At 34.5% G+C, this 72,089-nt stretch overlaps 5 protein-coding genes across 6 annotated transcripts; 3 read left to right on the top strand and 2 right to left on the bottom strand.

The window, feature by feature from the left end:
• The first annotated feature begins 14,124 nt into the window (after positions 1-14,124).
• LOC146884359 (LEAF RUST 10 DISEASE-RESISTANCE LOCUS RECEPTOR-LIKE PROTEIN KINASE-like 2.4) lies at positions 14,125-17,923 on the top strand. The gene is made up of 4 exons (XM_085666038.1): positions 14,125-14,938; positions 15,421-15,459; positions 15,953-15,976; positions 16,456-17,923. The coding sequence occupies exons 1-4, from the start codon at positions 14,125-14,127 to the stop codon at positions 17,682-17,684; spliced, it is 2,106 nt and encodes a 701-aa protein (XP_085522164.1). The 3' UTR covers positions 17,685-17,923.
• A 4,372-nt stretch (positions 17,924-22,295) lies between these two features.
• LOC146884358 (rust resistance kinase Lr10-like) lies at positions 22,296-24,747 on the bottom strand. The gene is made up of 2 exons (XM_085666040.1): positions 23,703-24,747; positions 22,296-23,625 (listed from the first exon to the last, which is right to left on the bottom strand). The coding sequence occupies exons 1-2, from the start codon at positions 24,445-24,447 to the stop codon at positions 22,529-22,531; spliced, it is 1,842 nt and encodes a 613-aa protein (XP_085522166.1). The 5' UTR covers positions 24,448-24,747; the 3' UTR covers positions 22,296-22,528.
• An 8,055-nt stretch (positions 24,748-32,802) lies between these two features.
• LOC146884357 (LEAF RUST 10 DISEASE-RESISTANCE LOCUS RECEPTOR-LIKE PROTEIN KINASE-like 2.1) lies at positions 32,803-37,299 on the top strand. Its single transcript, XM_085666039.1, has 4 exons — positions 32,803-33,736; positions 34,262-34,300; positions 34,846-34,869; positions 35,276-37,299. The coding sequence occupies exons 1-4, from the start codon at positions 32,917-32,919 to the stop codon at positions 36,487-36,489; spliced, it is 2,097 nt and encodes a 698-aa protein (XP_085522165.1). The 5' UTR covers positions 32,803-32,916; the 3' UTR covers positions 36,490-37,299.
• Positions 37,300-37,384: 85 nt separating this feature from the next.
• On the bottom strand, positions 37,385-39,334 carry LOC146884356 (rust resistance kinase Lr10-like). Its single transcript, XM_085666041.1, has 2 exons — positions 38,650-39,334; positions 37,385-38,517 (listed from the first exon to the last, which is right to left on the bottom strand). Exons 1-2 carry the CDS (start codon positions 39,329-39,331, stop codon positions 37,385-37,387), a joined length of 1,815 nt encoding a protein of 604 aa, XP_085522167.1. The 5' UTR covers positions 39,332-39,334.
• Positions 39,335-55,886: 16,552 nt separating this feature from the next.
• LOC114195319 (LEAF RUST 10 DISEASE-RESISTANCE LOCUS RECEPTOR-LIKE PROTEIN KINASE-like 2.4) lies at positions 55,887-71,743 on the top strand. Of its 2 annotated transcripts, XM_028085739.2 has the most exons (4): positions 55,887-56,838; positions 60,816-60,848; positions 69,392-69,415; positions 69,562-71,743. In XM_028085739.2, exons 1-4 carry the CDS (start codon positions 55,971-55,973, stop codon positions 70,770-70,772), a joined length of 2,136 nt encoding a protein of 711 aa, XP_027941540.2. In that variant the 5' UTR covers positions 55,887-55,970; the 3' UTR covers positions 70,773-71,743. The 2 variants fall into 2 exon arrangements, with proteins under 2 accessions (XP_027941540.2, XP_027941541.2); XM_028085740.2 differs by lacking the exon at positions 60,816-60,848.
• Positions 71,744-72,089: the final 346 nt, after the last annotated feature.

Raw genomic sequence — 72,089 nt, 5'->3', positions numbered from 1 at the left:
CTTCTACTATTTTCTGAGCTAGAAATTAACCAAAATTAGAATTAAATTAAAATCATAGCTAAAAACACTCTATCAAAAAAAATTTGCAACAATAAGGAAATTTACTATAGAAACTAAATTAGTCTTATAAACCAAGAATTAGACATTAAATGTAACACCGCTTTGAGGATGTTACTTGGAAGTTAAAGCCATAAACAATACCTCAACATATCTTTGATACCATCCTAATTAAATAGAAACTTCTCAAAATTTTTATTTCAAAAACAATCAGCAAAACTTCATCTGAATAAAAACTTTATTTCCAAAATAAGTCAACATTCAACAAAACCAAACTAGTATAAGTCATCGAAGGAAACTTATTATAAATCCTTCCAATTCGAATCAAAACTTCTAATAAAGTTAATTATTACATCTTATTCATAAGAAAAAACCATTCCCAATTCTTTCCAAAACTCCCGAAAGCTTTCCCAATCACCGGTGCAGGAAAGGGTTTCAATTGCGGCTATTTTGGCCAATTGGCTTTGGCTTAAGATCAGAGGCATATTCAACCAAGGTAAAAAAAAAGTGACTTTTCTGCCTCAGTTCACAATCGAGGCATACTATGCCTTTACTTCCTTGGTTCTAAGGTAACCAAGGCAGAAAAGTGAAACTTACTACCTTGCTTAGGGAATAACAAAGGCTTAATAGGCATTAAAAAATCAGCCATTCTCGTTCTCACTTCCACTTTTTCCCCACCGATCAATTGTTGCCTGAGTTCCTCTTCGTCATCATCGTTCGATGGTTGCTTGAGTTCCTCTTTATCATTGTCACTACACAAACTTTTTTAGCTTGGCTTACCCAAAAAACCAAAGTAGGTAACCAGATTTTACCTCGGGTCCTTTAGAACCGAGGCTTAAACTCTTTCTGTTCAAATTTAAAAATTCAAAAAAGCGGGAATGATGAAAATTTTGAGAGGCATTAGGCCTTGGATGTGTAGGAACCAAGGAAGAAGGCTAGTTTCTGCCTCGGGTGTAAGACAAACCGAAGTATAAAATGTTGCAAAAATTTCAAAATTGTTACCGCATGTTTTTATGCTTCGTTTCCTTTGTGACCGAGGCACAAAGGTTGAGTTAGAAAGCCAAATATGCAGTAGTGAATGAGTCTCCTCACAACTATGCTTATGCAACTGCATCTTTATCAACATATGATGTCGTATAACACAAGTTATACGATCATCACAATTGGAAACCACAACCACCAACATGGAAGGGTGAGTTAACCAAATAAAACATCACATAACATATATTGCCAACATACAAATCACCTAGCATGATCACATATGTTTATTCTCTCATAACCAACCATTTTCCTTCCTTTCGTACCAACGCCTGTTGGAAAGGGCATTTCCCTTACTTTCCATAAGAACTACAAGAAACAACTTTACTTGCTCACCAAAGCCTTATTAAGAGCACTCTTGCAAAGCACATGTCAAAGCTTTATGGTCGAAAGAAATTCTTGTACCCGACTCACTAAAGCCCTCTGGGTAAATGAACCAACCTGACTTTATGGTTACAAGAGAACATATACACCATCACCGCCTACATTCGTACACCCATATCACATCATCATATGATCAACCACACATCAACTCATCATGTGAATCCATTAGAAAATGACTTATCACATCACATCATACATGTATCACAACCACAAAACCTACAATCATATTCAAAACAAACCAAACAAACAAAAGAAGTAACCTAACAATCAAAACGAACAAAACATGCATTGACAAACAAGAAATCTAGTAGACTAGTGACCACTAGTTGGCCAACGACCACATTACCTTGCATTTTTTTATTTCAGCAAATGCATCAGTTGCCTAGTGACTAGTTTACCTCACCATAGTCCCTCGCCCAACAACAAACCCTATTGCCAAATGACCTGACAAGTACAGGACTACAAAAAATAGTGTCCAAAATTTATTTGGTTAACTCTAAAGCACCAAAACTTGGAATACACCAAGTAGCACTATATCAATTTAAGGTTTCTCTTAATCCTTCACAAGAAATCTCTTTGTTACCTTTTAACATTCCAAAGTATGCACACAAATGAATATAATATAATTCATTTAAACAATTTATCACTTTGAACATGAAAGAATTTATGCACTAGATCACAATTAGACATGCACCCACTCAACATATGCAATAGAATAAGAATCATGCATAGGTCAAAATCATGCAACCAAAATTCATCACTAAAATTTATGCATTGAACTCCGAAGCCAAAAACAACACAACAACCATTTCCATAGAAATTTATCAATATAATAACCACTTCCATGCTCTTATGATATCACCAGATTGACAATTGTAACACCCCAATTTTGGGATTTCACTAAAGGTTAGAAAATGAACCCGTTTGGCAGAAAAGCATTATCATTGAAAATGTACTAATAAAAAAACTTTTAGTTTGATTTAAAATATTCAAATAATAGTTGCGAAAATAAAAATTACATAATTTCCGGTATCTGATTTAAAACAACTAAACAAATTATAATAAACTCCTGAGTTCACCCCATCCTTTCGACGATCTACTTCTTGCCAGAATCCTCTGCATTATCAATTGCTCCCGTACAACACACATATCATACAATCATCACACACATAACAAACACACAAAACAACCAAATAGGGTAAGCTAACATAAACAATGATATATAAAAGATTCTTAGTAAAATAATACTTTTCAAACAAGTAACATCCAAGTACGATGCATAAGTATTATAATCACAATCAGATTCTCAACATGCAATACATGAGAATTATAAACTGCCAACAAAGTACACATCACCACATCATGCATTGAAAATAAAGTTCTATCGAAAAACCAAACAATACATTCAAGCAATGAACTTAAATAGTGTTTTCAAAACCAAAAGAAGCAACAAACACTAAAGTACCAAGCCACCATTTTAATTTAATAACCCTCAACCACAATATTACTTGTAACCAAGCAAAAGACATAGCACTGACATTGCAACTATGGCTATATAACCCACTTTAGCAAGATATCACATGATATAAGGCACAAAGTAAAGCCAAAGAACACACTCATCCCATCAAAGGCCACCAACACATTAAAACATAAGACAACTAGTAAAACCAAATGAAAAGCTAGTGAAACAAAATAGAATTGCATCCAAGAAAGAGGACTCAGTTATTGACCCAAAAGTGGCTACACCTTACCATGTAAAGTGAAAAAGAAAAGAAACCCAAAAACTTATGGAAGTGAAAATGCACTATTATATGAGCCCTTATGTACTGCACATTAAGAAAGGTAATACTATATTTACGTAACCTGCACTCATGTGAATAATTACAAAACCCTTGCATGATGTTGCCACTCATTTTCGTAAACCACAAACAATGCCCACACATACCAACCCAAAATAAAACAAGAAAAACATTGACCAAACCTTTCCAAAGTACCAATGTCCCATCTAGCTTTAATTACCTTATCCCACATATATCTATAGCAACTTACTCATGTATTGTGAAAGAAAGTCACGCTTGCTACAAAAAAAAACACAAGATCCATGCATTTACGTGGTTAAAGAAAAACCAAAGGAAATTGGACCCCAATTTCCTACCCAACAAATAAAAATGTGATGTTAACATGAAACTAAACACAAGTTACCCCATACTCCTAAATGTGCACACTGTTCCCAATCATGCTAAAAGACAAAAACTAAACTACCTACAAGGCTATAAGAAAAGAAACAAAGAGAAACTATGCCCATAAACGTTGTGGCTGCACTGTAAAACTAAATGACCCTTCTATGCATGCTATGGTTCTCTAACCATCAAACCAAAAATTGATATAAAAAAAAGGAAAACCAAAAATGTCCATCATCGAGTAGTATATCAAAATAAAAGATAACAACTACACCATTCCACTCTAAATATGAATCAAATTTGGAACGTGAAAAATAATGCAAAGAGAGAAAAGACACAATTGTAACATCCCTACTGGAAATTACGTAATTAAAATAAATAAATAAATAATTTATAAAACAACCTCATATGTTCATTATTCCCAAACGCAAAAAAATTAAAACAAATTATTCAAAGCGCCAAAGATTTATTAAAGCTAAAATAATAGCCTTATTACAATTTCCAAAATCCAATAAAGATAACAGAAAACATAAATCAGTTCCTAGCTCGAATCCCAAGCTAGCCCCACTCTCTGTCTTTAAACGTCAACAACATCACTTGTAGCATTATTTGCTCCCGTGTAACGAATCACACGATCATTGCCAAACACAAATAGAAAGGGTGAGCTTATAAATAGAATAACATATCAGTTAAGATAATAAAAGCAATTCACCCATCTGATTCATCCCAGTTAGTTATTGGCCAAGACCTTAATATCCCAAGGATTTTCAACCTTCAATTCAGACAAACAATTAGCTTTGGACTCAGGATTTATGATGCTCACACAAACATGCCCGCTCGTGGTCATGCCTCTATGAACCTCCCCGCTCGTAGTCCTACTCTACGAACTTCCCCGCTCGTAGTCCTGCTCTACGGACCTACCCGCCCGTAGTCCAACACACGTGATCCACCAGCTACGTACCTCCCCGCACACATTATCTCTCAAGTGTGAGCATAGAACATACGAATCTACCTCGCTCGTATCTCCTCACGAGAGTAATTGGATATGAACCTCCCACTCATATCATCACGTGTTCACCACCATCCATGAACCTACCCGCTCATGGCACAATATCTCCTGATCCAAGTCTGCATCAATGCGTACAAACAACACACAAAAATCCAAGCCTGCAACAATATTGACTGGCTGGAACCACACAACTGCACTATTCTCGCTTAAGCTAGAAATCTTCGCCCAAGCGACCAAGCCTGATCGCTTAAGCTAGGGTCTCTCGCCTGAGCAATCGTGTTACAGTGTCACAATGCATATTCTCGCTTGAGCGAGTTCTTCTCGCTTGGGCGAGATCGCTCTTCGCCTAGAACTAAAGTCTCTCGCTTAGGCGGCGAGTCAAGCAGAAACAACACGAATTCACACGATTTCTCGCTTAGGCGAGGAACTCTTGCTTGAGCGAGATGCTCTGTCGCCCAAAACAAGACTCTCCACTTGAGCAAGATGCTCAAGCAGAACCACACAATCCCTACAATTTCTCGCTTATGGGAGGAACTCTCGCTTGAGCGAGATGCTTTGTTGCCCAAAATATGGGCTTTCTGCTTGAGCGAGATGCTCGAGCAAAATCAAGATTGAGTCTCTGCTACTTTGCCTAGGCGAGCCTTGCTCGCTTGAGCGAGAATAGCAGATGTATTATCTGTTCACGTACGCAAATACCATAAAACAATGCTAAAACCACATCTCAATCATTACCAAGCAATCTACAATAGTACACAAGTCTTATGAACATGATTTAAACCCAATTTGACCACCAAAATAATTTGAGATTGAACCATAAACAACCATATAGCACAAAAACCCTTATCATATTCATACAAATGCATAAGAGGCTTTTCAAACATCATCAAAACTCCAAACCTTTAATCCCATCACATAGAGCACAAAAATTCAGGTCACGCAAGCATAAAATCATAAGAGAGGACTCACAATCACAACACATACCATTTAATTTTTAAAAAATATAAGGACAACTCCGATAACCAGGTTTCCTTTGCTTAAAATTGAAGGGGTTATAATGGCTCCCATAATGCACTTTACCACACTCACAATTTTCTTTTTCCCAGCCTCCCTTGGCTGCCCATTGTCACTAGGGTTTCTCTATCCTTTCACATTCATGCCACAATTAGTTTAGCAAAAATAAAGAAGTTAATTTCATTCTCAGCAAGGTTTGAACCCACAAGCATACAATCACAAACCAAATGCATAACCAATTCAACCAATTCATGTTTCATGATAATTCTTATAATTTTAGGATTACATTATCTCTACTCACATTCAATCATAACCTTAAAATAATGTACAAAATAAAATATCATACAATTGGCATACATAGGACTTGAAAGTCCTCTCACACAATCAAGTACTCTCAACCATTTGAGCTAGTACTTTTCCACATCACAATAATTTATATTAAATGTCATAAAGGCTCCTACTACCCACATTTATTAAATAATTATTTAATTAATTATTTAAATTTTCAGGATCTTACACCAACTACATCTCGATTGACAATCTTCCATGATGCACCAACCATATCATGCAACATCCCATCGTGGTCTTATTTCAAGTATGAAAACATTAAACTAATGGTTTGTGGTTTATTTTAAATGAAAGCAAAGAGAAAAGAACCAAAGCTTTTATTTATAGAATGTGACTACAATGAAACGAGATTAACCAACCCCATGCACACCATGAAACCAAGAAACGTGTATAACCTAACACTACTAGCACCGTAAACCCCCAAAGAAGCAATAACAAACACCGCAAAGGCTTAACAAAAGGGAACACAAGTGAAAAAAAAAAACAGAGAACAAGATTGGTTTCTCCTACACATGCATGTTTTTCAAGTTTCGTTCATCAACAAACAACAAAAAAAAAACCTTCACACTACTGGCACACAAAACAACCTTTACACTATATGCATCTCAATGATAACTTGCGCACTACAGTTTAATAAACACATATATTCCACAAGCTATAATTAAATAAATAATTAAATAAAACAATTACTTAAATTACTCAAATTATCATTCCATAACCCACAATTAAATAAAATAATTAAGTTAGAATAAATCCACATACTTAATCAAATCGTTAATTTTTTTCCATGTGTTTCTCTTTATTCTAAATTTTTCCAAGTTTTACAACAATTGTCATCCAACCATAACATCATCCACAAGTAGCAAAGAAACATGAATTAAACACTAGAAAAACTCATAATTTTGATGCTTTATACACAAATTCCATCTTTGCTCTAAAACCACCAACCCCAAGGAAGCTCATTGTCTCGTGAACTAAGAACACCACAACTCCATCAACACTTTTCAAGTGAATAACGTTAACAAAAAAAAAAAACTAACATGATTTTGCTCTAACCAAGGTTCAAACCCATCACCTCCAACTTTCAAACAAACCAAAAAAAAACTATCATATTTATCTTGTTATACACGTACACAACAACATTACAACAATTATTACACATACCCCATCCAAAACATTTATAGAAAATAAAAATAATCACACCAATTGTGCTAAACTTCACTTTAGTATAAATTATAATTTATTAATTTAAATAATACTTCCCATATCCAACCTACCTCCATGAAATTTTAATTATTTTTCCAATATCTTACGCTAAACACAATCCAAAAGATGTAATTTGCTTAGAAAAATATATATTGTATTATGTCATTACAATAGTCTCCTTATTATTTGTTTTTTTTCTATTTTACAGAGAAAAATATATTTTTTTTAAATAAAATTACTAAAAACATGAAAAAGAACTTATAATTTATTAAGAATTTTTTTTATCTTTTATTGTTTTGAATTTTATCACTTCTAAAATTTTAAGTCCTGTGATCAAATTTGATTTATTATAACTAAATCATTTAATAATTATATTTTATTTAAGAAAGAAGATAAAGTTATAATAGAAGAAAATAATAAGAATAATAATAGAAAGTAAGATAATTTTACGTTATTAAATAGAAGAAAGTTTGTGAAGACATCCTTTGTCTTGTTATATTCATATTTTAGTTTGAGATACTATATATTTTTATTAATATTTTAGGTAATATTATTATTATTAAAAGTTACCTTTTAAACTAATACCTTCACCATTTCCAATATCTAAATTATTGATTTTAAGAACTTGCAAAACAACAAAATCATTTAAGAATATCTAATTTCAGACTAAAAGTAATTAGTTATTATATTAACAAATATTAATATTAATATTTAAAATAATCTCTATTATAAATAAAAAATTATGATTAATTTATGAATTAAAATTTAAATTGATCTTTAATCTTAGTTATCAAGATTTTAATTAAAAAAATATTTTAAAACGTGCATTTTTATGACATTGACTTTGCTATTTTGATTTTGAACACTATAGCCAAAAGTTACAATTCCTTGTTATAACTTTTAAAACTTTAATTTAAGATATATTACTTACAAAATTCCCAATACATATGTAATACATTTTGTAATTTTCAAGTTATGCATATTTGCAATAAGATCTTTGCATCCATTACAAACTCATGCATTTAAATCGGTAAACATAATATTCTACTTCAAACTTGTTAAAAGTGATAAATATGATTACATATATTTCCACTTCATTGTAGTTTTTTTTTTTATAATTAATAAAATGAACCAAGGTTAAAACCAGGTTTGATTTTGATAGATATATATTATACAAAAAAGGAGACATCTATACAAATTCATCGTGATTGAATTCTCCAAAAATGCAGTATGGACACAAATAAAAGTGTACACTTAAACAAACATCAATGACAACATCAATTGGACAAAATATTCTCCATAAAATGTTCATCAACAAAGAAGAAAACTTGGTGAAAAGTACCACCAAACCAATACCATTTCATCACTAGAGATGAAACCTTAAGTAAGATTCCGACTGTAACGTCTCATTTAAACAATAACAGAATTAAATGAAACATCACACATAATAATAAAAAGGCATTGGCATGGAGTGGAAATGTCACTCCTTACAATTATCCAAAATACTTGGAGCAAAAAACTAAAGCACACCACGATGTCATTTACAAAACAGAATAAGAGTTCAACACTATTTAAAATAAATGCTCAAAGAGCAAGGTAATACATGGGCTACAACCCTAAAAGAAAAACTCAAAGGAGCAGGATCCGACCCAAGATAAGCTATGCAGCGAAATTTCCATCATCCTAATGGTCATGCGTAGTTTCCACATCTGCTCACATCAATAAATTGATGATCATCGCAAAAGGAGAAAACCACACATAAAACACATAAGTAAACAAAAAGGGTAAGCTAAAGTAAAGATGTTTTTATCATGTAATTGAACATACAATTTAAAAGCATAAGTACATAAATCAACCAAGCATGTAATGAATGACAAGCAAGACACTAAGACTCAATTATTCGGATACATATAATCAGTCGGATTAACTGGATGCTTGCACTTGTGGTGGCCTCTACTACTCTATAAAACCATTGCCAATGAGTTTCACCTTACCACGCACAAGGTTAGCCTTCAAAGGTCTAAGGCCATTATCCTGCCAAAGACTAGGGCCTCCTGCTACTCTCACCACCATGAAACCTCTGTGGAATTACGTCCTGACCATGAGGCACCACCATGAGCTTCCACTAACAAGGGTCATGGAATTACGTCCTGACCATGAGGCACCACCACGAAACCATCATGGAATTACGTCCTGATCATGAGGTACCACCATGAGATCTCACCTAGAGATTCATGGAATTACGTTCTAAACCATACCAAAATCATGTCTCATCAACCAAGCATAAAGTTGTCATGCATACCAATTCCATGCCCATATTTATAACCAACCTTTCAATCAGGTTCCATACCAATATCATACCAAACTCATCAATTCTAGTCCATAAACTATTTAATACATGCAAAATCACTCAATTCATGCTTTATCACAGTAATCCAACCAAACATGTGACCATCACCCAAGAGTAGAGGAGAAAACAACACCTGAGCACATTCTAGCCCAGTTCTCGCTCAAGCTAGAAGGCCTCTCTTAGGCGAGACAGTTCTCTCGCTCAGGCGAGCTCCTTTTGCCTAGGCGAGAACTCAAAAAGTGGAAACAGTGGCTCTCGCGTTCTCTCGTTGAGGCGAGACCTCCTCGCTTGAGCGAGATAGACTCTCGCTTAAAATTGGAGCTCGTCGCTTGAGCAATAGCTCGCGAGAACTCCAAGGAGCACTTCTTGCACTCTCACTTGGGTGAGCTACGCTCGCCTGGGCGAAAACACCAGGTTCCTCCACTGTTCACGCGTGCAACAACTAGGTATTCACAACTAAACGATGTTTTATCATTTCTCAAGCAATCACAACATCAAATAAGCCGCAATATCATGAAACAAGACCAAAGCAAGCAGAAAATTGAAGAACAAACAAAACCCTAGCTTCCCTTACCTGGAAAATGTTAACAAAACACCCTGACACCTAAGCAAATGAGCACGACAACTCCCGAAGCAAATTCGCAAACTGGAAAAATGGTGGAACAGGTTCAAAACGGGTTACCAAGGTGAACCCTAGCTAGAATCATGCTAGAAACAAAGAAGGTGCGAGTTGAAAACCAACTTACGTGAGAAGGAAACGAAGTCAAGCTCTCTTGAAGATGAATGAGGTCCAAACCCTAACAGAACTCTATTGAGGGAAAAAGGAAGTGAGCAAGGGAGTGCTTTTTGCAAAGTGGACAGACAATAAGAAGGTTAGGCTGGTTTAGAGATTTTGAATACCTTATGGTCAGCCTTAAGTCCAACTGATTATGACAAACTCTTAAACATTGGGACAGAATTAAAATAGATCTTACACCTACATGTTTTTTTTGTTACGAGAATGATGAGGAAAAGAATTTGTATATATAAATATAAGAAAAAATTTACATCGAACCATTTATGATTTACGTCGGGTAGTGCATCGTCCGACTTAAACTTTAAAACACTCATTTTCTCCCGATGCGATTAAATCAATAAAGCACATGTTTGTTAACGTAACAGTCATACCTATTTTCTCGCCCTTTGATTTCTTCCAATTCCAAATTATTTGCTGAAGTGAGAGTAGCAGTATTTGAAGTGGTTGAGTGAAATGGATTAGGAGGAGGCAGTGTTTGACAGAAATTTTGGTAGTCTCAAAAGTGCGATAAGAACCTTATCTTAAAGAACCAAAGTCAGCATTACTTTCAATTTATGTTTACACAATCACTAGATTTTTGTCTGTTACATTTACTTCAGGAATCCAGAGCGAAACTGCAGTCAAAGTCAGCTTAAGTCTGCGTTTTAACTTTTAAATATATCATCGCACTACTTTTTAAAGAGTAAAATATTATACCCGCGGACAGCGCGCGTGATCAATATAGAATTAACTTGTTGCACTGGGTGGTTTTGTTTTCTTCTGGGAAGAGAACATGTGACAGACAGAAGGACACAGACCACGAATTTTGCATTTTGTTTAAACATTATTGCATTGAATCTAGGAATTCAGAGTGGAATCACGGTCAAAGTCATTCCAAGTCCGCGTTTTCACTTTTAAATGTTATTGCACAATTTTTATAGGGAAAACTGTTAGCACTTTGTTAGACAACAACTCAAATGATCTTGTGAAAAAACTTTATTCACCTCTTGTTTTTGTTGTTCTTACAATACATTATATTTATAGACCCACATTTCCTCATCATTGTACTCTCAACGGCTATAAACAGCTATAAACGGCTATAAACGGCTAACTTATTAACTACCTAGACTCCAACGGCTAGTGCATTAACCACTTACAACGGCTAGTTACCTATAGTGGTTAATACATTTAAGTTTATTAAAAACCCAACAAAACTCCCCCTTAAACTTAAATGCTTCTATTATTCTCCATCTTTGTTCCTTTATTCTTCATCACGGCTTCCAACGTGCAATAACTCTTCTCACATTGTGCTTGTCCCTTTCATGAATAGTTAAGTTCTTCGCTTTCTTCATGACTGACTTCCCTTTCACTTTATTTATGGTCGACTTGTACTTCGCTTTCCCTGTGACTAACTTGTTCTCTGCTCTCTCAGTTTTTGCATCCTTACTGGCAAACTTGTTCTTCTCTTTGACCGACTTGTTACTCATTGGGTTCTTTGCCTTTGTGGCCGATTTGTCGTTAACTGAGTTCTTATCAATAGGTTGACTTCCTTTTGAAAGGTTAGACCACACCCACGTATTGTTGTGCTCAATCTCCTCATCCATTTCAAGTCGCCACTTCTCATCTTGCACTTCGAGTGCAGCTCTCAGATCCTTCTCAACTTGTAAATGTTCTTGCAAACTTGAAACATCTTCTTCAAATTCCAAGTGCCGCTTTTGCAAAGCATGTTTCCTTCTCTCTACGCTTTCTTGTAGAATTAAATTGTCTCTAACCTCCTTTTCAATACTCTGTTGCAAGTCTCCTTTTGCAATCTCCAACCTTTGGATTAGAAGCTTTTCTTCTTCAAATTCTGAGATATTCAAGCTTTTCACATGTTCCACCGAGCTATTTGAGTAATCCACTTGCTCCACCAACTTATCCGAGCTATGTAGGCGTTCCACCAAGTTAACTGAGTTGGCCTCATGCTCCACCATGTTGTCTGGGGTATCTACACGCTCAACCACCCTGTTTGGGCTATCTACATGTCTCACCAGCCTATGCAACCTACTCGATTGTCTTGTTGACCTATCCACGCTACTCGACTGTCTTGTCGAGTTATCGACTATACTCAGCTTTTTTGCTGAATTCTCCATGCTACTCGGTTTTCTTGCCGAGTTCACCACTTGTTTATGCTCGGCTCCCGAGCTACGCGCCATCATCAACAATGTCGCTTCTTCTTCAACATCTTTTGTGAGGTTGATCGTCTCTTCCTTTCTACTTTCAGATCTACAATCTTTGGCAAAATGTCCAGATTTACCACAATTGAAACACTTGCCTGAGTAATAGTCCTTTGCATAATGGCCATACTTGCCACACTTGAAGCACTCAACATTTGAGTTGCTTGATTGACCTCCTCTCCATGGACCTCGTCCTCTTCCGTGCCTATTTTGTTGACCGGATTGTTCTTTCTCTTCTTGTCCTCGGCTTCTACCACTAGGACCGTTTCTTATACCTCCTCGATATCGTCCTCTACCTTGAGTGTTCTGAGCGTTCTCATCTTTAATTGACATCTTTGTTTGGAGTAATTGATCAAGTGGCTCAACCTTCTTCTTCTTCTTCCGCTGCTCATGCGCCTCAAGGGACCCGACAAGCTCTTCAACTGTGAACATTGACAAGTCCTTGGACTCTTCAATCGCGCACACCACGTTCTCAAAGTCATCCGTTAGAGACCTCAAGATCTTCTCCACAACTCGGCTAGCAGGCAACGTCTCTCCATTTCTACTAAGTTGATTTGCCACAATTTCAACCCGAGTAATGTACTCGGCTACTCCTTCTGTCTCTTTCATCTTCATGCTCTCCAATTCGCCTCTAAGTGTTTGAAGTCGCACCTGCTTCACTCGATCATCTCCCTTATACGCCTTCTCCAATATGTCCCACGCTTCTTTTGAAGATTTTGCACTTGCAATCTTCTCAAAGCCAGACTCGTCCACAGCTTGGTACAGAATGTACAAAGCTGCCTTGTCCTTCACACGTGCGTCTTTCAGCACTTTGAACTGGGCATTTGACCAACCTGTAGTGTTGGCTGGTTCATCAAAACCATTTTCAACCACCTCCCAATTTTCTTGGGATCCAAGAAGGGCCTTCATTTTGAGACTCCAATTGTCATAATTGACAGCCTTTGTCAACTTGGGTAGGGAGACACTATTTGTAAGACTGGCCATCTCACTTTCTTTTTTTCTCAAACACTTAGCTCTCTTTTTTCAAGCACTCAAGCTCTCTAGCTCTCTCTCTTTTCCACTCAAACACTCAAGCTAACTGGCTCTTGATACCACTTTGTTAGCACTTTGTTAGACAACAACTCAAATGATCTTGTGAAAAAACTTTATTCACCTCTTGTTGTTTTTGTTGTTCTTACAATACATTATATTTATAGACCCACATTTCCTCATATTGTACTCTCAACGGCTATAAACAGCTATAAACGGCTATAAACGGCTAACTTATTAACTACCTAGACTCCAACGGCTAGTGCATTAACCACTCACAACGGCTAGTTTCTTACAACGGCTAGTTACCTATAGTGGTTAATACATTTAAGTTTATTAAAAACCCAATAAAAACAGCGTGATCGACGTGGAATCACACTGTAGTTTTTATATTTCTAAATTTCGTTGCAAGTATATAGAACTCTAGATAAGGAGTTTCTTGGTAAAAAAAAAAACGTAAGCCTGCGATTAAACAGTTAAATATTGCCCATGGTTCAAGTCTTTATCACAAGTCTCCAACCATGATGATGTGGAGAGAGATGGTGTTATTGTTGATGTTCTTGCTGTTTCTGGTCCAACAAATATGTGCGATAAATGAGCAAGAGTACGCTCTTGATTGTCCCACTTCTTCCTGTGGGAAAATCGCAAACATAAGGCCTCCATTTAGGTTGAAAGGTGACCCAATATATTCTGGCGACAACAGGTATGAGCTGGATTGTGAAAACAATGTGACGGTGTTATATTTGTACGGGGGAAAATATCATGTGCAGGCCATCAACTACAATAATTTCACAGTCCGAGTGGTTGATCCAGGAGTTGAAGAACAAAGCTTCTCACTTCCACGCTATTTCCTGTCTCAATCCAATTTCACTGATAATTATCGTGCTGTAGATCCATACCGAGCCACTCAAGCCCAATTGTCTAAACTTAGTTTTAACGAGAAGAGTCTTTTCAAGCACATAATTTTCATGAATTGCAGCCATCCAGTGAGTGAGAATTATAAGTACGTGAACACTACTCCGTGGGTGAAGTGGGAGACAAAAGGGTATACATATGCCATTGCTGGTGACTTAACAGCAGCGGACTTTGAAGTTGGTTGTCGTATAAAGCTGCTTTCTCCGACGTCGTGGTGGGGTTTGCACGCAAATAAATCTTCCTACACTATGATGAACTCAGCGCTACTTTATGGATTTGAGATGTCGTGGCTACATACTGGCTGTGAGGATGAATGTGGAAACTCATCTCATGGCGAGTGCTATTTCGACTCTTCCATCCTCAAGCTTCAATGCACCCTCTTCTGCAACGATATATTCGGACTACTGCAAACGGAATGTGGTAAAGGAACTCAAATTCAAGTTAAATTAAAATTAAAATTTCTTCAATTATATATCATTATACATGATAACTATATACATATATATTATCAATGATCACCAAACCCATCGTGTTAAAACTAATTTGAGATATTTCTAAGCAAAGCTTCCCATGTCTATATTTATATTTTTTTTATGACTAATACGTCACTCTGTTCATTAATTGTATGCTTTACATGAACTTTTAGAAAAGAAGATACAGGCGTTAGAAGTTTTAAATAATAATAATTTTTGAAACTTGTTATTGGGTATTTCCTTTATGGCATTATGCAGTAGGGCAATGATAAGATGACACTTATATTTTTTTTGACATGATTTTTATAATGGGATAGTAAAAACAATGTGTTAAATAAATGTAGAAACGTGTTAAAATGTATTTTTTCTATGCGGTATTAAAGTGATAAAAATAATTCTGAAAATGATATTTTCTTTCGATATTTTCAGGTACAGGGATATGGTTTCAAGTGCTAGCTTATCCACCATGTAAGAATAGTACCACCTCAATTTATCTGCTCTTTGATTTGGATGTGTCATTACTTTATTCAACTATATACTTTTCCATTATTTATAAACTCTACAAATATATATATCATTTCATATTTATTAATCAAGTAATAAAACATTGCTAAACATATCTTACTTTTTAATTAATAAATCTATATTTGTCCCTCTTTCATGTTGACATGAATTGACTAATATGTAGCAGCAAAAGAACTAAATTTTTTGATATAATTTACAAACAATTTTTTTTCTTTTGGTGTTCTTATTATTACTAAGTTGATGGTTGGTATCAAATTTTAGAAACAAAGTTTAATTTTCTTTTAATGTTATTATTATTTGTTATCGAATTTTGGAAACCAAATTAATGTTTTATTTTAACAAATATATTTTCTTATAATATCCCATGTTAATTAACTTTCTTATCAAACAAATGTTTTTCCCTCTATTTACTCATTTAGGTATACTTTTCTTGCAGATTTTGTGACTTATGTTTGGACAGGTAAATTGTTCTACTTGTTTATGCTAAAAATAATATTAGTTATATGCTGGCTTTTTAATAGAACATTTATTATAACAATTTGTGTATGATAGTCTCTAGAACTTCGTCTAATAAAAACCTTTATAGAAACTAGATTTCACACTCTTAAAATAGTGCAATTTAGAAATAAAGTCTAGTTATTGATTAAAAAACAATGACTCAAAATTATGATAAATCAAAATACTCTCATATAACAAAATTTAAAATTAATAATATAATTATTATAATTGATCTTTTAACATTGTCCTCTCCTTACTTTAGTAGGCGAATTCAGGAAGTTATACTTATGTACAAACTTTAAAAGTAATTATATAATTTCATAAGTGAACTTTTAACATGTACTCTTCTCACTTTATTAACCAGATTTAGGAAGTTCTACTTATATGGTGCCGACTTACACATTTTTTCTTCACAATTACATTTGTAATTTTATTTTTCAGGACTCCATGCAACAATAAAAGAAGGGAACCTAATATTTGAAAAAGTAGACCTTAGCTTTGCATCAATATCATTTATCATTGGACGCTATGCTTTACCATTATTCTTGCTACTCAGATTTTTGTTTGCGGTGACATTACTTATTGTGATTTTGATATACAAATGGCGGAGAAGGCATTTATCAATGTATGAAAATATTGAAAATTATCTAGAACACAATAACTTGATGCCTATTAGATACTCATACAAGGAAATCAAGAAGATGGTTAAAGGTTTCAAAGAAAAATTGGGTGAAGGAGGTTATGGCTCGGTGTTCAAGGGAAAATTATCTAGTGGAACTTGTGTGGCAATAAAAATGCTAGGTAAATCAAAAGGTAATGGACATGACTTTATCAATGAAGTTGCTACCATTGGAAGAATACATCATCAAAACATATTACAGTTAATTGGATTTTGTGTTGAGGGTTCAAGACGTGCTCTTGTTTATGAATTCATGTCCAATGGATCTCTTGATAAAATTATTTTTTCTAAAGACCAAAGTGTAGATTTTGGTTATGACAAAATATATAATATGTCAATTCGGATAGCTCGAGGAATTGCTTATCTCCACCATGGATGTGAGATGCAAATTTTGCATTTTGATATAAAGCCACACAATATTCTACTTGATGATGATTTCATTCCAAAGGTATCTGATTTTGGATTGGCAAAGCTATATCCGGTAGATAATAGCATTGTCACCATGACAACAGTGGGAGGAACAATTGGATATATGGCTCCAGAATTGTTTTATAAAATCATTGGGAGAATATCTCATAAGTCTGATGTTTATAGTTTTGGAATGCTTTTGATGGAAATGGCAAGTAGAAGGAAAAACTTGAATCCCCAAGTAGAGCATTCAAGCCAAATTTACTTTCCCTCTTGGATTTATGAAAACATTAGAGAACAAAAAGATATAGAACTAGAAGGTATCACAGAAGAGGAAAAGAAAATAGCAAAGAAGATTATTGTAGTTGCACTATGGTATATACAAATGAATCCAAATAATCGTCCCTCTATGAACAAAGTAGTAGAAATGCTCGAAAGAGATATAGAAAACTTGGAAATTCCTCCAAAATTTTCTTTATATCCATGTGAAGCTGCGGAAAACTCCAAACAATCAATAACAAGTGAATTTATTAGTTATTCTAGTACTCTACAGAATCAGAACCAATCCTACAATAGGGAATAATTTTTGACATGTTGAATATGCTCATATATAATATGTCATTTGTATAATTTATTCTCCTTTGTTTTTATATTTTGAAGTATAAAATATGGATTACCAAATTTATAATTTTGCTCAAATTTACTTCGATCTCCATAATCATGTTCACACATATTTTAGGAAAGACAAATGTTTGTCGAGTTTTTTTTTTTAGATTTCTTAGAATATGTAAGATAAGTAATTTATTATTGTATATATTGTCCGTTTTAATTGATAGATAATTTGTTTGTAAATAGTTAATGATTGTAAAATTTCAAAATAAATTTCTTGCCAAAGTTCCTATGAAAACTATCCACAGCAAATCTTTATGAAAATAAAAATCATAGCAACTTTCTTTTGTGAAAATAATCGATTAAAAACAATAGGTTTCTTTTATTGTAAATTTAAATTTTAAAAATAGTGTTTTTATGAATTTTAAATTCACAAATAAATTATTTAAAAAGAATGGACTATTTTTCTACATCATTTAATCTTCACTACAAAAAATCCTCTATTAACAACCACAAATATCAATGATAAAAAATTGTTAATCATTATAATAATTAATTTACAAAATAAAAAATCATTAATTATTAAAACAATCTCTATTATGAATAAAATAATTATAATTAATCAGTAAAATTTAGTCACCGAAGCTTTCTACTAAAAAAATTGGGTAATGCATGTTGTTTGCTTATGTATGTATGAAACAAATTCCATTGAAATCAGTCCAACCAATTATTTTGCAAATTAAAATGGGATTTAAAATTTCATGAATGAGCCAAATAAAAATAAAAGACAACCCCTAAACTTAGCACCTACAGATAAATTCTTAAGTCACAAGATCAGGGGAATTAAAATTAAACCCATAATTCCCCCAAAACTTTCGAATAAGGAAAAAAAGCAAACCGAGTAACAAGGATAAAATTTTTTGGATGAATCGAAAACCAACCAAATTAAAACTTTAAACCAAACACAAGCATTACAACCTAAGATAAGCATTCATTCTCGTGTAACATTTCAACCAATCTAGAAACGCCTTTAAGATTCAATATGATGCCAACACAGGGTAACAATAGCAACACACATTAAAATGACAAAGCAATTCTCAGTCACTCCAAAGTATAACCATAGCCCGACAGACATGTGCAAACTAAGTGAACGAAAGAGGGAAAACCTGTCAAAACGATGGCAGAATCACCGGTGTGGCAATGAGGGCAGATGACGCGGCGAATGACATCATCGAAAAATGCTCCAAACAACATCATTGGGAGAGGCTAATGACGGCAACGCTTGTGGAAGCTACGACAACGAGAAACGAAGGTCGCGTCGACTGTTTGAGAATGAAGGGAGACGACGAACGCAACATGGACTGGTTGAGAAAGAAGGTGGACGAGAAAGAGAAATGAAACTACTTTGAGAAAGAAGGGAGGCGAGAAAGAGAGATGAGAGAATGGAAAAATTAGGGATTTAGAGATATTATGACAGGTCTCCCAAAATCTACCATAATATATTTTTAACATATTTCAATTTTGCCATCGCATCTATTTATTATGATAGGTCTACTGCACCCGTCATAATAAGTTTCCTCTTTTCACTTATTGTGGTAGATCCCCTCTCACCCGTCATAATAATTGTTACTTTTATTACAAAAATGCCACCAGTCAACTTATTATGACAGGTGGCTCAATAAGTCGTCATAGATTCTCCCTTTTCCACTAGTGAAATGCTCATTTGGATTTTCTTGGCACCATTGGCAGTTGGTAAACGTACCTTTTTGACCCTTGCATACTATGTCCAAACAAGAAAAGATAAGTTTTTTTAAAGAGTGTCAAGGTCCAACAAGGATACTCTTTAAATATTAAGAACTTATAGTGTTGATGTAGGACTTGAAGCTCATTAGACCGAAGTCTCACGACTCCCACATCTTAATACAACAATTGTTACTAACGGCTATTCATAGTATTTTACCAAAAAATGTTAGACAAATCATAACTTATTTGTGTTCATTCTTTCCTTCAATTTGTAAGTCATTGATTTGGTAAAGTTAGATGAACTTCATAAGTTGTATAAGGTGGTAGTATTTAAGTCTTATGTGATAGTATTTAAGTCTGTCAACATTATTTGCTTAATTGGTATTGGCAAGTTTTATCTACATACAGAGAATAAAAAACTCTACACTAGATGCCTATATTTAGAGGTGTCAATTTGGTCTAGTCCACAGGGTTTGGCTCTGGCCCATTTGGGCTAGGGCCAAAAAAGCCCACATTGAAAAAAAGCCCCCAACAAAGAGGCCCACAGGACCAAAAACCCTACAAAAGCCTTGTGGGATAGGGCCAACCCATGGGCTTTCATCTTCCACATGAAAAATATATTATTTTTTAAAATATATTACTATTTGTGGGACAGGCCCAACGAACCGAACAAGCACGACGACCCAAATAGGTCTAATGACCCGGACCTACCCGACGACCTCAACAAGAACGACGACTCAAACGGGAACAATGATCTAAACAGGCCCAACGACCCGAACGGGCCCGACGACCCAAACGGGCTCGACAACCAGGACAAACCTGACAACACGGACGAGCCCAACGACATGGACGGGCTCGATGACCCGTACGAGCCCAACGACCCGGACGGGCCCGACGAACCTGACAGGCCCAATGACCCAAACAAGCCCGTTGACCCAAACACGCCTGACGACCCGTATGGACCCGACGACCCGGACGGGTCTTACGACAAAGTCGGGCCTGACGACCTAGATGGGCTTGACGACACGACAGGCCCGACAACCCAAACGAGCCCCACGAGCCGGATGGGACTAACGACCCAGACGGGCCATACAACCTAGACTGACCCGTCGACCCGGACGGGCCCAACAACCTGGACGGGCCAAACAACCCGGATGGGCACGACGACCCGGATGTGCACGATGACCCGGACGGGCCCAACGATCAGAACTAGCCTGACGACCCGGACGGGCCCAACGACCAAGACGGGCCCGACTACTTGGACGGGCACGACAACCCGGATGTGCATTACGACCTGGACAGGCCCAACAACCCAGACGGGCCCAATAACCCATAAAGGTCTCATCTAGTCTCCTCTGGGTCACTGGGCCCATCCAGGTCATTGGGCCCTATTTAGGTCATCGGGCTCGTCTGGGTCTTCGGGCCCGTTCGGGTCGTTGGACCCGTCTAGGTCGTCGGACCCTTTTGGGTTGTCGGGCCTGTTCGGGTCTTCTGGCCCATCCTTGTCATCGGGCTGTTCTGGGTCATCGCACATGTCCGGGTTGTCGGGCCCATCTGAGTTATCTGGCTCGTTCGGGTCGTCGGGCCTGTATGGATCATCGGGCCCGTCCAGGTCGTTGGGTCCGTTTGAGTCGTCGGGCCCTGTAGGAGCTTTGGGCCAGTCCAGGTCATCGGGCCCATCGGAAGTGTCGGACTCGTTCGGGTCGTTGTGCCCGTCGGGGTCATTGGGCCCGTCCAGATCGTCAAGCCTGTCCGGATCGTCGGGCCCGTCTGGGTCATCTGGCCCCTTCGGATCATTGGGCCCTTAGGGGTTGTTGGGCCCGTCCGGGTTGTCAGGCCTATCTGGGTCGTCGCGCTCGTCCGGGTTGTCTGGCCCGTCCGGATCGTCGGACCCGTACGTGTCGTCGGGCCTGTCTGGGTCGTAGGACCCGTTTGGGTTGTCGGGTCCATACGGGTCGTCGGCCCGTTCGAATAGTTGGGTCTGTCTGGGTCGTAGGGCCCATCCACCTCGTCGGGCACGTCCGAGTTATCGGGCCCGTCCATGTTGTCGGACATGTCCGGGTTGTTAGGCCCGTCCTGGTCGTCGGGCCCATCTTGGTCGTCGGGTCTGTCCTTGTCATCGGGCCCGTCCAGGTCGTCGAGCCCGTCCGGGTCATCGGGCTCGTTCGAGTCGCTCGACTTGATCTTTGACTCTGACTTAATGTAGTATTATTTAGGGGGCTAATCCACTTTAATCCTAGCCCTAATCCACTAGAGAGGGGGCTTTGGAGGCTGGAGCTTTTTTTTGACCCCCTCATTTAGGAGCTCCCTAAAAGGGACTTTATGAAAAGTGGGCCAGGACTGACCCATGGACTAGGAACCGAATTGACATCTCTAATTATATTACATTTATTGATGAGAAAATTCATTGCTAATATCCATGTCAAATTATCGATAGATCACAATTTTGTTTACCATAAAAAAGTAATCCATAAAAAATAAAATTAATTGCGGATTTCTGCTGTTACTAACGAATAACTGGTCATCAATAATATTGGATTTTATTGTAGTATTCCTAAACAATATAAACAAATATAAAAAAGAAAGTATATTTAAGAGTATTTATTTTAACAACTTCGAAAATCCCTTCTATAATCATACACGTTAAGTAAAAAAAAGAAAAAAAAAAAAATATATATATATATATATATATATATATATATATATATATATAAATGAAATACCTGCAAATATAGAATTTCTGTTTCATGATACAAAATTATACAAATATTTATTGAGCTACTATCCTGTCTTACAAACTATTCCTGGGACAAGAAACGTTATCATCATGGATCAAAACAAATTTATTGTTTAAACTTTTTATTATCATCTAAATATAATATTTTATTATTAAGTTTAAGGAAATAGTTGTTAAATATCCTTTTCCCATTGTATTTGATAGATCATGTAAATTACAGCCGTTACTTTTTCTACGGAGTAAAATACAACTCTTACTTAATCTACAACTTAAAATACTCAGTTTTCTTCTATGATAATAAATCAATAAAACACATCTTTGTTAACGTAACTATTCTCTTATTCATGAATCGCTTCCAGCTCCAAAGGTCTTCTTGCTGAAGTGAGACTAGCAGTAGTTGAAGTTGTTGAATGAAATGGATTAGGAGGCACAGTTAACTGATCTTCCTCTTTAGTTTCTAGCATTTGTATGACAGATTTCATGGATGGGCGGTTCACTGGCTGCCATTGTATGCACCAAAGTCCAACAATGGCCAACTTCTTCGCAATTTTAACATCATCTTCATCCTCAACATGGATATGTACGTCTCCATCAACCAGGTTATAAATCCAATCTGGGTATAGAACATGGATATTTTGTGGGGATGACGTGTCTACATTCTTCCTTCCTCCAACCATTTCTAGCAACAACATTCCATAACTGTAAATATCTGACTTGTAGGACACATTTCCAAAGTTCCTGGAGAAAACTTCCGGTGCAATGTATCCCAAGGTTCCCCTAGCAGCCGTCATGGACACCAAACTTCGATTCTTGGAACACAATTTGGCTAATCCAAAATCAGAAATCTTTGGAGTGAAGTTGTCATCAAGCAACACATTGCGAGGATTGATGTCAAAGTGAATAATGGGATGATTACAACCTTGATGAAGATACTCAATCCCTTTAGCTATACCAAGAGCAACGCGTTGCATCTTCTCCCATCCAAGGAAATTGTCCTTGTCATCGGGTGGAAATATAAAGCTTTGTAATGAACCCTTTGGGAAGAAATTGTAGACAAGAGCACGATGGATTCCTTCGGCGCAAAAGCCTAGCAAACGAACCACGTTGATGTGGTGGATTTTCCCCATAATTCCAACTTCATTGATGAACTCATTCCCATCTCCGTCAGTATTATTGATGATCTTCACAGCCACGAGAATCTCATTCGAAAGTTTTCCTCTGAAAACAGCTCCGTGAGCTCCTTCCCCTAGTTTTTCTTTAAAACCGCCGGTGATTCTCTTGACATCGGCGTACGTAAACCTTGTGGGCTTTTCTGCCCTGTAATCCTCTAAGAACTTGTCCACTCTTGCTTGGTCTTCTTCCTTCTCTCTAAAATAGCGGAAAGTCTTAAAAGCCACAATGATCAGCAGGCCCAAAAGAACTGAACCTACGATAACTGTTGGAGACTCGATTAAAAAGAGTTAAGAGATATGAAAAGCTTTAACGAAGTAGTGTGCAAGAATCTGATCTTACCTGTAGTAGAAACAATAAAAGATCTGAAATTCGTGATTCTTTTCTGAAGGCTCCTGCGGTCGTAGCAATCAAAACATTCGATAACTTCAGTGCTGTTGTTCTTCCATTTACATATTTTACCTTTTTTGCACGCAGTACAAGCTGGTTTGGACCATGTCAACGTCAGCTGATTCTGTAGCATCTCCAATGCCGAGACGGTAGCAGCAGGGACGTCGAACATCTTTGAACAGAATGTGAGGTCCCATTCTAAGACACTTGCTTGAGAATCAGTAACGTAAATCGGACAGGAGTTCATATCTTGGTACGGTCCATATTGATTTCTGAGTTGTGTATTCCCAACTGAAGAACAGTCAAAGAAGCTCAAGCTGCTTGATACGGTAATGTAATAATCTTTAAAAGAATTGAAGTGGTTGAGAAGGGTTTTTGGAAGGCAATTGTTGGGGTCCTTCAAGTAAATTTGAAACTTTTTGTAGTCAATGTTTTCGACCTGGAGTTTTATGGTAGGGAGCACAAACATGGTGTTGTTTTCTTGAGTACAATACAGACAATAGCCAGGATGAGCACATTCATGCATCCCCTTGACGAGTTGGAAGGGAAATCTAATAGGTGGTTGGTTTGCCCCACAAGACAATTCCTCGCACTCGTTATTGTAGCTGCTACCTTTGATAGGAATGAGCTTTAGGGATAGCATCAGTGTGATCAATATGCCATAGCCATGGAGAGACAGTAGACTAGGCTTTGACATCTCTAGTGTAAACCGTGCAAGGCTTTATTTTCTTTTGCGATAAGAACCTTAGATAACCAAACTCGGAGAATTTTCAATTTAAGTTTACACAATCAATGAATCTTTGTTGTTACATTTAGTTCAGGAATCAAGAGAGAAGCTACAGTCAAAGTCAGCGCAAGTCTGCGTCTTAACATTAAAATATCATCGCACAACTTTTTATAGAGAAAAATATTGTACCTGCGTGCAGCGTGATCAATATAGAATTAATTAGGAAGGGCACCACTGAGTGGTTTATTTTGTTCTGGGAAGAGAACGTGATGACAGACAGAAAGACACAGAACGTGCATTTCGGCTGTGAGGATCAAAAGAATTACTGTTCACTTTTTGTGGTAAGGAATTCGAATGCAAGTTAAATTAATGTATTTAATTAAAGAAAGCCTTATATATCTCCTTTAATTTCTTCAGCAATCTTTAAATTTCTTCAATTCTCATCATACATCATAACTATTTGTTTACCAATTATTAGCAAAACCAACTGTCTATTGTTAAATCTAATAATTTGAGATATTTCCACGCAAAGCTTTCCATGTCTACGTTTATTCATTAAATTTGTTTTTATGGTTTACTTGAACTTAGAAAAAGATATATGTTTTAACAGTTCTACAAAATAATAACTTTTAAAACTTGTTAATGGGTATAACCTTTTATGGCATTATGTAGTATTCTTTGTGTTGGAGTGATAAAAGAAATTCTGAAAATGATATTTTCTTTCATTTTCAGATACAGCAAAACGAACATGGTTACAGGGGCTACCTTCTCGAGCATGTAAGAATAGTATCATCCTAATTTACCTGCCCTTTGGTCATGAGAATAATAAGATGAATTGATTTTGATGTTTAATTTATTACTATATTCAACAATATACTTCAAGATAATTTATTAACTCTAAAAATGTATATAATTTGATGTTTATGAATAAAACATTGTAAACATATGTTATTTTTTAATAATAATACATCTATATTTGTCCCTTTTTCAATTGTAAACATATGTTATTTTTTAATAATAATACATCTATATTTGTCCCATTTTCAAAATATTTTGTATGTGGGCAAACATATTTAATATAGATTAGTACAATCATAAACTTTTACTTGTCACATATTTGAAACTATGACTTTGTATTATCTTATTAACCTAATTTAACAAATATATGTAAAATGTGAAACGGTTACCTAAAATTGACATAACCTTTCATTTTAACCCTTTATAGAACATTTTCTTTTTATATTTTATTTTTGACATCTAAACGCTAATTTAGACTAGACGAACTTGACTACGTGTAGCAACATATCAACTAAATTCATTTACTTTTCTTTTAATGTTGTTACTATTATTATTACTACTAAGTTGATACTTAGTATGAAACTTTAACAAACTATCAAATTTTAGAAACAAAATTCATCCTTTATTTTACCAAATATATTACTTACATCTCATGTTATAATTAACTTTCTTATCAAACATATATGTTTCAGGCAACTTAATTTAAGTATATTTTTCTTGCAGATTATTTTGTGACAGGTGCTTGCCAAGGTTAGTCCTGTACTTCTTTATGATGGCTTTTTACTAGAGGATTATTATAATAATTTGTATAAGTACATCTAATAAAAAAATTGAATCTTAACAAACTAGATTTCACACTCTTAAAATAGTGCACTTTTATTATTTAAAACTATTTTTATAATTATTATACTTTAGTTTTTGGCATGCATTTTCGTCACTTTAGGGTAGATAAGAAAACTTTTAAATAATAATTAATTTTAGTAATAAAAAATTACTATTCATTATAGTGATTAATTTAAATATTACTTTATAAAATAAAAAACTATTGATTGATAAAATTGTCAATGTTATGAATAAGAAATTATATTTTGGCTTTGACAAAATATATAATATATCAATGATGATAGCTCGTGGGATTGTTTATCTCCACCATGGATGTGAAATGCAAATTTTGAATTATGATATAAAGTCCCACAATTTTGTTTTTTAATCGGCAAAAATAAATAAATTAAATTAATGAGATAATCGGGTTACCTCAATCTATATACACAGTACAAAAAGAAAACAAAAAAAGTCTTAAGGTTTCCTCTCCCATATTAAGTCTACTATGCATAAACCTGACATTCTCAAATAACACAAAGGTTAAGAACATTGCATGTCCATACATACAAAGCAAATACTAGACCCTATTACAAAAACATGAAAAAATTGATTGAACATAACAATCTTATACGCTTTTGATCCAATACTGCTAGTGATTTCTTTCATGTATCAACCAATAGATGCTTCATTCATGCTTGTTTCCTGAAAACTGCTACCTAACAGCCATGTTCCAGCACCCCTGTAAGCTACAACATGCTTATTACACAACCTGCAACCAAACTGCAAACAAATTCACAATACCTCCGTTTGAATTGAACCTACATGCACAAGTATGTGAGCCCAAACTTACTTGATTAAAGTATATCATAACTTGAATAACAGGTGAGCAAGTTTTAGCCTAGACAAGGAGATCTAGAAGACATATTGTTAGAATAGTTTACCCCTTAAGACTAAAAACGACTTATAAATGCATTGTTTGGAGGCAAGTGATCGGGCTAAAACACCAATCAAAGTAAGAGAATGTTGTTTTTGGATACTTAGTTGTGATCCAAGCCCAAACCGTTACTTGTGCTAGGGTAAATACTTCCTCCACATCAATTTTACAATGCCTAAAGATAGAGTTATTCCTATGATTCCATATATTCCTTATAACTACCACCCACATACATCTCCAAACAATATTTTGTTTGTTGTTCAACCCTATAATGTGAAACTGTGAAAAGTGCTCTTTAGCACAATTTTGTGAACTAAATTTATCCTAGACCAAATGTCACACTTGTTCCAAATTTGACTAGTCACCGAACAACTAAAAAACATATGTGATATTGATTCTTCTATAATTCCACACATTACACACATATTGTTTCCTAAAGTCATTCCTCTCCTAATAAAGTTGTCTTTTGTTGCAACCGTATTGATAAAAACTCGTCAAGCAAAATGTTGAGCACTTGGTAATGCTCTGCATTTCCAAAGTTTTACAAACTGGTCATTGTCATCCATTATATTTCCATTATAAAACCTCTTATATGTTGACTTTACCGTGTACTTTTTTGATTCATCTGCTTTCCATAACCATTCATCACTCCCATTTCTGTTGGGTATACTCTCTTGTATCTCTTTCATCAATTCTTCCACCAGTTCTTTCTCCCATTCAAACCATTCTCTTCTCCACACCAAATTCCAAATCCATTGGTTTTCGTTCCAAAACCCAACCTCCCTCAAAGTGGCATCTTTTAAAACTGAGTTAGATAAGAGTCGAGGGAATCTATGTTTTAAAGGTAAATCTTTTGTCCACATATCTTCCCAAAACTTTATTTTATTTCCTAATCCTTTATTCCATGTTACATTACTATCAAACCAAATACCCCATTGTCCTCTCCCACAAACTTTCCTTATATCTCTCCACCACCATGAGTCATGTGCACCTTCTTTTGTCTCATTTAGGGCTCTCCAAGACCCATACTTTGATATTATAATATCTCTACACAGACCTGGTTCTTCATTCACTAGCCTCCATTTCCATTTGCCAAGTAAAGCGAAATTAAAAAATCTCATATCTTTTAAGCCTAGTCCACCCTCTTCCTTAGGTTTACACATTTGCTCCCACTTCACCCATGCAATCTTCCTCCCCTCAAACCCCCATCCCCATAGGAAATGCCTTTGTATTTTAACAATTGCATTCAACACGCTCTAGGGCATTTTAAAGATTGAGATGAAGTATATAGGAATATCATATATTACATATTTAATTTAGGTGACCCTTCCTGCAAATGATATGTGTCTTCCTTTCCATATAGCTAATCTTTTTCTCATTTTTCTTAGCATCACTTGCCAAAAATCTATTTTTCTATGATTTCCCCCAACAGGTACTCCTAAATAAGTAAATGGTATGGTCATAGTGTTGCAATTTAAAATGAGTGAGAACCTTTCTATGTCACTTAAGTGCACTCCTATACCCCCTATTCTACTTTTATGGAAGTTGACCTTTAGCCCCGAGGCCAATTCATAACATCTCAGAATACTTTTTAGAGCCAAAACATTTTGTATCATTGGTTTACACACAAAGAGGGTATCATCAACAAATATCATCATGCTTAAGGAGAGGTCTTTATGCCCTACCTTTACCCCTTGTAGAAGGCCCTTGTTTTCTGCCTCCCGAATTGCCCCTGCTAGCCCCTTAGTCACAAGCTTGCCTTAGCCCTTTTTGTTGTTTAAATTCCTCTATGAGACTACCATTAACTAAAACAGATATAGTTGAAGACTCTAGACATTTCCTTATCCATTTGATCCATTTTGAACAAAAGCCTAATCTTCCCATTATATACATTAGAAAAGCCCAATCAACCGAGTCATATGCCTTCTCAAAATCTACCTTTACTATGATACATTTATCTCTTTTCCTCCTTACATCATCTATTACTTCATTTGCAACCACCACACTGTCTAATAAACCTCTATCCTTTATAAATGCATATTGTTTTTGGTCTATTATCTTATGTATAACTTTTTGTAGTCTCTTTGCTAAAATTTTAGAGATGATTTTATATATACAATCAATTAATGAAATAGGCCTATACTCCTCCAACCGTTGGGGATTTTCAGTCTTAGGTATAAGACTAATAAAGGATGCATTACTCCGAGTGGGCTAATTACCACAACTATGAAAACAATTGACAACCCTTAAAATGTCCATCTTAATAATATCCCAAGCTTGCTTAATAAAATTGAAATTAAAATCGTTTGGCCTTGAGCTTTTGCTACTGTCACAATCCCATACGGCTTCCCTAATTTCCTCTTCTAAAAATCTACTAATCAATAGATTGTTATCCTCCGATTTAATAAGTGGGAAGCCTATGTTATCTAGCCTAACATTCACATTAGAATCCTTACTGAATCTAATCCTAAAGATGTTCTTTATCTCTTCTTTTACCTTTTCTGGCTCTTCACACCATTCATTATCAATTACCAAACCCATGATCATAGTTTTTGTCCTTCTCCATTTAGTAACTCTATGAAAGTATTTAGTGTTCAAGTCTCCTGCCTGTAACCATTTGGTTCTTGAATTTTGTTTCTCTAGAGCTTCTTGTCTAAAGTTTATTCTTTTTAATTCTGCAAATAAATTACACCTCTCTACCGTACCTTCATCATCTAGACTATTTTCTTCATCTCTTTTATCTAGATCTGTTATGGATGATATAACCCTTTGCTTAATCTTATTGATGTCCCCAAAAATCTCTTTATTCTAGATTTTCAAATCTTGCTTAAGTCTCTTTAATTTCTCCTTTAGGGTCCAGATTTCATTTCCATTTACCTCATATCTACCCCAACAACATTTCACTGTTTCCATAAACCCTTTCTCTGTTTGCCAAACATCTAAACTTCTGAATGGTTTCAGACCCCAATCAAACGTTGTATTTTTAACTATTAGAGCACAATGATCAGAAACTGTTCTGTCAAGTACATATTGTTTACTTTGAGGCCATATGTCCAACCATTCTTTCGACACTAAAACTTTATCTAACCTACTCTTGGCAGTCCCATTGACTTTTTACCAAGTATACTTTCTTCCAATCATGGGTATATCTAAAAGTTCTAAACTCTCAATGAACATGTTGAAAGTGACAATCTCTCTTCCATCGTTAGTTTTTGAGTTAACCCTTTCCTCTCCTCAGATTTTCTAATTGCATTAAAATCCCCCAACATGCACCACACCTTGTTAGCATCACCTTTCCTACTACTATATAATTCTTTCCACATTGTTTTCTTTTCAAAATATATGCAAGGGGAGTATACATTCACAATAGTTATAGGTTGTTTCTTATCACCCCACTTCCTTTCTAGAATTTTGTATCCTTTACTAGATTTAGAATTTGATAATGAAAAGTTTATGTTCTAAATTGTTAACAAACCTCTGACCCCCCTTTCTGATTCGTAATGTTCCCACTGCACATTATTATTTCCCCAAATTGCGTAACATTTATCTTTTGTTATTGTCATTGTTTTCATCTCCTGAATACATACCATGTCAACCTCCTCTTTTCTTATGATTTCCCTAATATATCTCCATTTTACAGGACCTCCTAGCCCTCTGATATTAAAACTCATGATCCTCATTGATCCTTTTCTTTATACCCCTCTTGTCTTCCATCAAGATTGAGCTTTGTTTTATATACCTATTTCACTCCTATGATGTCTTTTCCCTTAGTATAGTTTACGAGCTCCCAAGTGTTATTCTTCTCAATCATTTTAACCTCTTCTTCCATAGCCTTTAACCATACGTTTTGCTTTGATGCTTCTTCATACAAGTTAGGATCAATCATGGCCATATTGCAAGTTTCGTATCGTCTTCGAGTGTGAAGGTGGAGAAAGTGTACCTGAAGCTTATTGTCATTGTTTTCATCTCCTGAATACATACCATGTCAACCTCCTCTTTTCTTATGATTTCCCTAATATATCTCCATTTTACAGGACCTCCTAGCCCTCTGATATTAAAACTCATGATCCTCATTGATCCTTTTCTTTATACCCCTCTTGTCTTCCATCAAGATTGAGCTTTGTTTTATATACCTATTTCACTCCTATGATGTCTTTTCCCTTAGTATAGTTTACGAGCTCCCAAGTGTTATTCTTCTCAATCATTTTAACCTCTTCTTCCATAGCCTTTAACCATACGTTTTGCTTTGATGCTTCTTCATACAAGTTAGGATCAATCATGGCCATATTGCAAGTTTCGTATCGTCTTCGAGTGTGAAGGTGGAGAAAGTGTACCTGAAGCTTTTGCCTCTTCTTCAGTTTCTTCTTGATGTTGTTGTATTGGAACTAAAGTGTTGCTTTTAAAAGCTTTTTCTTCTTCCTAATTCCAAGAAGCGTTTTCATCAACTTCAACATCTCGACTATTAATGAGCTTTTGATTGTGTGATATATCCTAAGAATATTCCCTGTATATTCTTGTCTTCAAGCTTATGCATCCTTTTATAAGGAATATGTATGTAGTAGATAGATCCAAATAGTCGTAGGTGTTTAGTTGATCACTTTCTTCCACTCCAAACTTCAGTAGGAGTCTTGTCTTGGACTGCCTTAGTTGGACATCTGTTTATAATGTAAACTGCAATGTAGACTACTTCAACCCAAAAGGTGTTAAGCATACTTCAACCCAAAAGGTGTTAAGCATACTTTTCTCTTTTAGCATTGATTTTTCCATCTGCATGACTATGCGATTATTTCTTTTTGACACATCGTTTCAACCCAAAAGGTGTTAAGAATTTGTTAAACTCACGAGATGTGTACTCCCTTTCATGATCACTTCTAAGTACTTTTATTTGTTTTCCATTTTGTTTCTTGACAAGGGCCTTGAATTTCTTGAATATTCCAAAGACTTCTAACTTTTCCTTTAAGAAATAGACTCATGTCATTTTAGAGAAGCCATCAATGAAGATATGAAATACCTATGTCTCAAATTCTTTTTATTCTTATTAATTCAAACTCTTTTCTTCCAGAATGAAGTTTAATACTACCTACCTATTATTCTTGGAAAGATTGTGTCATTAACTAACCACATAAGGTATTGACACCACTTTCAACCCAAAACCTTAAGGCGATGGGTTTATGGGCCTTGATCCTTCTTTGGTGCTCTACTTTCTCATTTCTGGTCAATGTGGGACTTAGACTCACACTTTGGATTCCTAACAAATCCTTTTACTTGTCTTCTTTCAACTCTTTTTACTTAGTTGCAGAAAGAGTGGAAGTGTTTTCTAGAATAGTGATTTTTTCATCTATAATGTCCCATTATTCTAGAATTTACCCAATCAATATATCGTTACATGAAAGAATTTAGTCAAAGTCAGCGTAAGTATGCGTTTTAACTTTTAAATTTCATCGCACTACTTTTTCAAGAAAAAAATATTATACCTGCAGACTGCGTGATCAACATGGAATTGACTTGGAAGGACACCACTGAATGCTTTGGTTTCTTTTTTGAAAAGAACGTGATGACAGACAGAAAAACACATGTCGCGGATTTTTCTGTACGTTTATACAATATTTATATTTTTGTTTCGGTCTAAGAATTCGGAGAGGAATCACGGATAAAGTCAGTTGAAATCCGCGTTTTAACTTTTAAATGTGATTACGAAAATTTTTAAAGCGAAAACAGCGTGATCGATGTGGAATCGCACTATAGGTTTTTCATTTATAAATTTCGTGCAAGTGCAAAATCCAGATAGAGTTTCCTAGTAAAAAAATGTAAGCCTGCGTTTAAACTTTTAAATATTGTCACGCATATAATCCCATTGTCCGACTCCTAATGACAAGTCTCCAACCATGACCATATGGAAAGATATGGTGTTATTGGTGATGTTCTTGCTGTTTGTAGTCCAACAAATATGTGCTAGGAATGAGCAAGAACACGCCAGTGATTGTCTCCCTTCTTCCTGTGGGAAAATCGCAAACATAAGTCGACCATTTAGATTGAAAGGTGACCCGGTACATTGCGGCGACAGAAGGTATGAACTGAGTTGTGAAAATAATATTACAGTGTTAAATTTGTATTCGAGAAAATATCATGTGCAGGCAATCAACTACATTAATTTCACACTCCGGGTGGTTGATCCGGGAGTTGAAGAACAAAGTTGCTCCTCCCTTCCTCGCTATTTCTTGTCTCGATCCAATTTCAGTGATGCTTATCATGCTGGCGATATGGATCCATACCGAGCCACCCTAGACCAATTCTCTGAGGTTGGTCCTCACCGGAAGAGTCTTTTCCAGCACATAATATACTTGAATTGCAGCCATCCAGTGAGTGAGAATTATAAGTACGTGAATACTACTCCGTGTGTTAAGTGGGAGTCGAAAGGGTATATGTATGCCATTGCTGGCGACTTAACATCAGCGGACTTTGAAGTTGGTTGTCGTATAAAGCTGCTTTCTCCGACGTCGTGGTGGGGTTTGGACGCAAATAAATCTTCCTACACTATGATGAACTCAGCGCTACTTTATGGATTTGAGATTTCGTGGAAAAATTTCGCCTGTGAGGATCAATGTCACTCACCATATGGCGACTGCTATTTCGACTCTTCCACCCTCAAGCTTCGATGTTTCCCCTACTGCAACGATATATTCGGAGTACTGGAAACCAAATGTGGTAAAGGAATTCATGTTCAAGTTAAATTAATATTTTTAATTAAAGGAAACCTATTATTTATATATATATATATATATATATATATATATATATATATATATATATATATATATCCTTTAATTTCTTTGTCAATATTTAAATTTCCTCAATTATCATCATACATGATATCTGTTTATTTACGAATCATCATATATATATATATATATATATTAGGAATCCAAGTGTGAGTCTAACATTGATCAGAAATGAAAAAGTAGAGTACTATCTAAGAATAAAGACCCATAAACTTATTGCCTTCAGGTTTTGGGTTGAGAGTGATGTCAGTATCTTATGTGATTAGACTCAGGTCTCATTGGTGTTTGTTATCTCCCCAATGATACCCTCCTTGAAAACCTAACAAAATATATATATATATATATATATATATATATATATATATATATATATATATGACATGATACTCAATATTCTTGGTCTCGGAGTGATAAAACGAATTCTGAAAATGATATTTTCTTTCATTTTCAGGTACCGGGATATGGTTACAGGTGCTTGCTTATCCAGCATGTAAGAATCGTGTAACATGAATTGATTTTTTTATGTTTTATTACTATAAATATATACTTTTACATAATTTATTTTACTCTAAAAACATATATAATTTCTTATTTATTAATCATGTATTAAAACATTTCTAAACATGTGTTACTTTTCAGTAAGAATACATGTATATTTGTCCCTCTTTCAAAATATTTTGTATGTGGGCAAATATATTTAATATAGATTAGCAGAATCACTCACTTGCATCGGTCACAATTTTAAATAATGACTTTGTAGTATCATATTATCCGAATTTAACAAATATTTTTCAAATATGAATGTTACCTAAAATAGACGTAACCTTTTATTTTTAACCCTATATAATACAAAAATATTAATATTTTATTATTGACAAAAAAAAATAATTTATGTAGACGAATACTAATATTGAGATGACATTGACTGAATATGTAACATTAAGAACTGAATTTATTGATATAAGTTAGAATTAACTTTCTCATCAAACTAATATTTTTACGCTGTTTTCTGATTTCAGTATATTTTTCTTGCAGATTTTCTGAATAACATTTATGCAGGTGAGTTTTCTACTTCTTTATGCTACAAATAATATTAGTATATGCCGGCTTTTTACTATTTATTATAATAACATCAATATGGTAGTCTCAACCATTTCATATATTAAAAACTTCGAATATTAAGAAACTGGATTTCACTCTCTTATAAAATCGTTCACTTTAGAAAATAAAGTTTAGTTATTGATTAAAAATGAACAATTGAAAATTGTGATCAAATAAAAGATTTATATTTAACAAACTTTAAAATTAATTAAAATATTAATATAATTGATTTTTTTTTAATTATTGATATTATACTTTGAAGTACACAAATGAAAGAATTAGATTTATATGCGCCTAAATATACATATTTCTTTCTTTATCATTCGTTATTGAAATACAGTTACATTCCTGATTTAATTTTCAGCACTGCTTGAAGCAATACAAGGAAACCAAAGATTTGATGAAAATCTCTATCTTGAACCAGCATCGTTCATTATAGGACACTATGTTCTACCAGTATTTTTGTTAGTGAGATTTTCGTTGGGGGTGACATTACTTATTATGCTTTTGACATACAAGTGGCGGAAAAGGCATTCTTCAATATATGAAAATATTGAAAATTATCTAGAACACAATGAATTGGTGCCTATTAGATACTCATACACCGAAATCAAGAAGATGGTTAGAGGTTTTAAAGAAAAATTAGGTGAAGGAGGCTATGGTTCTGTATTTAAGGGAAAGTTATCTTCTGGAACTTGTGTTGCAATAAAAGTGTTAGGTAAATCAAAAGGTAATGGACATGATTTTATAAGTGAAGTTGCTACCATTGGAAGAATACATCATCAAAATGTAGTACAGTTAATTGGATTTTGTGTTGAGGGTTCAAGACGTGCTCTTGTTTATGAATTCATGTCCAATGGATCTCTTGATAAAATTCTTTTTTCTAAAGATAGAAATATAGATTTCGGATATGACAAAATATATAATATAGCAATTGGGGTAGCACGTGGAATTGCTTATCTCCACCATGGATGTGAGATGCAAATTTTGCATTTTGATATAAAGCCCCATAATATTCTACTAGACGATAATTTCAATCCCAAGGTTTCTGATTTTGGATTGGCAAAGTTATATCCGATGGATAATAGCATTGTCACCATGACTGTAGTGGGAGGGACAATTGGATATATGGCTCCAGAATTATTTTATAAAAACATTGGAAGAATATCTTATAAGTCTGATGTTTATAGTTTTGGAATGCTTTTGATGGAAATGGCAAGCAAAAGGAAAAACTTAAATCCCCACGCAGAGCATTCAAGTCAAGTTTACTTTCCATCTTGGGTTTATGAAAACATTAAAGAAGAGAAAGATATAGAAATGGAAGATATCACTGAGGAGGAAAAGAAAATAGCAAAGAAGATGATTATAGTTGCAATTTGGTGTATACAAATGAATCCAAATGATCGTCCTTCCATGAACAAAGTAGTGGAAATGCTTGAAGGAGATATGGAAAACCTAAAAATCCCTCCAAAATTTTCTTTATATCCATATGAAGTCACAGAAAATTTCAAACACACAATAGCAAGTGAATTTACTAGTTATTCTAGTTCCTCTATGAAAATTGCAACTAACAAATAATGTTGGATTATGTACCATGGTTATTTGATTTCATCCACCTTATTATGTACATTTGTTCTATAGTTAATCATTTGTATACATTACCCTCCCTTTCAAAGTTTAAAATATTGGTTTCTAAATTTCAAAATGTGTTTAGATTTCTACTTCAAACTCCATCATCACAAAAAAGTTTATCAAAATTCAAGATCTATAAATCAAATAATTAAAAATTACTCTTCAATTTAACGAATTTGTGACTGTTGAATGTTAATATGATTGATTAATTTTTATATCATATTTCATCTTTCTTTGACAAATGAGACAAGATGCAAACTAATCCAAGGAGTTGCAACACTGGCCAATGGCAAGGACCAATGTTACTTTCTTTTAGCTTTGGAAATGTGTAAATAAGTCATTTCTTTAGGCCAAGCTCGCATTTTTTTTGGAATGTGTATTTTGGCCATTTTAGTGTGAGAACCTTAATTTTATTGAAATAAGGTAGACTCAAATAAACTTAATAGACAAATGTGGTTAGAAAAATCAGTCTTGTACTATTATTCTATTTTTGGTTTCTTTTTCTTTATTTTTTATATTAGTTTGATGTATTGAGTAGTTACAGGCACTTACTTTTGCTTTTTTATTTGTTTCTTTTGTACTTATATTTGATTTTAATGGAGTTTGATCGATGTCCAGTTCTCATGAATTCTTGTGAGTACATAGAAATCAATTCTCCTGTATACTTTGATATTTTTGATTTTTAAATATATATGTTTTTCATCAAAACTAATCAAAATGGATCGTTGAAGCTTAAGGTGAGAAGAAATAAGAAAGTTGATTAAGAAGCTTACATGGTTAATATTATCATAGTTGATCAATCTTAAAACTCCTTTAAAATATGTAGATAACATTTGGAAACCTAAAAGTGATCGACATTGTTTTCTTCTATTTCATGAATAACCTCCAACTCAAAATTTTGACGTCTTGTCGGAACAACAGTTTTTGCTGTAGAAGAACCAGAAATATGAAAAGGAGAAGGGGGTGCTACTAACTCATGTCCATCCCCTTCAAGCATTTGTACCACAGTTTTCATGGAAGGACGATCCGCTGGGTTCCATTGAATGCACCAAAGTCCTACAATGGCAAGTTTCTTGGCAATTTTAGCATCTCCCTCATCCTCAACGCTAATTTCCATATCTTTTCCTTCCACCAAGTTGTGGATCCACTCTGGGTACAGAATTTGGAAACTGTCCTCAACTGAAACATTTGTATTCTTTCTTCCTCCAACCATTTCTAACAGCAACATTCCATAGCTGTAAATGTCCGACTTGTATGACACATTACCAAAGTTCCGAGAGAAAACTTCAGGGGCAATGTAGCCCAAAGTTCCCCTGGCTGCAGTCATGGACACCGTGCTCTGATTTTTGGGACACAACTTGGCTAGTCCAAAATCAGTGATTTTTGGGACAAAAAGGTCATCTAGCAAAACATTGTGAGGATTGATGTCAAAGTGAAGAATTCTATGATCACAGCCAAGGTGGAGATACTCAATCCCTCTGCCAATACCAAGACTAATTTGTTGCAACTTCTCCCAACCAAGGAAAACATCCTTCTTGTCCGGTGGAGCCAAGAATCTCTGCAACGACCCATTTGGAAAGAAATCGTAGACGAGAGCACGGTGGAACTCATCTGCACAGAAACCAAGCAAGCGAACAATATTAACGTGATGAATTTTCCCAATGGCTCTCACTTCATTTATGAAATCCTTCCCATCTCCCACTGTATCTTTGAGTATCTTCACAGCAACAAGAATTTCACGGGAGAGCATTCCTTTGAACACTGCTCCATGAGATCCTTCCCCTAAACCCTCACTAAACCCATTTGTGATTCTCTTGATGTCAGCATAAGTGAACCTGGTAGGCTTCATTGCCCTGTAATCCTCCAAGAATCTCTCTATTCGAGTCTGGTCTTCTCCTCTCTTCTCATAATATTCATACGCATAAAACAATGCCTTGACCAGTAGCAGCAAAAGTATCAAACCAACTACTACTCCTGTTGTTGAAAAAATAAGTTAACAAAAGTGAATAACAATTTAAGCAAGGATCACATACAGTTCCAAATGTGGTTGGTGGAATCAACAAAATAGAAAAATCATAGCATAATAGTCGCTGTAATACTGCATACCTGTAGCAATGTGGACGACAGTTGACGTGGGAATCCTTTTTGTTCGGCAAGCATAACATTCAGTTGCACCGTTAGTACCATTCTTCCATTTACATTTTAGGCCTTGTGCTTCACAGTATCCACAGTCAGGTTTGGACCATTCCATAAAAAGCTTCTGCTGAAAATACCAAGACCACCACCATTCCACGGAAACATCTTTCAGCTTCGTGCAGGATACTAATCGGGGGTCAACGACGTCGTTGTGGGATTCTAGTAGCGAAATAGGGCACGACAATGAGTCGCAACGGAAGAAGGAAACGTCAAAGACGGGAGGAGGACGACCAAAATATTTGACGAATCGGAATGGAGAGATGGACGCGTTGTTGAGTTTCAAGAGTAGATCAGCAAGGCAATTTTGGGGGTCATATATTTCAATTAGCGTAGATTTATAATCAATTTTTCTGACAAACAATGGTATTGGAACAGCAGGCAGCTTCAGCATGGGCTCATTTTGTTGGGAGCATAATAGACCGAATTCAGGAGGGTAGTCGGTGGTGTGATTCAAGTTTTTATTTCTGAGATAAAATGGAAATTCAATACGAACGTGACCACATTTATCCGCGCAGAGGTTCTTGGCCGTTGCAGGCTTCACTACCAGAAACAGCAACGTCAGTAGAAGAGACAGTTTCTGAAAATTGAGCATTTTGTGGTTGTTTTGCAGTTTCATGTTGTCTTTCTTGTCAGATCAAGTTTAACATGGCCGGGTTGCGCCGGCTGGGTGTACAGGAAACTCCGCTTGTCTTATTGTTATTCAGTGAATTTAATAACTTATTGGTCTAAATTTTCTCTTTTAAAAAGAAAATGTCAAGACGTGGTATACTTTTAAATGAACAAGCTACTACAGTGAAATGACCCGTTTCCAGTCCTGTGGCTTGTGTTTTGGGTGTGATGTTGGTGGGATGAATTAACATGATATTTAAAGTGCATCGACTGACAGGTTTAAATTTAATTTTTATTATAAAATCAAATTTCAGGATATTATATAGTTTTAAATGAATAAGCTAGTTTAATAATCAGTGTGAATAACCTTACAAATAATATTTCAAGACTTTTGTTAAACTAAATGTTCAATAATTTTGTTGAATTATATGGTAACGTGTTTAATTATATGGTAACGTATTAAATGTGATTATATACATATAGATAGTTACATATTATTTAAATTGTGAATACGACAACCTGGAAAATAATCTAGGTAATAATGATTTTTTAAAAATGACATTCAATTATTTTATTATTTAAAAAATAAAATTATAAATAGAATTTTTTATTAATCGAATTTCATTTTATAACAATCTCTCTACAATTTTTTTAAAACATTTTTGTGCATTGTCTCTAGATCTTTGACTTCATACTTCATTTGTTTGAAGATTGAATACACCATAAGACTCATATCATTGAGGTTTACAATCATATCCGATTATAATCTTAAAGAAAGTAAGTTCATCTTTTTCCTTTTTTGAGTCTTGTTAGTAAATTTGTTGCATATAATTGTGTATATATTTGCATGTGATTATAAAGGGCTTAAGGTGAATTTTTGTTTGGTTAGGATTGTAAGGATGTGTTCTAATTGTTGATCAGAGTTTTCTGTATGCAGGTAGAACAACCTATGTGAGGTAGAGTTTGCGTGAAATACCTTGAGTTTATAAGTGTCTATCTAGGAAAGGGAAACTAGTAAATTATAAGAGAGCTAATTGAATTTGATTGAGTGGTACCAAGCATGGTTTGATTAATATGATAAATATGTGATTCTCGATCTTTAGACATAGTACATTTTAAATTAAATACTATCTAAAGTTTAAAAATAAGAAATGTTAATTAAAATAAGAAATACATTTTAAATTAGTTATTGTATGTGATGTTTTGGAAGACTCCTTTTGCGTTAGTGATCATTAGACAATTCACTATAAATATTTTTAAAAAAATCTTGAAATGAGATTCAAACCTCCCTTCTTATGTTTGGGATAAGGGTGGACAAAAAATATAATTTTCTTGATCCAATCCATCTAAAATTCATTTTATTAAAAATCCAATCCATTTTAATGGATCTGAATTTCAATCTAATCTACATTTTATATATTTTATGGATTGAATATCCATTCTATAAATCAAGATTTTTAAAAATGGATAATCCAAAAAATTCAATCCAAATTTTCAATTTAACTTTTAGTTGGACTAGGCTAAAGGTTGAGATGGATTAGACTAAATTCAAACTCAGATGGACTTTGCTTGACGACTTGTACGGACCAGGTAGGCCCGATGACCAGAATGGGCTGGGCGGGCCTAAAGACATGAATGGGCTAGGCGGGCCTAACAAATCGGATGAGTCGATTGGGCCCAAAAACCTGAAAAAGTCGAGTGAGCTCGATGACCCGAACAGGCTAGTGGGCTCGAAGACCCGAACGGGCGAAGCAGGCCTGAAGACTCTGATGGACTGGGATGGTTCGGCCCGACGACCTGTACGAACTAGGCAAGCCCGACGACTCAGACGGATTGTGGTAAACGACCCGTACGGACCGGGCAGGCTCGATGCTCGAATGGGCCATACGGACCTAAAGACCCGAATGGGCTGGGCCGGGCGGACCTGACGATTTGGATGTGTCGTGACTGACGACCTGAGCAGGCCTAAGACCCTGATGGGCCGAGCGAGCTCGACGATCCGGACAGGTTGAGTCGTGTTGGCTTTAAGGACACAAATTTTAGAAAATTCAATTTAAATTTCTTTTATAAAAAATGAATTATAGATTTTGAACTTGATCCAAATATTTGGACTGGATTTAAATCTTAATCCAAATATTTGGATCTGAATTTTAAAAAAATCCAAACTAATTTTGATGAAAAAATGAGTTTGGGTCAAAAATCTAATACAATTATTTGGATCTAAAATGGATGTGAATTGGATCAATAAAAATTCAATCCATGTCCACCTCTAGTTTTTGGGACATGCTTTTCACACATCATGTTGATGTCGCTCTAGTTACACATATGACCAAACTTCAATTTAATCAAAGATTCTCTTGTTGATTTTAGCTTTGCGTGATAGGATTAAACTAAAATGTATATTTGAAGCAAAACAAGATTGCATTTTCATTGAAAATCAACGGTAGATTGCATTGTTCAAAGTATTATTGGATATCACTCCAAGTTTGTTTGGCTGATGAAAAATGTAGAACTCTCACTTGCATATCCTTTAAAGAGAGTTCAAAAGTCACGAAATAAAAATGCTATCTTTCGGAAGCCACATGACATGCGCAATGGATCCTGTCAGGGGTTTCGGAATGTAATCATCTACAAAATTATATTTTGTTCTTGTCATGAAATGTCATTTTAATCACTTTCTTTCATGAACTATAATTGTTTTCACATAGAGTATTAAAAGAAATACTAAACTAGGATGATAGAAAGAATGAATGTAGTGATAGTTGGATTCATCCATGACCCTACACTATGCCATTTCTTAGTTCAAATAACAACTTTAAAATGTTGTCTAAAGTAAAAAAAAAAAAAAAAATTGTGGTCTTATTAATTAGAACATATTTATCTAATCTCTTTGTGATCAAGTTCATGATTGAGAATCGAACTCGTGATCTTAAATGTCATACCAAATTTTGGATTGAGCGCTTAGCACTAAGTCAAAAGCTAAAACTAATAATTAGGTTGCACCTCTTCTACTTAAGATTATAACAACTTAAGTGTCATGATTTGATTGTGACTTGGTCCACCTATCTTCTACCATGAGAAAATTGATGCACCTTACAATAATTTAATTATTATTTTGTCACATGATGTTAATTTAAAAATATTTAAAGTTAAATTACCACAATTTTAAAAATGTGGTCTAAACTATCCACATTTTAACAATTGTTGCTTATAACTATCAACATTTTTTACTGTATTGCGTGAAACAAATAGGAAACATTTGTTGTATGCTCTTTAAGTTTAAGGCAAATAAAACTAATTATATAAGCAACAATAAAAAAACCGTGGCTTATTCATATTTTATGCAATGTTTTTTCATTTATTGCCATGTCAGCGTTGCCTAATAGGTATGAAGAATAGCTTATAGTAGAATTGAGAAGGAAACAACACAATAAAGATACCACAATTTTATTGTTTTTCCCACATTTTTCATTGGCAACATTTAAACAAAATGTTGCCGAAATAATCAACAATTTATAAAATGTGGCCTTTAGCAGTTTTAAGTCACACTTATATATTTATGGTCTTTTCTACGTTTAGACAACAATTTTATACATGTGGGCTAGTAGTTCGGTGTGGTCTAAAGTAAAAAATGGTGTAGTGTTGATAGGAGAAAACAAAAGAAAATAATAGGAATGAATGCCCAAAATTAATACTGATCATAGCGTAATATGATTAAGTTATAAAAAAAAAATCATTAAATGAAATACATGTTTATGAAAAAATATATATATATATATATAATAACAACATATTAATAAAATTGAACATTTCTAAAAATTTAAATAATTAATTATATTTAATATTTAAGTGTATTTAATTTTAATCCTATAAAGGATCACCTATCACTAGTGTAGAAAGATTATTTAACTTCATCTAATAATAGGCTATAGTTTCGAGATATACGAATCCTTTCAAAACGTGGTGGTATTTCCGAAATTATTTGCATAACTATAGGCTTTGGTTTGAAGATAACAGAATACCTTAACCTCATGAGTATAGGTTTTGGTTGAAGAATAAAACTATCAGTGAGAGATCTTGACCACTAATTTTGGGGAGCCAAAATAATACACTCAAAATACCATATTGTCAGCAAGAAATTCATCTTCCATTTTATTCTACAATCTTGTTTTAATAATTTTCATTACAGAAAATTATCTTTATGTTGTAGTTGAAGAAACAATAAGAGTTAAAATAAGACGAATTAAACAATCAATCAAGTAAATAAACAAAGCATCCTTCACATGTTACACCTCATATGAAACTCCTCACATGTAATTTTTTGAACAATAATAAAGGGTCCCTCTAATTGAACAATTGGATCATTGGTATCATCCTCCAGAATATTTGAAGAAGTTGAATTTATCTTGTTTTCACCATTTATCACTTTTAAAAATTAAATTTATTCTTTTATTTTTCAACAATATTTAAACAAGGTTTAAGGCTAAAAGATAATTTATCATAATCTGATAAAAAATTGAGAGCCATAATTTCTAAAATAAAAACCCATGATAATCAAGCAGCAATTGAAAATTGGTTATGAAAGAACACACAATACATAACTTTTCTCTTATATTCATAAAAAATAAATACACAAAAGGCTCATGAGATGAAAAAAAATGTTAACTATTAAACTAATACTTTACAATAAAGAGAGAGAAGAGACACTTGTCATTTTTTCTTCAAAAATGAATGAGAACAAAAGAGAAATGACAGCACAAATAATGAGTTTATGTTTAACTTCCTTTTTCTTCAACGAAAACAAAAGAAAACTAAATATATGAGAGTGTGTATCGCCCCTTTTAATTTAATGCGCAAAATTAAAGGAAACGTCACACAGAGATAACAATGTAGCGTAGTCCTGGGGTTCTTAACACAACCCCTACAAATCCGGGCACACCACGATGCCAAAGAAAAACTAAATAAAAGTCTAACAATAGAGAGTAGATCAAGAAGGCATGAAACAATACACGGGCCATAGCCCTAAGGAAACCATGAAGAGAATAAAAATCCAGCCTAGACGGCTAAGCAGCGGAATCGCCATTTCCTTGCTGACCACGAGAACCTCGCCCATCTGCTCCCATCAATCTCATTGATGATCATCGCGAGAAAGAGTAGCCACATACAATACAACCATACAACAAAAGGGGTAAGCTAGAGCCGACAACATATTCATCATACGGTCAAATATATTTTCACCTTCCAATATTCATACAACATCCACGCATGTTAAGACTTTTCAATCAATACACTACGACTCGACTAGACTCATTCGGATACGTATAACCTGGTCGGATTCAGCGGATGCTTGCACTTGTGGTGGATACCTCTGCTCACCCCCGAGCTACGTGTTACAAGTGTTACAATGAATCAGTTTTTCCCTCTCCACAAGGTTAGCCCTTAATGAATTGCAGGCCTCCTGCTACCCTCACCAAAGGAGTCAGTCCGCTCTAGGTGAGACTAACGGACTCCTTAGAGTGTCAGGATGCAACCTTACCTTGAATTCTTACCTAGTTATATAGATGGGACACCACCATGGACACCCACTAATAGGGGCCATGGAATTACGTCCCGCCCATTGAAGCGCAACCCTGAAAGTCTCACCTAGAGACCCCAAGGAATTATGCACTAACACGGACCAACATACATAAACAACCAAGAATTTATACATACGTTGCACATAAGATTTCAAACCAAAACCAATAACAAATCCCCATTTCTCATATGTTGAATCATTACCAACTCGTTATTCCCAATCATGAGTAAAGTGTTTCTCCTTATACCAACCATACCAACCACCAAGATTCATTGTTGCTCATGCCAAGTTGGTGACCACACGCACATACATATGTACCCAACTTCTCATATACAATTCATGTAGAAATCATGCCAAGCTCACAATTCCCCCACATATAATTTCCTCCCAACATGCATACTCATTCCCCCCATGCCATCATATAATAGTACAATAGAACACAGTTCAACCACCAAAAGACAGGAAAAACCCCAAATTGAACGCATTCTCGCTCAACCCGTCGCTCAGGCTGAGGAGCCTCGTCCAGGCGAGTCCTCTCCGCCTAGGCGAGAGTTCGCGAATCTGGAATAGGAGCCTCCGCACGTTCTCGCTTAGGCGAGACTCACCTCGCCTAGGCGAGACGCTCGCTTGCTCGAAATTGAGCGAGTCGCCTAGGCGGCCACTTGCGCGAGAAGGCCTGGGCGAGCCTCTGCCCACCTCGCCTAGGCGAGACAGGCTCGCCTGGACGAGTTTAACAGTCACCGCCACTACCATGCCTGGAACAATTATATTTTACACATGCCAACAACAACACCAACCACTTCAAACATTCTCAACAACACACAAGTTCAAGAATCATAAAAATGTACCGCAAAACAGTTTACAAACACATTAATAGAGAGGTTCTAGCTTCCCGTACCTGGACAAGCTAGCTGGAAACCTCGACACCCAAACCGTGGAGTACAAACAGCTTCTAGGAACGGGCTCGAAGCTAGAAAACAGTGTGAGAGTGGGTTATTTCGGAACCCTAACAATAACTTACGAAAACAAGCCAAGGAAGGAAATTACGAGTCGGGGAGCACTTACGTTAGCTGAGAACGGAGCCAAACAGAAGGCGGACTGGCAACACAGTGGAACCCTAATGGAGAGAGAGCGGCTGCGGCTTTAAGCACCAAGGTAGCAGAAATCTGAAAAGTGTGGAATTAGGTCAGACTCGGTGGCTTTATCTTTTGGGCCAGCCCTAAGGCCCAATAGCTTAAGGGCAGCCCTTAAAGCTTTAGGGCAGGAAAACTGGGCCTTACATTCTCCCCGACATTAAAAATTTTTGACCTCGAAAATGAAAACTTACTAGGTAAAAAGATGTGGGTGTGATTTCCTCATGTCCTCCTCTAACTCCCAAGTCGAGTCACCTATCCTCCGATCCCATATGACTTTAACAAGGCTGACTGCTTTTCCTCGGCGTTCTTCAACCTTACTTTCCTCTAAAGCGATGGGTGGTACTTCCACTGTGAGATCTTCCCTGATCTATATATCCTCGGCCTCTAACACATGAGACGGGTCAAACACATACTTCCTCAGCTAGGAGACATGGAACACTGGGTGAAGGTTCGCCAACTGTGGGGGTAAGACTATCTCGTAAGCCACCGGCCCAATCCTCCTCGTGATCTGATAGGGGCCAAGGAACTTGGGTGAAAGCTTCCTTGAGCAGAGGGCCCTTCCCACGCCCGTGGTTTGGGTCACCCTCAAGAATACATGATCTCCCACTGCAAACTCTAAAGGCCTCCTCCTGCAGTCCGCATAGGCCTTCTGCCTACTCTGAGAAGCCTGCATCCTATCTCTCACCATCCTCACCTTCTCGGTGGTCTGCTCTAACAATTCTGGTCTGACCAACACCGCTTATCCATCATGATACCAACAAAGAGGAGTCCTACACCTCCTGCTATAAAGAGCCTCGTATGGCGCCATGCCGATGCTCGCATGAAAACTGTTGTTGTAGGTAAACTCTATCAAAGGCAACACCTCATCCCAAGCTCCCAGGTGATCTAATATGCAAGTCCTCAACAAATCCTCTAATGACTGAATCGTCCTCTCAGACTGGCCATCGATCTGAGGGTGATAGGCTGAGCTCATAGTGAGCTTGCTCCCCAAAGCACTCTGTAGCGTCTACTAAAACCAAGACGTGAATCACGGATCTCTATCTGACACGATACTCGACGGTACCCCGTGCAACCTCACTATTTCTCTGATGTACAATTGAGCCAGCTTGGCCATAGGCATTCTTAAGTTCATCGCCAAGAAGTGAGCACTCTTGGTCAGTCGATCCACTATCACCCAGATGGTGTCATGTCCTCTAAAAGTCCGTGGCAAATGGGTCACAAAGTCTATGGAAATGTTGTCCCATTTCCATACTAGTATCTCCAAAGGCTGTAGAATTCCACCGGGTCTCTGGTGCTCCACCTTCGCCTTCTGATAAGTCAGACAGGCTGATACAAACTGTGTCACATCCTTCTTCATTCCCTGCCACCAGAAGTTTTCCTTGAGATCTTGGTACATCTTAGTCATGCCATAATCCAGACTAAGACGGCTTTTGTGTCCTTCCTCAAGGATCAACTTCTTCACCTCTGCATCATTAGGTAAACAGATTCTGCCCTGAAACCTCAGTATACCATCATCACCCACAGCAAAGTCTCTAACCTCGTCTGACCCAAGTTGTTCTCTAACTTTGTTCAAACTGGCGTCTAATGACTGCCTCTCCCTGATTGAGTCCAAGAAGTCACTAGATATAGTAAGGGTACTACATCTAATGGACTCGGGCCCCAACTCAACCTGTAGCCTCATGTCTCTGAACTTTTTCTAGTAGTTCCACCTCCTTAATCATGAGGTGTGTTGTATGTACAGTCTTCCTACTCTGGGCATCTGCTACCACGTTTGCCTTCCCTGGATGATATAGGAGCTCGAAGTCATAATCTTTCAGGAACTCCATCCATCTCCTATGCCTCATGTTCAGCTCCTTCTGGTCAAACAAATACTTTAAAATTTTGTGGTCGCTGAACACACGAAACTGAGCACCATAAAGATAATGCCTCCAAATCTTCAAGGCAAAGAATATCGCTGCCAACTCTAGGTCATGAGTGGGGTAATTACGCTCAAGCACCTTAAGCTGTCTTGAAGCATACGCCACTGCTTTCTTTTCTTGCATCAAAACACAACCAAGCCCGAGATGAGACACGCAGTAGACTTCAAATGGTTTTCCCACATCCGAAATTACCAATATAGGAGCACTCGTCAATCTCCTCTTTAGCTCTTGAAAGCTCTCCTCACACTTGTTTATCCAAGTTAAAGGTTGGTCCTTCCGGGTAAGCAAAGTCAGAGGTGCCACTATCTTGGAGAATCCCTATATGAACCTCCTATAGTAGCCCGCTAACCCCACAAAGCTCTTGATCTCTGTGGCCGACTTAGGACTTTCCCACTTTACCATTGCCTCGACCTTTGCCGGGTCCACTGCAATCCCTTGGGCGGATATCACATACCCCAAAAACTGAACCTCACCCATCCAGAACTCGCACTTAGACAACTTGGCATACAACTGCTTCTCTCTCAAAACACCGAGCACCAACCTCAGGTATTCTGCATGCTCCTCCTGAGTCTTGGAGTATATAAGGATGTCGTCTATGAAGACTACGACAAACTTATCTAGGAAGGGCCGGAAGGTCCTGTTCATGTAGTCCATGAACACCGTCGGAGCGTTGGTAACACCAAACGGCATAACCACATACTCATAGTGGCCATACCTGGACCTGAAAGCCGTCTTCTGCACATCATCAGCCTTCACCAAAATCTGATGGTATCCCGATTGCAAATCTATCTTCGAAAATACCGATGACCCATGTAGCTGATCCATTAAGTCATCAATTCTCGGAAGCGGATACTTATTCTTGATCGTCATCTTGTTCAGTTGCCTGTAGTCCACACACAGACGCGAACTCCCATCCTTCTTCTTTACCAATAGCACTGGCGCTCCCCAAGGCGAAGTGTTGGGCCGGATAAACTGCTTCGCCATCAGTTCCTCTATTTGCTTCTTAAGTTCGACCAACTCTATCAAAGCCATGCCATATGGGGCCATCGACACCGGGCCTGTCCCTGGCACTAGATCTATAGAGAACTCCACTTCTCTACTGGGAGTCAATCCTAGCACCTCATTTGGAAACACGTCTTCAAACTCATGTACCACAGGTATAACTGATGTTCCTTCTCTCTCTCACCTCCATGCGGACAAAGCTTATAAAGCACTGTGCGCCAATCTGGATCTCCTTCACTACCCTTTGAGGAGACACCAACTCTAGTTCCTCTGAGTCGGGGAACAACAACCTCTTCTCCCGACAATCTATCAAAATGCGATTGGCAGAGAGCCAATCCATCCCTAAGATCACCTACAACTCCAGTAGAGGCAGGCAGATTAGATTTACCTTGTACATGCGTCCCTCTACCTCTACTGGAAGCCTAGCACACAAGGACGACGTCTTGACCAGACCCGACGTCGGGGTAGATACTGCAAGTTCACACTACAGCTCGTGCACCGGCAGACCCAAACGCTCCACACAAGCAATTGACATAAAAGAGTGTGTCGCTCCAAAATCAAACAGTACACACAAAGATTCACTCGTTATCATGCATCGACCCATAACAAGATTACCTAAGCCTGCAACCTCTGCTCCGGTCATGGCATATACCCTGCCTGTCGCCTGAGGCTTGTTGCCTCTATCTCTCTGCTAGTGCTGGTGAGAAGCCTGAACTGGAGGGCGTGTTGCTGCCCTAGCAAGGGTGGGACAATCCTTCCCAAAGTGGCCTTCCTTGCCACAGTTGTTGCATTTGTAGTAACCCTCTATACGTGGACAAGCGCTCCTCAAATGGGGTCCTCCACATATGTAACACTGAACTCGACCCTACTGAGGAGAAAAACTCCTAGACCTCTGAGACTGATGGTGGAGTCTATCATATGGTCTCCTCCGCTCCTCATGTTTGGGCTTGGATCCAGATGGTCCACCAATCCTTTGAGGCGGCTGTGGCTGCTGTGGGCGCTGACCTTCCACCTCACGCTTCATCTTCTCCATCACTCTGGCCTTCTCCACTAGAGCGGCAAAATCCTTGATTGAAAAGAGAGCCATCATCAAGTGGATGTCACCACGAAGCCCATTCTAGAACTTCTTGCATTGCCACTCCTCATCGAGCGACAGAGTGTAGAAACGGCTGAGGTGTTTGAACCTCTCAGCATACTCTGTTACAGTCTTCCCTCCCTGGGTCAACTGGAGGAACTCCACCTCCTTGAGGTACCGGATGTTGTCTGGGAAGTACTCTGAGAGGAATCTCTCTCTGAAAGCCTCCCATGTCACTGTCTCATCCAGGATGGATTTAGTGCTGCTCCACCAATTCTTCGCCTCCCCCGTGAGCATATACACTGAAAATGCCAGTCTGTTCTCCGCGGGGCACATCTTTGCATCATAGATGCGCTCCAGGTCCTTCAACCATTGGTCTGCGACGTCAGGACTAGTCTTGCCATCAAACTTCGCTGGGTGGTGCTTCAGAAAATCTTCCAAGCTCCACTCCCTGACTATAGGTCGTGGTTCAGGACCAAATATAGGGGTCGTTGCCCTGTTCTCCTCCTATTGGCGGAGGGCCTCCATATGCTGCATGTGTGCATCCTCGACAGCCACACGTGCAGCCTCCATCTGCTACATCACTACCTGTTATTGCTCAAGCGACGCCGCTTGTCGTTGCATTGATGCCTCATGTTGCTGCATCATAACTGTGTTTTGCTGTGTCAAGGCAACTACCATCGCCTCTATTGCCCTGGCGATATCGGGCACGTCACCTTGGGACGATTGCGAAGTCCTACGAGGAGGTGCCATAGTTCACTAGCACACAGAAAATCACTTGGTTAGGCTCGATAAAGACAAGAATTTAACGAAGAATACTTAGAAGACATAGAGAAAACTAAGCGGACATCCAAGTCCACAGACCTAAGGAATGACCGCTCTGATACCATAAATGTAACGCCCCATTTAATTTAATGCGCAAAATTAAAGGAAACGTCACACAGAGATAACAATGTAGCGTAGTCCTGGGGTTCTTAACACAACCTCTACAAATCCGGGCACACCACGATACCAAAGGAAAACTAAATAAAAGTCTAACAATAGAGAGTAGATCAAGAAGGAATGAAACAATACACGGGCCATAGCCCTAAGGAAACCATGAAGAGAATAAAAATCCAGCCCAGATGGCTAAGCAGCGGAATCGCCATTTCCTTGCTGACCACGAGAACCTCGCCCATCTGCTCCCATCAATCACATTGATGATCATCACGAGGAAGAGTAGCCACATACAATACAACCATACAACAAAACGAGTAAGCTAGAGCCGACAACATATTCATCATACGGTCAAATATATTTTCACCATCTAATATTCATACAACATCCACGCATGTTAAGACTTTTCAATCAATACACTACGACTCGACTCGACTCATCCGGATACGTATAACCTGGTCAGATTCAGCGGATGCTTGCACTTGTGGTGGATACCTCTGCTCACCCCCGAGTTATGTGTTACAAGTGTTACAATGAATCAGTTTTTCCGTCACCACAAGGTTAGCCTTTAATGAATTTCAAGCCTCCTGCTACCCTCACCACAGAAGTCAGTCAGCTCTACGTGAGACTAACAGACTCCTTAGAGTGTCAGGATGCAACCTTACCTTGAATCCTTACCTAGTTATACAGATGGGGCACCACCATGGACACACACTAACAGGGGCCATGGAATTACGTCCCGACCACTGAAGCGCAACCCTGAAAGTCTCACCTAGAGACCCCAAGGAATTATGCATTGACACGGACCAACATACATAAACAACCAAGAATTTATACATACGTTGCACATAAGATTTCAAAACAAAACCCATAACAAATCCTCATTTCTCATATGTTGAATCATTACCAACTCGTTATTCCCAATCATGAGTAAAGTGTTTCTCCACATACCAACCATACCAAAGGTTTACCAACCACCAAGATTCATTGTTGCTCATGCCAAGTTGGTGACCACACGCACATACATATGTACCCAACTTCTCATATACAATTCATGTAGAAATCATGCTAAGCTCACAATTCCCCCACATATAATTTCCTCCCAACATGCACACTCATTCCTCCTCATGCCATCATATAATAGTACAATAGAACATAGTTCAACCACGAAAAGACAGGAAAAACCCCAAACCGAACGCATTCTCGCTCAACCCGTCCCTCAGGCTGAGGAGCCTCGCCCAGGCGATAGTCTCTCGCTCAGGAGAGTCCTCTCCGCCTAGGCAAGAGTTCGCGAATCTGGAACAGGAGCCTCCGCACGTTCTCGCTTACGCGAGACTCACCTCGCCTGGGTGAGACGCTCGCTTGCTTGAAATTGAGCGAGTCGCCTAGGCGGCCATTTGCGCGAGAAGGCCTGGGCGAGCCTCTGCCCACCTCGCCTGGGCGAGTTTAACAGTCGCCGCCACTGCCATGTATGGAACAGTCGTATTTTACACATGCCAACAACAACACCAACCACCTCAAGCATTCTCAACAACACACAAGTTCAAGAATCATAAAAATGTACCGTAAAACAGTTTACAAACACATTAACAAAGAGGTTCTAGCTTGTCGTACTTGGACAAGCTAGCTGGAAACCTCGACACCCAAACTTGTGAGTACGAACAACTTCTAGGAACGGGCTCGAAGTTGGAAAATAGTGTGAGAGTGGGTCATTTCGGAACCCTAACAACAACTTACGAAAACAGACCAAGGAAGGAAACTACGAGTCGGAGAGCACTTACGTGAGCTAAGAACGGGGCCAAACGGAAGGCGAACTGGCAACACAACAAAACCCTAACGAAGAGAGAGCGACTGCGGTTCTAAGCACCAAGGTAGCAGAAATCTCAAAAGTGTGGAATTAGGTCAGACTCGGTGGCTTTATCTTTTGTGCCAGCCCTAAGGCCCAATAGCTCAAGGGAAGCCCTTAAAGCTTTAGGGCAGGAAAACTGGGCCTTACAGAGTGAGAGATTAGTACAACATCTAATGAACTCAAAAGACAATAGGTTAGAAAACAAATAATTTTTTGATTCTTTATTATATTAAATTATATATTTTATTATTTATTAACATTAAATATTATAATTTAAAAAAGAAATAAAAAATAAAAAAATACCCAATTTAATTTTCATCTATTACCTATATATATTATATATAATTTAGAAAATGTAAACATATAATTAAAAAAATTAAAAAATTTGAAGGTCATGGCCTTAAATGCTCCATCTAGCCTTTACCATTAAGAAAAAGCATAATGGAGAAAAAAACCAGTGTCAAAATCCTTCGCTACTAGGAATGTTAAAATTGGCCAGCCTGACCCGTTTTGGCCCAGCCCCTTTTTTGCCCACCAATTGGCAGGCTGAAGAGTTAGACTCGTCTCACCAATGGGTGGGTTGGCAGGCTGGCCCACCATTTTCCTCTCTTTTTTTTTGGCTTTCTAACATTTTTGATAAAAAAAAATCCATGAAACCAAGTTTCTCTTCTTCTTCTTGGTGATCCAATGTACTGCAAAACAAATAAAACTAACAAATACTTCTCTCAAACAAAACACATCTTATATGCATATTTGGGTTTAGGATAACAAAGACATCCCCAATTCAAAAAAAAAAAAAAATCACAAGCGAGCAACCACAAATTTCCACCCAACCTATGCACCAGATCACCACAGCAAAATATGAAAATCCCCAATTCGCACATCACAACGCAAGTACACATCATAGATTCACAACACAAGTTTGAAGTAAATAAAACCCTAATTTTGCTCAGGAAAATGAAGATTCGAAGGAATAATCAATTCAAAACCTTAATTTTGATAAGAAAATCAAGGAAATCCCACAAAAGACGAACCTATGCATGTGGTGGAACCTATCGTCGTGGTCGTCGTCGAAAAAAGAACACAAACTCATCATCGTGGTTATTGTGAGCATTGTGTGTGGTGGTGTGCTTGTGGGCTTTGTACCTTTGTTCTAGTTGAAGAAGAAGAAGAGTCCTTCTGGTCGAAGAAGAAGAACAGAGATAATTGGCTGAGGCTTCTTTCTCTTCTCTAAGAAAATGACCAAGTAACACAAAATGTGCGTAAATGAGTGAAGAAACAACACTACAACAAATGTCAATATATAAAAAAAAAACTCTTAATTGAAGCGGGTTGGCGCGCTATAACAAGCTAAAGGGTCGGGCGTAAGGATGGCAACGGGTCGGGTCAGGCACAGATAGTGCCTACCCGCAACCCGACCCGCCAAAAAAAAAATCTGCCTGCTACCCGCCCATTTACCCGCCAGGTATCCGCTTAAAAAATACTCATGGATATTTTTAAAATCCGCGGGTACCCGTGGATACCCGATACCCGCAAATATTTAAAAAAATTTATATTTTATAAATTTTTTAATATAGAATTATAAAAATAAAATATAAAATTAAATTAAATTAAATTATAATTATAATTATAATTAAATTTTTCATACTAAAATATAGGGTTAAATATGTTTTTGGTCCCTTAAGTTTCAGCGAAATTTGGAATTAGTCCCTTATCAAAACTTTTGACCAATTTAGTCCTTCATCTTTCAAAATGCATGAATCTAGTCCTTTTAACCAAATTTTGTTAAGTTTATCTGACGTTTCAAGCACATTTCATGATAGTATTTAAATTATTTACACTGTTTGACACATTTTTGCTTCAATTTTAACTTAAATACTATCATGAAATGTGCTTGAAACGTCAGATAAACTTAACAAAATTTGGTTAAAATGACTAAATTCACGCATTTTAAAAGATGAAGGACTAAATTGTATAAAGTTTTGATGAGGGACTAATTCCAAAATTCACTAAAACTTGAAGGACCAAAAACATATTTAACCCTAAAATATACTGCTAATTTTAATTTTAATTAAATTTAACTTAATAAAATATAAATTAAATTTTAATTTTAATTTTTTTACGGGTAACGGGTACCCACGGGTACGGATAATATGATACCCGTACTCGACCCGTTTATAAGCGGGTATTAAAATACCCGCTACCCGCGGGTATTAAAATACCCGCTACCCGCGGGTATTAACTATCCATCACGAATTTTATTCGCGGATATCCGCGGACATGAATATTTTTATCATCCCTAGTCGGGCAAGGCGGGTTGGGCAGATTGGTGGGTTCAAAATTGCAACATGGCCCACCTTTTTTATGGTGGGTTGGCAAGCCGGTCCGACAAACTAGCGAACCTGTCCCGCTTTGACATTCTATTCTCTATGATAAGAAATATAACCCATAGAAAAGTGAAAAAAAAAGAAGAAAAGTACTAACACAACATTTTGACATGTAAAATATTTTTTGTTACTATTATAATTAGTTGAGCATACTAATGAAAACGGGGCAAAATTGAAATAACTTTGATTATCTCATTCTCTTACAAGTAAGTACAAATGACCATCATCTTTATTTTGATATCCGGTAGGTATGAATTTGTTATCCCGTCTCCAACCAAATATTAATTAAACAATTTTTTTACATAAAAAAAAGTCATAACCAAATAGACAAATTACCATATTATTAAGTATTAAATATCATAACGATACTGAATGTTATTACATTTAATATAAAAAATAATAAAAATTAATAATAATAAAAATTAAAATATCAAATAACAACGAATAAAAATTCAATAATTATAAAAAAATTACAAAAAATGAAATATATGATAATATAAGTTACTAAATTAAAGATCAAATAAAAATTAATATAATTTTTATAAATTATATGACAAATTTAAAAAAAATGTAATTTAAATGAAGAGTACAAAAGGGATATAACTAGCGATATATATATATATATATATATATATATATATTCAATTTAAAAAATCCAGTATCATTTATTAATAATTTGGGGTAGTCCGGCCATAGGTAATATTTAAGTATCATTTTCTCCAATTTGAGGAGCGGAGGTAACAATGTCTGTTTTACCTTGTTGTAATCGCTGCACGCAATCAGTAGTTGTCTCTGTGGTCACCATTCTTGTGCTGTTCCACCAAACTTGCTGTGCTAAGCATCGCGCATCCTGTCCATCTTCTTCGTGCGGCGAAATTCACGAAATAAAACATCCATTCCGACTGAAAGACGACCCTCGAGATTGCGGCCTTCCCGAGTATGAATTTGATTGCGTGAATAACAGACCATTAGTTACACTGTTTTCAGGGAAATACTTTGTGGAAGAAATCAATTACGATAGGTACCAAATCCGACTGATTGATCCGGGTGTTGTGGAGGACACTTCTTGCTCTTTTCCTCGCTATTTCTTATCCACACAAAATTTCAGTGGATATGACGATGATCTGCTGGCTACGTTGTCTGGGGAGGACTATGAGTCTGAGACTGCCAAAGTAGCGTTTGGGGAGAATGTGTATGAGCCTGCAAAAGTGGTGTTTCTAAATTGTAGTGATCGAGTGAGTGATGATCCTCGATATGTGGAAGTGAAATCCGGCGGTTGTGATTCCGGAGGCTATATCTACGCCGTTGTGGATCGCGGTAAGAAGTTTCATCCGGAATTTACAGTGATGGACGTGAAGGCAGGGTGCAGTTTAAAGGTTGCTACCTTCGCAAACTGGACACATGGTGTTTCCTATAGAGAGTCGACAGATAACAGGAACGTTTCTTATGCTGATATCCTTAAATCTCTGGAAAAGGGATTTTGGTTGACTTGGTTACCACTTGTTTGTAGGGATCACTGTGGAAATGGTATCTCTTGCATCCTCAATCAAACCACACAAGAAATTCAGTGCATTGGTTGTCTTAGGATGAACTACTATGGCAGCAATTGTGGTGAGATTTGTTCTTCTGCCTCTCATGTTCATTTATCATTATTTATTTTTAAATATTTAAATTTTATAAAATGGGTAAATTTTAAAACTACAAATATGAATAAATTGTGTTTTGATTAACCAATTTGTGTTTCAAAACATCACTTTCCATAACGTGGTGAAGGTGTTCAGTCTTCCCTTTCTTATATTTAAAAAAAAAAATTAAAGGGTGAAACATAACTTCATTTTTAAAAAAAAATATATATATATATATATATATATAGAAAATAGAATATATATATATATATATATATATTTTAAAGTAATCTGGTTATAAAAGAAGCTTAATTATGTCTTATTTTATAATAAATTTAAAAATTTTCAAATGAGTTAGTAAATTTTAATAGTCTATTAACTCTTTTAAATATTAAAATTTTTCAAATGAGTATTTGTTTTTATATTTTATTGTTAACTATTTGACGCGACAATTATTTTAGATTGTCATTTGCTTAAATTTGACCATATTATACTAAATCATATAATATTAAAAGATTTTAATGATGAGGATTTCCTTCAAGAATTTATTGTATTTATCGAAATTTATTTTTAAAACAAATTAAAATTATAAAATTAATATATATATATGATATAAAATTATAAAATTTGATAATAATTAAATTATTAAATATAAAATATAAATATAATTCTATAATTTGATTTCATAATTTTTAATTATCTAATTTTACAATTCATATTTTTATATTCTACCTCCTTTTAATTTTATAATGACATAATATCATAATTTCAAAATTTATACTTTTCAATCTTACCATTTCGTAATTTTTTTATTTTTGTAATTTTATAATTTCATAATTTCATAATTATATAATTTTATAAATTTATAATGACTTAATTATAAAATATGGAAATATTTACGGTGAAAATAGTTAATTAAAAAATTATCAAATTATTTTATTTTATATTTAATAATTTAATAATTTAATATTTTTATTATTATCTAATTATCTAATTTTATATTTTATATTTTATATTTTTTCTTTTAATTTTTTATTTTTAATTTTATATTTTGAATTTGGTTTAAGAATAATTTTCGTTTAAGTATAATAAATCTTTGATGGAGATCTTCATCCTTAAAGTCTTTTGTAATCAAGTATTGTGTAGTCCGACATTAAGCAGAATGACATTGTAAGATAACTCCCACCTCATATAAATACCCGTAAATCTTAAAATATCAATCCTAACTCTAACAACAGATACATAATTGAAAAGTTTTAAAATTTTAATTGAAAGTTTCGAATTTATCTAGGACTCAAAATATAATTAAGTCTATAAAAAAATTTATGTTTCTAAATTACTATTTATTTAATTCCAGTAAATGTTCAATCTTCCCTTTTTTTTATATTTTTTAAAAAGAAATCATATTTGAAACATAACTTCACTTTAAAACAAAAAATATAGAAAACATTTTTTTAAAGCAATCTGTTTATAAAAAAATCGATGTTCTAAATCACTATTTATTTATTTTCAATTTTTTTAAATTTACTAATTTTTGTTTAAAAATATTTACGTGAATGTAGAAAAAGATAAATACTTTAAGGTGTTAAGATTCCAATTTTTTGTATTTTTAAAATAAAAAATATATATTTTAAAACAAAACCTCCGTTTAGAAAAATAGAAAGTAAAATTATATTTTAAAACCTTCTTTTATTAAGACTTTATGTTTTAAAACACATCTTATTTATTTCTTGTAAATTTAGTAAACTATACTAATTTCCTAAAATACGGCCAATATAGAAAATCCTAGATAAAATTTGGTTTAATTATACATTTGGTCCCATTTTTATAATAAAATCTCAATTTAGTTTCGCTATTGTTTTTATTTTAATTTGGTCTCTATTTTGGAAAATTTGATCTGAATTTAGTCATTTCCGTTAGTGATACAGTAACAACGTTAAATGGAATGTCACGTGTCGGTTCCCAGATTTTTTGATTTTCTTTTTGAATTTTTTATTAATTTTTTTTATTTTTTATTTATTTTTTGAATTATTTTAAAAAATAAAAAAATTGCCACGTGTCAAGCTTTCGTCGTACCACATGGCAGTGAAGAGTGATGTGACAGTGATAATGTCACGTGTCAATATTATGCCAGGTGTCATCTCTTCCATCTCGATTTGGTACCTGTATTCTAATTTTTGTCTCAATTTAGTTTCTATTTTTGTAAAAATGGTGTAATATTGTCCCTCTCCAAATTGAAACAAAAATTAATTTTTATATAAATGTTATACAAATATTTTTATTAAATTTGATATTTTTATTCAAATTAATATTTTTATTATATATTTTTAAATAACTAAGTTTATTTAAATTTGTGTTTCACATTCAACTTTACTTAAAATTGTTTTCAATCTTTAAATTTATTATGTTTTTTATTGTTACATGAACTAGTTAAAATTATTTTTAAAATTTTTACAATTTTTATTTTTACACCAATTAAAACATTTGTGTACAAATTATTGAACTTTACACATTTTAAAAATATACAATTATTTGAAATATAAACTCAAATTAAAAACCAATATTAAAGTACGATATAATAAATATCAATATAATTTATGAATTTCTTTTCTATTAACATTATTTTCTATTAACAACTTTAAAACAATTTTAAATAAAGTTCAATGTAAATATTAATTAAATGAACTTAATTTTGTTAAAAATATTTATTTGAAATATCAATTTTGATAGAAATATCTGTGTACATTTATATAGAAATTAAATTTGATTTCAATTTGGAAAAGGACAAAATTACTTAATTTTTACAAAAATTGGGACTGAATTGAGACAAAAATTAAAATAAAGGGACAAAATTGAGAAAGTAGAAATGGCACATGACATATAAGTGACACATCACTTTGTCACTGCATATGGCATGATGACAGCTTGACACGTGACAATTTTTTTTTAAATTCAAAAATCTAAAGAATAAAAAAAAGGTCAAAAAAAGTCATGAACTAACACGTGACACTCCTCTAACGTAGAGCTGTCAAAACGGGTAATCCGACCCGACCCAACTTGACCCACCACGGGTTGATGATTTAGTGAGCCAACCCATACTAGCTCACTTTTTAGCGAGTCAAAAAAATGTGAACCCGACCCGGCCCACCACGGGTTGGCTCACGGGTTTACTTATTTAAAAAAAAATTATTTTTATTTTTTTTCAGTAAAAAAAATTGTAATTCTTATTAAAATCTAAATAAACTTTAATACAATCCAAATACAAACCAAAATAAAAAATATACAAATTATTTATGTATTAGATAAAAAAAACCTAACATGACCCAAATATAAAGCCCAACTTAATAAAAAAAAGTAAAAACACTTGTGTGACCCTTTTATCTACGGGTTGGTGAGCCAACCTTGCTCACCATGGGTTCAACCCGGATGAGCCAAGTTCTAAATGAGTCAGGTCAAAAATCAACAAGTATTAAAATTTGTAAAAAAATTTCAACCCAACCCGGCCCAAACCCGTGGTAAGCCAGGTTGGCTCGCGGGTTTTAACCCATTTTGACAGCTCTACTCTAACGGCGTTATTGTACTATTAACAGAAGGAACCAAATTGAGACAAAAAAAAAATAAAAGGACAAAATTGAAATTTTTTTTATAAAAATGGGGACCAAAGACATATGATTAAACCATAAAATTTTATTAATTTCGTAATAAGCTTTCAAGTTTAATTATGGTTAGCATATAATTGATATAAACTTAAATAATAATAATGCTTTTCTAGATATTATATATATATATATATATATATATATATATATTGAATATATATTTTTAAGGTTGAACTAAATTTTAGCATCTTCTAAATTAAATTTGGATAAGCTGGAGTGAATTAGTTTTCAATTTATATGTAAATAGTATAATATTTTAACTAATTTTTATCTTTATATAAATATTTTCTTTTTATTATTTTAGGAACGCTATCTTTAATTGAAGAATACCTTACAGGTACGCGCGCTAAATTGTCTCATGAGAATTCAAACTAATTTTTATTTTGAACTATATTTGAGTTCATAAAAGGGAAATTTTACAAATTAATTTGTAGACTATAAATTTATGTGTCTTGCTATAAATTTTAGATGTGTCTTGTAAAAGGATCCTTCGGAAAATAATGATTAAACATACCTAAGAATGTCTTATATTAACAAGAATTTGAAGTGTTGAATCTGAAAACAAGCATTTAAAGGACCTAAATATTATGTCTTATACCTAGACCAAGATTAACAGTTTTTTTAACATATCTAAATATAATTTTAACAACATTTATATCTATTTTTTTGGATCTGGCTTAAAACGAGCACACAGACAAATTAAACATTATGTTAGGTCTAAATGTAATGAGATATAACAATGACTATATCATTTGATTCTATTTATACGATTCACTAGTTTAGACTCTTTTTCCAATCCTAAGGATGCATTAGGATGCATTGGTGTTTTTATCTCCTTTGCATCTTCCACGTTAAGCTTAGTGAGTAGTTCTTTAACATATTTAGTGTGATGGATGTAAACATGTTCCTTAGCTTGTTTTATTTGTAGGCCTAAGAAAATTTTAGCTCTCCAATCATGCTCATTTCAAACTCATTTTACATTAGATTTGAAAATACCTCACATAATGATTCATTGGTGACACCAAATATAATATCATCTATATAAATTTGTATTAATATGAATTCATCAAAGTAGTGTTTCCTAAATACTGTAGTGTCTATGTGATCTCTAGTAAAACTCTTCTCAATTAGCAAGAGACTCAATTTCTCATACCAAGCTCTAGAAGCTTCCTTACGGTATAAGGCGTTATTTAGTTTAAAAACATGGTCTAGATGTTTTGAATCTTCAAAACCAGCTGAGTTGTTCTACATATAGTTCTTCCTTGATGAAACCATTTAGAAATGCACTTTTTACATTCATTTGATATAATTTTATAAAAAAAAATGTTAGTTATGAAAAAATGGGACAAATATATGAAATCACATAGGGATGCCTATAGTGTAGAACACCATAGAAAATCTTGTATCACCATTTGCAACAAAAGAATAGATTAATGAGTTTAAAATATTTTTTACTTCAAACGTCCTAGATTAGACATAAAACGTTCATATTTGTATTAAACAACATCCATCTCAATGTAAATATAAGGTGTAATTACTCCTTTAGTCCCAATTTTGGTTAGAAAGTTTCATGTCGATCGCCCACATAGCTTTTTGTTTTAATTGAGTCTCAATTTTTGTAAAATTGACTGAAATCCATTAATATCTTAGAAACATCATTACTGTTAGTGTCACATGTCAATTCGTAGTTATTTTATTTCATTTTTTTAATTTTTTAATTTTTTTTTGTAATTTGTTTTTATTCACGTGTCAGGTTTCATGGTGTGACACATGTCAATATCAGTATAAAGTGTCATTGTCTTGTATTCAATTTAGTCCCTATATATATTTTTTTATTCAATTTAGCCCAAAGTATTTTCGAAATGGAACAATATTGTCCCTCTCTGAATTGAGATCAAATTTAATATTTATTTAAATATTATACTCATATTTTTATTAAATTGACTTTTTAACATATTATATTTTGTATATATTTTTCAATTATATAACAAAAAATGATTTCTTAAATTATTTTCATTTTAAATTTTAATATTTTTAAGCCACAAAAATAGTTATTCTATATTTTATTTCGTTTTTAGTTCTGATATTATTTTATTATTTATCGTATAAATATTATTATATTTATTAATTAAATTTAAGTTTCATTTATAAAAATAGAGTTTTTAAAACTACTATATTGTTAATTTATATGTTATGATAAGATTAATAGTTTAAAACTAATACAATAGAACATTTAATCTCAGTGTTCAAAACAATTGATCTAATGTATAAATAATGTATAAAGTATATTAATATAGTCTTACAAAAGATGAGACTATAAAAATATATCATTTATTCACTCGAACTAAACTAACAAGCATACAAAACTAACCACTTACTTTATGACCTTTCATATACTCTAATCGATGATTCTTTATCTTCTAGAGGTGCTTCTAAACCTACAATTTCGTTTGATCCCATCGAATAGGTGATCATCGCAAAACAAAGAGGCAAACCACAAATACAACATAAAAAACAAAAAAGGGTAAGCTAGTGTATAAAAGAGTTATCCTACACAATTAAAGCATATTAAATATTACTAAGCAAGATTACCATATGGGAATACATATACACGCACAAATAGTTGACACTAACTCAATTATCCAAATACATGCCAATGATGTCAGACCCAATGTAGGTGTGAACCTGTGGTGGTTTCCAAGCTCTATAGAGTTTGACCTCAAGAGGTTATCATCCAACCACACACTATAACATCCCGGTTGGATATTACTAATTTAAATAATTAAAATAGGGATATAAGTATAAAATCGCATTTATGATAATTCCTTTTCCCTAAACGTGGGAAAATTTAAAACTTTTATTTCAACGCGCCAAACTAAAATAAACTCGCGGCGTTCAAGTATTACAACTATAAAATGTTTATAAAACTAATACAAATAATTCATAAGTGTTTCCCACTCCGTCTCTACGCATCCACCTGCTCACCTGCATCAATCCCTGCTCCCATGTAAAAGGTTACATAATCATCGCCAAACACACACAGATACGGTGAGCTCATGTAAATAAACAAATAAAACATTACATTAATAAAGCATCTCAAAACTATAAAACGTGTTAGCAAATTTCCCTTTTTCTCAGTTCCTCGGCTTTCAACCCTTTCGTTAGACGTCTATTGATTCTACACCCTTTGGTGAGTCCACTGATCGATCTTTGCTGCACGAGTGTCTACTCGCCCCTCCGACTACAGGCCATCACCTAATAGTCCACACGCGGGAATAAATTTGCCACGGCCTCACATCGCGACACCAAGTGGAGTTCCCCAAAACGAACAGGAGTCCGTAGTTGTCCCCGGACTATACCAAACTCAATTAGATGGACTGAAGAGGGCAATCATCTGAAACCTCGTCGTACGAGCCACAATTTCGCACACTCCACTGGACTTCCTAAACCACTAGGCTACAACCTAGAAAGGCCATGTGTTATCCCAATACAAGATACACTCGTAACTGGGCCCCAGCCAAAGCATCGCATCATGAACATCACCTCAAGTTGTGTAGAAATCCTTCCTAGCGCACCAACTCTGCACCAAAACCGCCTGGCGCGCCTCTCGCGTCGCAAGGCAGAGCCTGGTTCCAGACCGCCTGGCGGGCATCTCACACCGCCAGGCGCAACGCACCATACCAAAGCCCTGTCGCACTGTCACCGCCTAGTAGTCACCTCACGCCGCTAGGTGCCATACGCTCTCCAAAGCCTCTACCAGATCTTTTCTGCCTAGCGGGATCGCATTTTCCGCCAAGTGCCATGCGTTCCAAGCTTCTCTGGTTTTCCCTTATCACCTGACAGCCCATCCCAAGTCGCCAAGCAGCACACCCCAAGTCGCTAGGCGCCACACCAGTAGCGTCACTACTACTGGTTTTTGGCACTTTGAAGCAAATTCCAAAGAACCCCAAGCACTATACATACAATCCATAACATGAGATATGCTTATCCAATCATAATCACATGACTGGATCATAGTCCAACACAATCTTGAACAACCAAACAATATACAAAAGCAGGGAGAATATATAACCATTGCCCCAAAATATCGCACGGACAATCAAACAATAATAATGATAATAATAAAAAACACAACAATAATAACAATAATGATAATAATAATAATAATAAAACGAAATAATACAAATAATAATAAAAAAATAAAATGAAACGTTAATAGGAAAACAATAATACTAATAAGATAAAATAATAAGATAAATCAATAATAATAAAATAATAAAAATAAGACAATAATAACAAATAATAATGATAATAAAATCATAAATAAAATAAAACATTGATAATAATACAAATAATAATAAAATAATAGTAAATAAAATAAATAAAAAAATAATAATAATTAATAAAGATAAAGATAATTATAAAATCAAAATAATAATAGTAATAATAATAAAAATAATAATAGTAAAAATAATAATAATAATAATAATAATAAAATAATAACAAAATAATAATAATAATAATAATATAAATATAATAATAATGATTATTATAATATTAATAAGAGTAATAAAATGAAATTTTAAAAATAAAAATTATAATAATGAAAATAATAATAAAATAAAATGAAACAATAATAATAAAACAGTTAATAAAATAAAGTAATAATAATAATAATAATAATAAAATATTAATAATAATGATAAAATGAAGTAATAATAATAAAACAATAATAATAATAATGAAATCATCAATAAAACAAAACAATGATAATAATAACAATAATAATAAAATAATAGTAAAATAAAATAAATAAAATAATGATAATAATAATAAAGATAATTATAAAATAAAATAAAATGAGAATAATAGTAATATATTTAATAATAATAAATAATAAAAATAAAAATAGTAATAAAAATAATAATAATACTAATATAAATAATAATAATAATAATAATAATAATAAAACGAAATTTTAAAAATAAAAATAATAATGAAAATGAAGATAATCATAAAATAAAATAAAGCAATAATAATAAAACAGTGATATTAATAAAATAAAATAATAATGATAAAATAAAACAATAATAATGATAATAAAATCAATAAAAAATAACAATGATAATAAAAATAATATAATAAAATAATAGTAAAATAAAATAAAATAATAATACTAATAAATATAATTATAAAATGAAATGAAATTAATAATAATAATCAACATAATAATAATAATAAAAATAAAAATAAAAATAAAATAAATAAATAAATAAATAAAAATGATAGTAATTGTAATAATAATAGTAAAAGAAAATAATAATAATAATAATAATAGTAATAATGGTAAAAATAAAATAAAATTAATAATAAGAATAATATTAAGTGCGCTTTATTTAGAAAAAAAAAAACTCTAAACAGCTCAATATAACGAAATCCTAAGTCCTTTCATATAATCAAGTACCCTCAACCACTTGAGCTAGAACAATTCCTTATCTTCTCTCTCTACATTATTTAATATAGAGATTTCCACCCTCGCATTTATTAAATAAATATTTATTTATTTATTTTTCTCAGGTCTTACACACGGTAAGTCCCCTTCGTGCCTAGGACCAAAATGATCCAATGCATAGGATCCCCTGCAATGTAACCTATTCTGCTATTAGACTTGTCAAATTGACCCACTTCTCTTGGTTTGGCCCTACCCTACATGGGTTGGGGCTAGAAAAGCCCTTCATTGAAAAAGCCCACAGGGCCAAAAAGCCCACAAAAGCCCTGTGGGATAGGGCTAGCTCATGGGCCTTTTTCTCAGAAAAAAAATAATCATTTTGAATATAAAAAAAAATTGAAAAAAATTGAATAAAAAACACAACAGAACACCGTATGCATCTTCACTGTTTTTTAGTCTCTTACATTAGCTTGGTCCCTATAGTTGGCAAAGTTGTGCGTCTCACCAACGGTTCCACCGCCATAGCTTTGGAATTTCTCTTGGGGATCATTGATGTTAACGCCGTAGTTGGTGAACATACTATTGCCACCTGTGCCTTTCTTTCCGTAGTTGGTGAAGCTAGAGGAGGCGACGTTGGACTCTGTTCCATAACATGTGAAGTCGTTTTTGGCTGCAAAGGAGTTCTTACCATAGCCCTGGAATGTCTGATCGCCTGCGTTTGAGTCCTCATTGTAGTTGGAGAACGACTGCTTCCTATTGACGTGTTGTCGGAGTAGGCGACGAATCACAGTTTAGCGACGTTCGAATTACTAGAGTAATTTTTGAAGTTGCTAGAGCCTTCCTTGGCACTCTTGGAGTCGTACGTGTTAAAGCTCTGTCGGCAACGTTGGTGCCGCTGGCATAGCCGGTGAAGCTTTCTTTGTGGTCAATGGATCCGCGACTGTATCCACAGAAAGCGTTGAACGGAGTGCTGAAGATGTCGTTGGAGTAGTTCTTGAAGGTGTCGATTCCGTCTACTCTATTGTTTCCATAGTTGGTGAAGTTCTGATCGTCGATGTAGGTTTGAAAATTCTCATCTTTGGTGTGTTTCTGGAGGCTTGGACGTACCTCCGGAAAGCAGAGAAGGTGCGCAGCGGAGCAGAACTCCAACAACCGTGTAGAGAGGGTGTTGGTGTCTGCAAGCTTTGTGAAAGAGGCGGCTTCGACGACGGTCATTGGGGAGGCCTTGGAAAGAAGGAATGAAGACTTTGGCAAGGTGTTGCGGATGAGAAGAAGAAGTTTAAGAGACTTTCAATATCCAGAGAGAAAATGACTTTTTATTGAAAAGGGGCTAAACCCACACTAATCCTGTCCCAACCCACTTCAGTCAAGGCTTTTGGGACTTGAGACTTTTAAAAAGCCCCTCATTAGATGGGTCATTGAAATGAGATTTAGTTTTAAAGAGGGCTAGGGTCGACCCATGGATTATGGGTTAAAATGACTGGTCTACTACCTGTTATACTTAAGTGTGAATATCTATTAAAGTTCAAGTACCTCCTTCTTGGACCTCCTCATGTCAAAAATATACTAACAATACCACCACAACCATCACTAGAAGGAATTTCTCCTTGAAATTCCTCAAACATCATCATCATCATACATACACATAACAATTTCACCTTAAACTCATAACAATTCATAGTCATGACATTAAAAAGTCCTTCACAACATTTTCGTATCAATTACTAACATTCAAAAATAGTCAAACAGGTCAAACATGCAAAAACGCCATTCTTCTCACAAAAAGTGGCGCTCAGCACAACTCTAATGCTGCTCAGCACAAACCTCTAAGCAAACCTAGCACTCAGGGGTACAAAGCCAACACTCAACACCAAACTTCTTAGCATAAGTGGCACTCAGCACCACAATGCCCTCGCTCAACGTTGTATCAGTTGATAACAACTCCATTTTATGTTGTGAACTTGGACCTGACCAGGCTTCAAATTGGTATCCTTTTCTCAATACAATGATTCAAAACAGTTTTACCACATGGTAGAGGGTGCCAATTTGTTCCATTGCTCTAATGCTAAATTCTCCTAGTCAAAACAAATCAAATAAGATCATTCAAACATGAATTAACATGTCAAATTTATGAAATAGTCCAATTCTAAATACAATCAATCATCACCGTGCAAAATAATCAAATTTATAAACTCATGAATACATTAAACCTTTTAATATTAAAATAATTGAGAATTTTACAAAGAATAAGAACGTGTCACCAAATTATTATATATAGTTAAACAAATATTTTTTTTCTTATATGATTTAAACAAATTAATTTAATTTAATTTAATAATAATTAATTAACTATATTATCACAATTTTTTTTCAACTTTTAATTATTTTTACTTATCTTATTCACATTTTTTTAAGGTTTCATTTTCACTTGGGAAACTCCTTATAATACTAGTAGAAACACATTAGGTGCATATATATTTATATCTTTCTATGATAATAAAGAATAATAAAAGTACAATTATAAAATTAAATATAAATAACTTTTAAAATGGTATTGTAGATATTTTTTTTATTTAAATATAAATAATTATTTTTATTATGGATAGTTATTCTAGTTTAAAACATCAATAAAATTAAAAATATATATATCAAATTCGAAACAAGGGTTAAATTTAAAAAAAAAAGGCAAAATTGATAAATAATTATTTTATTGTAGAAATATAATTACATACTAAAATGATAAAATGAAAAATAAATATGTATACAATTACTACAAGAAAACTCTTAAGTAATGATTAATTTTAGTGATAAAAATATATTTGAACACCAATTTTTTAATTAGAGACTAATTTAGAGACTAATTTCTTTGGTAGTTAAAATCTTAGTAGCTAATGTTAGTGACCAATTTAGACCAACTCATAATAAAAACAATTTTACCCATCAGTATAGAGATCAATTATAATTTTGAGACTATTTTAACTACAAATATTTTTTAGTTTATAAATTGGTATCTAAATTTGTCATCATGATAACTAATTATTTTTTATCACTAAAATTGATCATTATTAAAAAAAAATCTTATATTGAATTTCTTTTATACAATGGTATAGGTTAAAAATAATAAAATTATATATTCAAATCATTGATATTACTTTATTTTCATTTGAATGTGTCAAGTTTAAATAAAAATGTGAAAATTCATATACTATATTAAATATTAAATATAACATTTAATATAGTGATATGAATTTAAGGTAATATTCGACAACAATTTCTTTATAGAATATATTGGATTAACATTTATACATATTTAAATAATACATTATATTTGTGCAATATTTGTATCACAAGTTTTTAATATTAAGTGTTCTTTTGTCTTGATGTTATGCATATTTTTTTATTATTATTTAAGCAGTTTTTCTTTTTTGCAGGTTTTTTTGTTGGTATTATAAAAGGTAATGGAAGTTATTTATTTCTCCCTTTACTAAGTTACTCAATATATTAAATTAGTTCAGTTTTCCATGAATCAGCTTATTTATTTCATCAATTTATATGTTTTTTTTCATACACTTCAAATTTTGAATTAATCTTAAATTGACAGGATTTCTTCATACAATAAAAATCGTCAAACGATCATCACCGTATTGGAATATTGAGGGAGAATTTATAGGCGATGTAATTCTACCAATATTTATAGCAGCTAGATATTTATTCATAGTCCTACTTTTTCTAGTGCTAATCATCTATAAATGGCGTAAAAGACATTTTTCAATGTTTGAAAACATTGAAAAGTTTTTGTTAGACAACAATATAAATCCAATTAGATACGAGTACAAAACGGTCAAGAAAATAACTAGAGGTTTTAAAGTGAAGTTAGGAGAAGGAGGTTTTGGTTCTGTGTACAAAGGAAAGCTTCGAAGTGGGTTAGATGTTGCAGTAAAGATGTTGAGCAAATCTAAGAATAATGGACAAGAGTTTGTTAATGAAGTAGCTACCATCGGAAGAATACATCATGTGAATGTAGTAGGTCTTATTGGATATTGTGTTGAAGGAAAAAATCGTGGCTTGATTTATGAATACATGTCTAATGGGTCATTGGATAAATATATTTTCTCTAAAGAAGGAAGTGTTCTTCTAAGTTATGAGAAGATTTATGAAATATCTCTTGGAATTGCTCATGGGATAACATATTTACATCGAGGTTGTGATGTGCAAATTTTACATTTCGATATTAAGCCTCATAATATTCTTTTAGACGATAACTTTACTCCAAAGGTTTCAGATTTTGGGCTTGCAAAGTTGTATCCTACAAAGGATGGATCCATTATTTTGACTGCAATAAGAGGAACATTGGGTTACATGGCTCCAGAATTATTCTACAAAAATGTAGGTGGAGTTTCTTATAAAGCCGATGTTTATAGTTTTGGAATGCTTTTGATGGAAATGGCAAGTAGGAGGAAAAATTCAAATCCTCTTGCGGAACATTCAAGCCAACATTATTTTCCATTTTGGATCCATGATCAATTTAAAGAAGAGAAAGATATTGACATGAAAGATGCTTCAGAAACGGATAAGATTTTGATGAAAAAAATGTTCATAGTTGCACTTTGGTGTATACAATTCAAACCAAGTGATCGTCCATCAATGAGCAAGGTTGTAGAGATGCTTGAAGGAAAAGTTGAAACTCTTGAAATTCCTCCCAAACCTTCTTTTTATCTTCATGAAATATTAGAACATGATGGTACAATCAACTCATGGAGTGATTCAACTAGTTCTAATGTGAATGTTGATACAAACATGCCTAATCACTAGTTTTTGGAATCACTCATTTTGTACAAGTTATGCTCATACTCTTTTATGACTTCTTAATATTCTCAATGTGTTATTCTATAGTTTCAATTTTAATTTATACTCTTATCTTTAAAAATTAATTTCATCTTTTAAATTTTTTGAAGAGATTTTAAAGAATAATTTTCTTGATAATTTATAATTAGTTTTGTTAATAATTTAAATATATTAGTTATTAAAAATTATCATGATACAATTCACTTATTTATGAAATGCATTTATTATGTATAATAAATGATTAATATATACTCATTTTTCATTATTTAGAGATAAGGTTAATGAAATATATAGAGGTAAGATATAAGAGAAAGGAGAACATGAAGTGACGTGTAAAGGGAAATGGAAAGGATGGTAAGACGTGTTATGCAATGAAAAGTGGTAAAAAGAAAAGATGAGATTGGTGAGCTATCGTGAGAAATGTTAGAACCATGACGTAGAAAATAACTACAAAATCTTATTGACTTTAGCATCAAAGAGCTTTTGCAGCATCAAAGAGCTTTTGCAGGTGGATCTTTTTATGTGTTTCAATCATTAAAAGCGTCAAATAACAACTAAAAATATTAAGTAATTGTAGAAAAATAATAATTAAACGTATGACTGAAATATAAGTTATTAAATTAAATGTTAAATTTTTTTTTTAAATTATATTATGAATTAAAAATTATTTTAGTAATTTAAATAAAGAGTGGTAAACGGGATATAAGTAGAGACACACATATATAAATTTTGTGTCACCATAATCAATTTAAAACACAAAGTATCTTTATTGGTTAAAATAATTTTTTGGTCCCAATTTTCGTTAACTTTTGTTAAATAAGTCCTAATTTTGGTTTTATGTTTAAATATATCTCAATTTTCGTCAATTTTGTTCAATTGGATCATTTTTGCTAACATCGTTTATATCATTAACGACCATGAACAGTGACAGTCACAGTCACAGTCACGTGTCACTTCGTGATTTTTTTAAAAAAAAAATTGAATTTTTTTATTTTAATTTTTTTCAATTTTTTTAATTTTTTTTAAATATCCACATGTCAACCCAACAACATGCCATGTGTCAAAATCAATGTTCTATATTCAATTTGGTCCCTATATTTGTTATTTTTGTTTAATTTAGTCCTAATTTTTGTTAACCTGAATCAATTTGATCCCTCTCCAAATTGAAACCAAATTTATTTTTTATATTAAAATTTACATTTTTTATTGAATATTTTTATATAATATATTAAAATTCACATCATTATAACTTTGATATAAAAATTAAATTTGGTCACATCGATA

The sequence above is a fragment of the Vigna unguiculata genome, chromosome 8 (assembly GCF_037176805.1).
Source record: "Vigna unguiculata cultivar grain cowpea cultivar isolate G323 ecotype 2 chromosome 8, ASM3717680v1, whole genome shotgun sequence".
NCBI classification, from domain to species: Eukaryota; Viridiplantae; Streptophyta; class Magnoliopsida; order Fabales; family Fabaceae; genus Vigna; species Vigna unguiculata.
Note: the sequence above shows the minus strand (reverse complement) of the source record. Positions and strands in the feature narration are given on the sequence as shown.

What these genes read in the sequence shown, in the direction of transcription:
- LOC146884359 (XM_085666038.1), top strand. Translation starts at nt 14,125, where the DNA reads ATGATGATGTGGAGAGAGATGGTGTTATTGTTGATGTTCTTGCTGTTT. An exon ending in ACTACTGCAAACGGAATGTG is followed by an intron (nt 14,939 to 15,420) that starts GTAAAGGAACTC and finishes CGATATTTTCAG; the next exon opens with GTACAGGGATATGGTTTCAA. An exon ending in AGTGCTAGCTTATCCACCAT is followed by an intron (nt 15,460 to 15,952) that starts GTAAGAATAGTA and finishes CTTTTCTTGCAG; the next exon opens with ATTTTGTGACTTATGTTTGG.
- LOC146884358 (XM_085666040.1), bottom strand. Translation starts at nt 24,447, where the DNA reads ATGTCAAAGCCTAGTCTACTGTCTCTCCATGGCTATGGCATATTGATC. An exon ending in TTTTATTGTTTCTACTACAG is followed by an intron (nt 23,626 to 23,702) that starts GTAAGATCAGAT and finishes AGTCTCCAACAG; the next exon opens with TTATCGTAGGTTCAGTTCTT.
- LOC146884357 (XM_085666039.1), top strand. Translation starts at nt 32,917, where the DNA reads ATGACCATATGGAAAGATATGGTGTTATTGGTGATGTTCTTGCTGTTT. An exon ending in AGTACTGGAAACCAAATGTG is followed by an intron (nt 33,737 to 34,261) that starts GTAAAGGAATTC and finishes TTTCATTTTCAG; the next exon opens with GTACCGGGATATGGTTACAG. An exon ending in TCTGAATAACATTTATGCAG is followed by an intron (nt 34,870 to 35,275) that starts GTGAGTTTTCTA and finishes TTTAATTTTCAG; the next exon opens with CACTGCTTGAAGCAATACAA.
- LOC146884356 (XM_085666041.1), bottom strand. Translation starts at nt 39,331, where the DNA reads ATGCTCAATTTTCAGAAACTGTCTCTTCTACTGACGTTGCTGTTTCTG. An exon ending in TGTCGTCCACATTGCTACAG is followed by an intron (nt 38,518 to 38,649) that starts GTATGCAGTATT and finishes TTTCAACAACAG; the next exon opens with GAGTAGTAGTTGGTTTGATA.
- LOC114195319 (XM_028085739.2), top strand. Translation starts at nt 55,971, where the DNA reads ATGTCTGTTTTACCTTGTTGTAATCGCTGCACGCAATCAGTAGTTGTC. An exon ending in CTACTATGGCAGCAATTGTG is followed by an intron (nt 56,839 to 60,815) that starts GTGAGATTTGTT and finishes TTATTATTTTAG; the next exon opens with GAACGCTATCTTTAATTGAA. An exon ending in AATTGAAGAATACCTTACAG is followed by an intron (nt 60,849 to 69,391) that starts GTACGCGCGCTA and finishes TCTTTTTTGCAG; the next exon opens with GTTTTTTTGTTGGTATTATA.